General features: G+C 48.8%; 3 protein-coding genes across 4 annotated transcripts; 2 read left to right on the forward strand and 1 right to left on the reverse strand.

The window, feature by feature from the left end:
* Nucleotides 1-1,919: 1,919 nt before the first annotated feature.
* On the reverse strand, nt 1,920-6,802 carry Cfap97d1 (CFAP97 domain containing 1). 2 transcript variants are annotated; one of them, XM_090350176.1, is made up of 6 exons: nt 6,618-6,802; nt 5,504-5,574; nt 5,131-5,249; nt 2,802-2,855; nt 2,057-2,095; nt 1,920-2,009 (listed from the first exon to the last, which is right to left on the reverse strand). In XM_090350176.1, the coding sequence occupies exons 1-6, from the start codon at nt 6,739-6,741 to the stop codon at nt 1,925-1,927; spliced, it is 492 nt and encodes a 163-aa protein (XP_090206302.1). In that variant the 5' UTR covers nt 6,742-6,802; the 3' UTR covers nt 1,920-1,924. The 2 variants fall into 2 exon arrangements, with proteins under 2 accessions (XP_090206302.1, XP_090206301.1); XM_090350175.1 differs by lacking the exon at nt 2,057-2,095 and adding an exon at nt 3,769-3,892 and having other exon boundaries at nt 1,920-1,992; nt 6,618-6,793.
* A 3,617-nt stretch (nt 6,803-10,419) lies between these two features.
* On the forward strand, nt 10,420-20,780 carry Dusp3 (dual specificity phosphatase 3). The gene is made up of 3 exons (XM_090350174.1): nt 10,420-10,759; nt 15,938-16,164; nt 17,281-20,780. The coding sequence occupies exons 1-3, from the start codon at nt 10,635-10,637 to the stop codon at nt 17,484-17,486; spliced, it is 558 nt and encodes a 185-aa protein (XP_090206300.1). The 5' UTR covers nt 10,420-10,634; the 3' UTR covers nt 17,487-20,780.
* Nucleotides 20,781-25,323: 4,543 nt separating this feature from the next.
* Sost (sclerostin) lies at nt 25,324-28,830 on the forward strand. The gene is made up of 2 exons (XM_090351632.1): nt 25,324-25,617; nt 28,415-28,830. Exons 1-2 carry the CDS (start codon nt 25,401-25,403, stop codon nt 28,828-28,830), a joined length of 633 nt encoding a protein of 210 aa, XP_090207758.1. The 5' UTR covers nt 25,324-25,400.
* Nucleotides 28,831-69,782: the final 40,952 nt, after the last annotated feature.

Consider the following 69,782-nt stretch of genomic DNA (forward strand, 5'->3'; position numbering starts at 1 on the left):
GAAAGCAGTAGAACCTCAGACTAGGCCTGCATAGCTAGGCAATATGCAGCTGGAAGTTTTGGCCCTGCAGTCTCTAGAAAATACTAATGAATTTATAGTGTTTTAAATTGATTTTGAATTGAATTTAAATTGAGTTTAATTAAATTTATATTTAATTGAATTTTAATTATCTCCTACTTATACCAGACAAAATTGGTTTTCAGTGCTTGAAACTAAGAATTCATACTGATAGAGGCTGAAAGATAAGGGTGGAATTATGGAGAGCCTTGTGCACCACAGTAAAAGCACCAGTCTATTATGGGAGGATGGAAAATCATGAGAGGTAGTAAAAATGAGATAGGGACATATTTTTGCATTAGAAAATGAGAGTCATAGCCAGGTGCAGTGGCTCACACCTGTAATCCTAGCTACTCAGAAGGCTGAGATCTGAGGATCGCGTTTCAAAGCCAGCTCGGGTACTAAAGACTGTGACGTGGGACGTGGGCTATGGCTCTAGGGGATAGGGCAGTAGCCTAGAGGTGAAGAGCTCAGGGACAACACCTAGGCCCAGGGGTAGGACGGTAGCCTTGAGCTGAAGAGGCCAGGGGCAATACCCAGACCCAGAGTTCAAGTCCCATACCCAACCAAAAAAACCCCCGACAGTCATAACTACCTGAAATAGGGCCAGTAACATACAGAAACTGAGTAGGACTTCTCAGAAGGAAAATAGATTGTTATAACTGCCAATTTAGGGATGGCTCAGGTTAAAAAGGGCACAAGAGTGTCTCAATAACAATACAGTGGGCCGGGAGCATAGCCTAGTGGTAGAGTGTTTGCCTAGCAAGCACAAAGCCCTGGGTTTGATTCCTCAGTACCACATACACAGAAAAAGCTGGAAATGGTGCTGTGGCTCAAATGGTAAAGCACTAGCCTTGAGAAAGCCCAAGGGCAGTGCCCAGGCCCTGAATTCAAGTCCCAGGACTGGCAAAAAAAATAATACAATGAAATACCTTTTTTTTTTAGTGGAACTGGGATTTGAACTCAAGAGCCTCACGATTGCTAGTCAGACATCTACTGTTTAGCTACACCTAGTTTTTGTTTTTGTCAGCCATGGGGCTTGAACTCAAGGCCTGGATACTGTCCTTGAGCTGATCTGCTCAAGGCATGTGCTTTTACCACTTTGAGCCACAGCTTTGCTTCTGATATTAGAGATAATAGTCTCATGGAGTAGCTAGTACCTGAGTAGCTAGATTTACAGGCCTGGGCCACTAATGCCTTGCTACCTAGTTATTTTTGAAATAGGGCCTTGCTTACTGACTGGACATCCCTCATTGGACTGTGAGCCTTTTATTTTTTTTTTTTTAAACTCCTGCTGTAGCTAGGATGACAGGCCAACACCACTGGCACCTAGCTTCTTCCTTTGACATGGTCTCATTGATTTTTTTTTTTACTTGGATTGAACTGGAACTTTCATATTCCCCCATCTCAGTCTTCCATATAGCTAGGATAACAGTGTACCACTGTACCCGGCTCTGAGTTTAGGAGAGGTCTTCTGAAGTCTTGCCTGTGTGGCTTCTTGATCTCAGCCCAAAGTGGCTAGGAGCTACTGACACATGGCACTGCTGTGTTTTGACATGGTGGGATCACAGCTGTAGTGAGCAAGGCACCTGGAAGCCATGATGAAGCTAGCTTTCTCAGTGTGTGTCTTGACAAACGAACCTGTGACACTTATTCCTTATGTTCTCTAAATCTTGCTGCTGTCAATGTCAGCCTCGTGATTGGACTACCTCATCCTATTTTTCCTTCCTCCCAAGATGACAATGACAGTGTATGTTTTCAGCATCCCCTGCCCTTGTCCCCACCTCTCTCCCTTCATTACAACATTTTTTTCATACCCCCCCCCAATAAAAGGCCCATTGCATCTTTCTGCAATGCCTGCCTCATTTTATGTTATGAGCTTTATTGAAGCATCCTGAAGTTGAACATTCAGCCACTCTGTAGTGTCTTGAGATGCTATGCAGCCAAAAAAAAAAAAAAAGATAAAAGAAAAAAAAGTAAGGAAAAATCCTATATCCTGGCCAGGGTTTTCTCTCGTGTCTTTTCCATGGTGAGTAACCTTGTATTCAGTGAGGGGGGAGAAGAGATGAGGAGGGAAGGAATAAATAGTGAGAAAGCAAGAGAGTGAGAGAGAGAGAAAGACAGATTAATTATACAGAACTTTCCAATTTTTTTTGAAGAGGGACGGAACCACTTTGCCACACAAAATGCCACAGTACTTCCAAATAGTGACAATTACCTGTAACTTTGGCACAGTTTTAAGCTACCAGGCCTTCTCCTGACTAACATTAGAACAAATCACGTCCCTTCAGTCTCCTGTAAAACTTCAAAGCTGATGACAGAAGACAATATAATTTTTCGTGTGTGAGGAGAAAAAAAGCCAAAGAACTTTTAAGTTCTCCGAATGGATGACCACTCAATATCTATGAGATAAGCAAAATGCATCCCCTATACTGAGCCCATTGTTAATATTTGTGGGGGAGGACTAGGGAGCTTGAATTCAAGATCTCATGCTATCCTTTCGTTATTTCACTCAAGGTTAGTGCTCTACCACTTGAGCCACACCTCTACTTCTGGCTTTGTACTGGTTATATATGGGGTAAGGGTCTCATGGACTTTGAACCATGATCCTCAGCTCTTAAGGCCCATGCTAAGATTATAGTCATGAACCACTGACTCTGGCTTCCTCATTTGCCATCTATGGGGCTCTTAGGGATTTGGGTAGCAACTGTGAGGAAATGTTCCATAATAAAAAGTAGACATACCTATTCTTGTGAGACAATATATTTTGTTGTATTTCTGATATAGCGCCTTGAATTCTAGAAATAAAAAACAATCAGAAAGGTTCCTGTCAATAACCAAGCACTGATAGAGCTGAAAATCTAAATTCTTAGAAAAGCTAAGGGCAGAGACACTTGCAAAACACTGCAGGTGGAACCAGGCGCAAGGGCTCATGCTTGTAATCCTAGATACTCAGGAGACCGCAGTCTGAGGATTATAGTTTGATGCCAGCCTGGGCAGAAAAGTCCATGAGACTCATCTCCAATAAACTACTCAGAAAAGATGGAAGCGGCACTATTGCTCAAGGCTAGTGGTAAAACACTAGCCTTGAGTACAGAGAGGCTTAGGGAGAGTGCCCTGGCCCTAAGTTCAAGCTGCAGGACTGGGAAATAACAAAAAACTTAAAAAACAAAAAACTTAAAAAAAAAAAACACTATACGTAGCCACCTACCTTTTGCTTTTGTTTTGTTTTTGTTTCAATGCAGGGCCTGTCTACATAGTCCTGCATGATCCAAGAACTCATTAATATAACCCAGGCTAGCCTGGAACTTTATAGGTCCTTGAGCCTCAGCTTCCTGAGAACTGGGACTACACATTGGCTCCTCACCACCTCATCTCCCCCTTTGGTCATTCCTTAAATGAAGCCAGTTGGCCCCATTTAGAATCAGATGCCTTCCATGCTTATCCACTCATCCTTTTTTATGAATGAGAAGATGTAGGAAGATGCTGCCTAATATTTTTCTGATATCCTCTTATGACAGCTTTGCTGTAGAGATGTCTTTGTTGACGGCTCTAACTCCTAGCTTTGTTTGCCTCGGGTGGTTTTGTCATAGCAATGGAGATGGTTACATTTCCCATGATCTAGTCATTTAGGGTCCTTCTGAGATTTTCTAGGCTGAACCCAGACCAACTCTGGGTATGTGTGGGAAGGTAACAAGAGTGTCCACGTGCCTGCCAGTCTAGCTCCGATGCCCGGCGGTCATAGTGGGGTTTGCGGTCTCCCAGCCTCTTCAGAATGCCCTGGTTTTCCACCGTGATTCTCACTAGCTCCCGGTTCCTTGTTTCTCTATTTAGGCTGAAAAAGACAAGAATTCTTGCCTGAGATGAATGAAGAGGAAAATACTTGTTTGCCCTAGACAGGAGTGGGGAAGGGGAGGAAGGCATGACATGAGTGCTGGGCTTAAGTGTGGGGATGTAACCAGGATGTAGAACTCCCAGGGTCCCCAAGGCCTGGAAGGCACCGCAGTGCCTTCTGGGAAATATGCAGAAGAGCTGCTGGTTTCAGAATCCTCAACCCCTCTGCCCACTGAAGGGCTCCACTTTATTGATCTGGGATGGAACTTGGGTGCTGGCATTTTGTAAAAGTTCCCCCAAGGATTGAGAACGTCTGGTTTCCACTATGATGAGGGAAGGGATCTCCATGGATAAGTCACAAATGGCTGATGACAGGTTCTAGATCCCCTCACTCCGTGGCCTTCAGTTTCCTGTGCGATATCTTAGGATGTAAGAAAGGCATCAGCATTCCTTTACTTACCTCACTCCAACAACCTTGAATAAACATCACTGTAGCCTTGATCACATACATTAGTATTTTTCCCCCTTTTTTTCTGCCAGTACTGGACTTGAATTCAGGGCCTCGTGCTCTTCCTCAGCTTTTTCACTTAAGGCTGGTGCCCTGCCACATGACTCATGCCTCCATTTCTGGCTTTTTGCTGGTGAACCAGACATAAGAGTCTCTTGGATTTATCCATCAGGGCTGGCTTCAAACCATGATCCTCAAATCTCAGTCTGAGTCGGATCACAGGCATGAGCCTCCTGAGCTAGATTTTGCATCAGTACCTTTACTTAAATGCCTCAGGTCTTGAGTTATTTAGGATTAAGAAATAATATACCTTTCTATTCCTTTTGGCTAGCTCACAATAATGAGGAATATTTGTGAAACCATATTGTCACCTCAATGATGGGCCTTTGATCTGAATGTCTGTACACCTATGTTGAAATTCTAATCCCAACGGCACTACAAGATGAAGCTTTGGGGGTGGGAAATCATACACAGTGCATTCTTGTGACAAAATGGAACCAGACCCTGAAAAGTGTCTTAAATGAAATCAAAGGTAGAGAATGGTTCCCAGTATTGAAGTCTTCATTCTCTCTGGGCTGCTGGTGTTGGCTCTCTCCCACTAAGCCAGCGGTCCTCCAGCTCGAGAGAACATTGTGCTAACAAACCAGGGGGAAGAAAATCCAGTTTGGCTTCTGAAAAACAAACACAAACACAAACCAACAGAACACTGTCATGCAGAGAAAGAACACTACCTTTTGGAAAAATATTCGTTCCAGCAGTCCACTTGGGCAGGGCCTCGATGAGCGTTGGCAATTTTCTGACACAGCTGCTTATTTTCATATTCAATTTTGTTAATTTTCTTTTGTTCACACTGGTAAGAAAGTGATCACATGGATATGCTGTTCCTCCTTACAGTGGCTGAGCACCCCTCCCCCACTTCTCCTGGGATGATCGGAAAGAGGGGTTCCAGAGGAGCATGGACCCAAGTTTACAAAGTCAAGTGTGCTGGGTATGGGGACAGAATGTTAGCTAAGCAGGTATGAAGAAAGATCTGGGAAGTGGATGGCTTTAGGACAAAGAAAAAAAAATCAGTCAATTATATCAGCTGATGCTAAGAACAAATACCTGTAGTTTGCTCAGTTTTAAAATGTGATGTGTGTGGGCCACTGGAGGTTTGGTATCAACTGCAGGCTTCACTGGAACAGATGATGAAAGAACAGTGTTATACACAGGAATCCCAGAAGTTCTCCGAAACCACACCCAACCCAGGAACCTGACAAGTGTGGAATTCTGACCCTGCAATGTCTAGCAATGTCAACTTGGTTGAATTTCCCCAAATTGACATTTTTTTTAAAATTTTGGCGCAGAAATGAAAATAAAGTGAAGTCTAGAAAACTGTGCAATTTGTAAAGATAATTAACTCTTCCAAGAAAACAGCCTCTCTCTTCACTCAGTTGGTCCCTGAAGTCCTAGATGAAATCTAAACCTAAGTTTTTTTTTAATGCCAGTATATTGGGGGTTAAACTCGGCCTCATACTCTTGTTTGGTTCAAAGCCAGCCTGGGAAGAAAAGTTCATGAAACTTAACCACCAAAAAGTTGGGAAATAGAGTTGTGGTTCAAGTGGTAGAACACGACTAGCCTTAAGGAAAAAAAGCTTAGGGACAGAACTCAGGCCCTAAGTTCAAACCCCAGTAAGTAAAGAATCTCATAGACTTTATTTGGGCTGGCTTTGAACTATAAGCCTCAGATCTCAGCCTCCTAAGTAGCTGAGATTTCAGGCATGAACCATCTCTAACTTTGGATTTAAAGAGTTTTAAATGAATATTTCTATAATATGGAACTCTCTGATGGATGAGAATTTTTTCGTTGTTGGTGGTGGTCATGGGGCTTGAAATCTGGGCCTGAACACTGTCCCTGAGCTCTTCAGCTCAAGGCTACCGCCCTTCCCCTTAGGCCACAGCCCCACTTGCAGTTTTCTAGTGGTTAACTGGAGGTAAGAGTCTCACGTGCTTCAGTGTCAGGGCTGGCTTTGAACCACGATCCTCAGATCCTCAGCCTCCTGAGTAGCTAGGATTACAGGCGAGAGCCACTGTGCCTGGCAGATTTTGATAGCCTTATTGACCAAACTTAGTACATATCACCTTACAGAGATGCCCTGGCCTGGTTTACTGTCAGTCTTTCTTACCATGACCCCTCTGGTACCTCTAATGCAGGGTCTAGCCCCAACTACCCACCTACCTATTTGTACTCTATTCTTGTGAGATGCATAGTGGCCAAAATCCAGTTTTTTCTTGAAGTTTGTGGTTTGTCTATGATTAGAAACAATAACAGGGTAGGCTAGATAATCCAGGGAACTGTTCATCTTTTCTACCTACTCTCACTTCAGAAATTAGGTACGTAGGCTCCTCTATGAGGTACTAAGCCATTTCCATGACAGGTTGCCATAGCTACTCAGTTATGACATCAAGGGCAGGTCTTAGAATAGGAGCTGTAGAGCATTCCAAGCTGTCTCTTGGTATCTGCTTTATACAATTACTTTTTGCTTAAGTATTCTTTAAACTAACATAAAATGTGTACATATTTATGGGATGCAGAGTGGTAATTCAATATGGGTACACACTGTGTACCCATAATCAGGGTTACACAATGTGTATGATCAAATCAAAATAATCAGGGTTTTTGTTTTTGTGTCAGTACGGGGGCTTGAACTCAGGATCTGGGTGTTGTCCCTTAGCTCATTTTCTCAAGGCTGGTGCTCTACCACTTAAACCACACCTTCACTTCTGGCATTTTGCTAGTTAGTTGGAGATAAGAGTCTCACCAACTTCCCTACCTAGACTGATTTTAAACCATAATCCTCAGATCGTAGCCTCGAGTACCTAGGATTTCTCAGGCATGAACACCTAGCTGGCTTGATTTTGATCTCTTCTATTTCTTAATTTTTATTTATTTATTTGTTTATTTTTTGGTCAGTTGTGGGGCTTGAACTCTGGGCCTGGGTGCTATCCCTAAGCTCTTCAACTCAAGGCTAGCGCTCTAACACTTGAGCCATTTCCGGTTTCCTAGTGGTTAATTGGAGATAAGAGTCTCATAGACTTTTCTGCCCCAGATGGCTTTGAACCTCAATCCTCAGATCTCAGCTTCCTCAGTAGCTAGGATTACAGGTGTGAGCCACCAGCGCCTGGATACTATTTCTTATTTTATGTGCTGGGCTTCTTTGTCCAAGTGTCAACTTGGATGCAAGTCAAGATGAGGGGTGAGGGGCTCAGGAGTGCGCTCTCTCTCTCTCTCTCTCTCTCTCTCTCTCTCTCTCTCTCTCTCTCTCTCTCTCTCTCATTCTTTCTCTCACCTGCCTGAAATAATTAGGCGCTGATGACATTGGAGGAAAAGGAAAGGTGTGCTAGGATGAGTGGGATAGCCCAAGCATGGTGGAAAGAGGTAGAATTCCCAGCCTCCATGATAGACCTTGGTCTATGAACCAAGTAGTTTCTTCTTCTGCCATACTTTGCAGTGGTTTGACACTGGCTTTTCCAGCGGGTGTAAGAGGACCTGAATGGTAATCTGAGCCAATGCCTTCATTTTGCAGATAGACACACAAGTCTAGAGCAACAGCAAAAGAAGTATAGGCACTAAACTAGTGACAGAGCTGGATTCAAGATGTGGATTTAAGAATTCTAGGACTTGGGCTGGGAGTTTGGCCTAGTGGTATAGTGCTTGCCTAGCATGCACTAAGACCCAGGTTCGATTCCTCGGTACCACATACATAGAAAAAAGCCAGAAGTGGTGCTGAGGTTCAAGTGGTAGAGCTTTAGCCTTGAGAAAGTCCAAGGACAGTGCTCAGGCCCTGAGCTCAAGCCCAGGACTGGCAAAAAAAAAAAAAAAAAAAAAAAAAAAAAAGAATTCTAGGACTGCATTTGCCCTTTCGGAGAAGGAAATCTGCTGTCTTTCATGGCAGTGGGAGAGGTCAGCTTTCTTCTGGGGCACAGACTATTTGCCCTCAGTGGGACTTCTGGAAGGGCTGAGCTGCTGACCTCATGGGGTTCACAGCAGGCTGGTAGCTGCTCTGGGAAGGGCTGTTAAGGAGATTGAACTTTCTCCACAAAGCACAGGGCATAGGTAGGACTACCACAAGTCAATTAGTGCTGATGCTCTATCTTCCTCCTCTTTTCCTTCCTTCCTTCCTTCCCTCCCGCTTCTCTGCCTTCTCCCTCTTCCCTTTCCTTCCTTCCTTCCTTCGAGAGGATCTTACTATGTAGCCCAAACTTGGCCTCAAACTCTGGATCCTCCTGCCTCAACTTCCTGGGTGCTGGGATGACAGACTAGATAGGCATAACCACCCTACCAGGCTGGGCCCTTTCCTGAAGGTCACATTTAAGTTTTTGAAACAAGGCTAGGAGTTTGACACTGAGAATCCCTTCTTGGAAAGAGATTAATACATGTAATGAGAGATCAAGGGTCCGAAAACCAAGTCTAAATACAATTTTGTACAATGCTTTCAGTATGCCTACATTTTGACTATGACCTGTCACGGGTGGTCAGATGTAGTGTTCCACTGTGGCATGTCCATACATAAAAGTTATGCATCTTCACACCTGACATGTCAGTTATCAAGGAAGTATAAGTAGGGTTGTCTAGGTGTGCCCCATGGTTGAAGCAATCTAGAGGTGAGGCTCACCTAATAAAGAACACCTGCTTAGCATGCACAGGACCTGAATTGAAGGGGCTGGGAGTTTGGCCTACTGGTAGAGTGCTTGCCTAGCATGCACAAAGACTACGGCTTGTTTCCTTGGTGCCACATATACAAAAAGCCAGAGGTGGTGCTGTGGCTCAAGTGGTAATGCTCTTGCCTTGAGAAAGCCCAAGAACAATGCTCAGGCCCTAAGTTCAAACCCCAGGACTGGGAAAAAAAAAGTGCCAGAAAGAGGGACTATTAAAAACTTGGAAGCTGACAGAAAAAGGGGAGAGTTCGAAGGGTAGGTGAACTTGGTAAATGCTTGCTTTGCTGTTTGTCTATGGAAATGCCACTATGAATCTCATTTTGTCCAAATTTGTTTGAATAAAACTGTAAAACGTAAAAAAAATGTTATGGATCTTAAAAATAACATTTTGGATTTCCCGACCAGGGATACTCAGCTTGTATTAATATTATTGTTGTTGTTGTCCTTTTTTATACTTGGCAGACAGGGTCAGAGGAGTAATTGCTGGGGGTCAGAACTCCAAGCCTGGGCTTGTAAAGAGCTCAAACTTTTTTTTCTTGTTCCTGTACTGTGGCACTCAAGGCCTGGGGGCTGTCCCTTACTTTTTTCTTTTTCCTGCTCAAGGCAGGTGCTTTCCCATTGAGCCACAGCTCCACTTTCAGCCCTTTTTTTTGGTCTGCGCCTGGGCACTGTCCCTGAGCTCTACCCCTTGAGCCACAGCCCCACTTCCGGCTTTCTGGTGGGTCACTGGAGATGGAAGTCTCCAGCGTGCGCGCACCCTTCAGGCTCCACGCTGGCTAGACTCTCCTTGAAAACGGATATACCCGAGCTGGGGTTTCTCAGACCTGGACTTACCTTGGGACTGGTAAAGTGGGCATGGACTCAGCGGGTCTGGTGTGCGGAAAAGTCTGCACGTCTAACCTGAGCCGGGGCTGGGGCTGAGGGGTCCCGCAGCAGGGACAGATCTCACCGCTGACTCCTGGTGTCCTGGAAAAGCGACACCTTGGCCCTCTGCACTGGGTTCAGTGAAGGAATGTCCTGCGATCCTGTTTAGAAACTGCTTCGGCACCAGGGTGGGAGAGGGTGGGCGAGCGCCCCGCGGCGGACGTGCCGCCCCTGGGTCGGAGGGGGCTCCGTGCGCGGGGTGGCACGCGTTCCGCCGCGCAGCGGAGGCCCCGCCCCCGCCCCGCCCCATCGCCCCGCCCCCGACTCTCCGCCCCCATCGTCCCACCCCCATTGCTCCGCTCCGCCCCCGTCCCGCTCCCACCTTCCCCCCGCCCCCCACCTTCCCGCCCCCCACCGCCCCTCCCGTTCCCACTCCCCCCCTCCTCCCTTCCCCTGCTGCCCCGTCGCTCCGCCCCGCCAGCGCTCCGCCCCCAGCACCTCTCCCCTCGCGCGCCCCTCCGCCTCCCGCGCCCTCCCGGCGAGCCCGCCCCTGGGGCGGGGCGGAGCGGCTCCCCACGCGCCAGCCCCGCCCAGCTGACCCGGCGGCTCTCGCCTCGCCTCGCTCGCTTCTGGCCGGGCGCGCTGGGCCCCCGCCGCCGCCGCCGCCGCCGCCATGTCGGGCCCTTTCGACCTCTCGGTGCAAGATCTCAACGACCTGCTCTCGGATGGCACTGGGTGTTACAGCCTGCCGAGCCAGCCCTGCAACGAAGTCACCCCGAGGATCTACGTGGGCAATGCGTGAGTGTCCCGAGCGGACGGGCGTCCCGCCCACCAGGGGCTGGGATTGGGGGCATCTCGGGGCGAGTGTCCGGAGGAATCTGGGTGCGACCGGTGCTCCCAGAGCCAAGAACGGGGACTGGGGATGGGGCTGGAGTCGACGCCCACTCCCACGCGTGGAGCCCCGAGGCTGGATCCCGGCTGGGCCCCCGCGATCCCTCCGGGCTGCGGAGTACATGGAGACCCAGGGGTGCCCAGCTGGCTCTCAGCCACCACCCGCTTCAGGGCTCGGCTTGGGGCGGGGTCGAGGCTACCATGTTCACTTAAAACAGGTGGCCCTCAATCGCCGGCCCGCGCATCATGTGACAGCCGCCTGGCTCCGCAGTGAGGTCACCGCGGAATGTCTGCCTCCGCTGCCATGGCAACGGGCTGACGTCACAATCCGGGCGTGGAGCTCTCCCTGGGCCCCCAGGTCCTCCGCCGCCCCAGTGGAAGCCGGGCAGCCCCTTCTCCTACCTCCAGAGAGAGGGCAGACTTAGATGGGAGAAAGCCAAGTGACAAACTTCACCAAGGACCTGAGCCATCACCTGGAAAAGGCTGGCTACCAGGAGTGCACTTTTTAATCCTTTAGGAATTCTGAACACCCCCCCCCCCCCGGCTTTCTGTAATTCAGAGTACTAGTAAGAATTTCGTAGCAGCAGAAGGGACCCGGCCTTAACCATTCTGAGAAGTGCTCACATAGCAGCCAGAAGAAGGCCTGGGTTATGTGAAGCCTAAGCCCTGGAGAGGCCTTTAAGGACCTGCTTATTAAAGCCCGGAGCTCCTGGGGCTAAGCTCAGGAATCGCACACCGTCTCACTGCACAGGGTACGAGCCCAGAGCAGGTGAGGCTTGTGAGGCAGCATGTAAATTCTGTTCATGTCTGTCTTTATCTTTTTTTTTTTTTTTGCCAGTCCTGGGCTTGATCTCAGGGCCTGAGCACTGTCCTTGGACTTTCTCAAGGCTAGAGCTCTACCACTTGAGCCTCAGCACCACTTTCGGCTTTTTCTACGCATGTGGTCCCGAGGAATTGAACCCGGGTCTTCATGCATGCTAGGCAACCACTCAACCACTAGGCCAAACTCCCGGCCATCATGTGTGTATTTCTTGTTTTGCACGTAGGACCTGCGGCTTAAGCCTACCAAAGACTGCCTCTGACACCGGGTGACATGCAATTAGAAGGGTTTCATAAAGCAGGGCCCAGCCAAGTCTCATCCATCACATCATACTGAGCACCTATTATGTGTCAGATAGTACAATGTTCATCTGTGACCATGGTGCTGATAGTGAGGATGTAAGTTTGTTGAATTAGAGAAGGCAGGAATCGGGGTGGGGGCTCTTCTGTGTTTTACCAGCAACTGCTTATGACATCCTTATGTAGTGTTCTGAGCATGGATAGCTACAAAGTCTCACATTGTCATCAAAAGAACTGCAATCCTAGGCAGCTCTCTCCACCCTACCCACCACCTACCCAGGCAGTAAGTGGGCTTGCTGGCCTCGAACTTGCTTGCCAAGATAGTTTGGTGAGTTCAGCTATTGTTGCTTCCCAAGTATAAACTAAAGTTATATCCATGTGTGGTGGCAGCCCCAGTGTCAAGTGTGATAACTACCATCCTGGAAACCACATCTCTTGCTCTCTATGAGAATCTGACCTTGACTTGGACAACTGAGTGCAGGGGCAGTGACTGAATAAAATCAAAGTCCCACCCACGTCCTCCCAGAGCAGAGGTGGGGCTTGCATAAGCAGTGGTTTCTGGGTCTCCAGGCTTTGCAGTTGATGTGGGTGAGAGAGGAAGAGGGTAGGGGAAGACCAAGAACCAGGCTGGATACATGAGAAAAAGGGTCACTTTGGCTGCTGTTTCAATTGAGTTGTGGCTGTGAGATGAAAGAACCATCAGATATTTTATAACTCCAATGGTTCTTTTGGGGACACATATCCCCCCAAGTGTCTAGCCTCAGAAATGTAGGTGGGATATGCAGGAAGGATCCTTCAGGGAGCCTGGCATGTTATGAATTCATTCTCCCATACGCATCCACTACATGTTCACTGAGCACCTACTTTGTGCCAGAATCCATAGTAGGTACTGGAGAGAATGACCAGAAGTAGACATGATTCCTCTCTCAAGTTTCTCAGAAGCCTGGGCTTCTGAACAAAGAAGTATAACCCAAGTTGGTTGGAATAATAGTAGCTACTGCAGAGTCAGGATCTGGGTATAGAGGGCTCCAATGACATTCAAAACCACCAGGCACAGTGAGCATTCCATTTTATCAGAAAGGCTAAGTGGCCTGCTCAATGGTTCCTGACTGGTAATTTCAGAGCTAGATTCAGAAACCGGGCTCCAGTGCCTGTTTAGTTTTGTTTGGGGTTGTTTTTTTCGGGCACCATCTTTATTGTGTACCTCAGGCTGCCCCCTGACTCACTGTGAAGTCTCAGCTGTTGGAGAACTCATGATACTCCTGCCTCAGCCCCCCAATACTGGGATTACAGGCATATACTATCACATTTGGCTCTCCACAGCTCCTGTTTAAATGGGCATGTATTAGTTATCCAAAGTAATTTCGTTATGGGTTGCACATTTATGCACATAGTGTGCTTTAATCACATTCGTCCCCTCTTTTTCCCTGGTCCACCCCTACTTTTAAGAATAGTGTTTTTAGGGTTCTGCCATTCTCTTTTCACATATGAATGTGAAATACTTCAACCATGTCCACCCCCTCAAATTCTTGCCTCTCTCTGTCCCTGGCCCCACACAGTCTCTCTTTGGCAGTCATGTCTAGATTCCTCATCTAAGAGAATAAGTGCTATTTGTCTCTCTGAAACTGCTTTATCTAACATGGTGATCTCCAGTTCCATCCAGTTTCCATATCGGTGACATAACATCACTTTTCTGTACGGTCGAATGGTACCTCGTTGTGTATATAAACCCCATTGTCACTACCCACTCATCCCGTGGTGAGCCCCTGAGCGGATTCCTTAGCTTAGCTACTGTGAATAGTGAGTGCTGCATGAACATGGATGCACAGGTGCAGCTATTGTACACTGACTTTCGATTTTTAGTCTGTAAGGAATCTCCATACTGATTTTCATAGTGGCTTTGCTTATTTACATCAACAGTATAAAGGGTTTGTTTTTCCTGCATCCTTGTTGGCATCTTTTTTTTTTGGTCTGGTTTCTTCATGTGACCTCTACTCTGACTGGGGTGAGATGGAATCTCAATGGTGCTTTCATTTCTACTTCCTGCATGGCTAAGGATGTTGGGATTTTATTCATGTATCTATTGGTTATTTGTACTTATTATTTTTTTTTGCCAGTCTTGGGCCTTGAACTTAGGGCTTGGGCACTGTCCTTGGGCTCTTGGGCTTTCTCAAGGCTAGAGCTCTACCACTTGAGCCACAGCACCATTTCTAGCTTTTTTTCTATATATGTGGTACTGAGGAATCGAACCTGGGTCTTCATGCATGCTAGGCAAGCACTCTACTACTAGGCCAAACTCCCGGCCCCTATTTGTACTTTTTTAAAAAGCATATTTACTTATTTTATTGTTCTTAAGATGTCGTAGGATGAATTGATATTTCATAAGTCAGGCAATGAGTACATTTCTTTCTTCTTTTTTTTTGGTTGTGGGGCTTGAACTCAGAGCCTGGGCACTTGTTCCTGAGCCTCTTTTGTCACTCTACCGGTTGAGTCACAACACCACTACTGGCTTTTTCTGTTTATGTGGTATAGAGGAATCTAACCTAGTGCTTCATACATGTTAGGCAAACACTCTACCACTAAGCCATATTCCCAGCCCTTCATAGGGTTCTATGTTTAGTATTTTTGAGAAACTTCTAGACCACCATCCCAAGGGATTGTCCTAAATATACAGCCCCACCGGCAGTACCATAGTTCCCTTTCCCCCCACTTCCCTGCCGGCATTTGTTGTGTGAATTCATGCTGTTGACCAGTGGTATTGGTACTTCTTTTTTTTTTTTTGGAGGGGGGTCATGGGGCTTGAACTCTGGGTCTGGGCACTGCTGTCCCTGAGCTCTTCAGCTCAAGGCTAAGGCCCTACCCTTGAGCCACAGCCCCACTTCCTGTTTTCTAGAGATTAATTGAAGATAAGAGTCTCATGGCTTTGTAGTGCCCAGGCTGGCTCTGAACTGCAATCCTCAGATCTCAACCTCCTGAGTAGCTAGGATTACAGGTGTGAGCCACCAGTGCCCAGCTGCAAACCTTTTAAATTTGATGCCATCCCATTTCTGAGCAATTGGAGTCGTCATCCCAAAGGCCTTCCTTCGATCTCCAAGTGTTTTCATTGTATTCCCCTACAGTCATCTCAGTGTTTCAGATCTTATGTACAAGTCTTTGGTTTATCGTTCTGAATTGATGTTTGCACAGGGTGAGCCAGAGATCCAGTTTCAGGCTACATGTGGATAAACAGTTTCCCAGTACCAATTGTTGAAGACTCTTCTGTTTCTCCGATGCAGATTGTTTTTGGCTTCTTGGTCAAAAATCACATGGCGAAGGCAGCATGTTTCTGAGCCTCCTATTCTATCCTATTAGTCTTAATATCCCTTGTGGCCTTTGTATACCAGAGCCTAGTCGTTCATTCACTCATTCATTCTTTTTCTTTTGTGCCAGTTCTGGGGCTTGAACTCAGGGCCCTCGCACTGTCCTTTAGATTTTTCACTTAAGTCTGGTACTCTTGAATCACAACACAACTTTTGACTTTTGATGGTAAATTGGAGATAAGAGATAAGTCTCATGGACTTTCCTTCCTGGGCTAGCTTTGAACCAAGATCCTCAGATCTCAGCCTCCTGAGTAGCTAGGATTACAGGAGTGAGCCACTGCTGCCTGGCTTCAGAACTCCCCTACTTTTTTTTTTTTTTTTTAACAACATGGCTGTGCCACTACCACCATCACGATGCAGAGAGCAATGAGGAAACAAGAAGATACTGCCGAGAGTGGTGAAAGATGAGAAGGTTGCCTGTCTACAGAGAAGGTGGCACAGGGTGGCATAAGGCACAAAAGTGCCAGTCTATTTGGGGAAGCTATTCAAATTGGAGATGGCTGGAGGAGGAGAGAGGTCACAGGAGGTGGGGGAGAAGCCAGCAGGGGCCAGTGCTAGGGGCTGCAATGTGTCTGTTCATCACATCCTGCCGTTCTCTCCCATCCAGGTCTGTGGCTCAGGACATCCCCAAGCTGCAAAAACTGGGCATCACCCATGTCTTGAATGCTGCTGAGGGCAGATCCTTCATGCACGTCAACACTAACGCCAACTTCTACAAGGACTCTGGCATCAGCTACCTGGGCATCAAGGCCAACGACACGCAGGAATTCAACCTCAGTGCATACTTCGAAAGGGCTGCAGACTTTATTGACCAGGCCTTGGCTCACAAGAATGGTAAGGGGCCTGTCACCCAGGAACCTTGCATAGAAGCTGGGCTGTCCTAGGCAACAGGCCCCAGAAGCCTCCCTTTGTTCATAGAAACCCTAGAAAACCCTTTCCTAGGTACCCAGCACATGTTCCAGGCTCAGGAGAGAAGTTTTGCTTTTTCTCTTGCTGAGATCACTGGGCTGGGTGCTCTGCCACTTGAGCCATGCTTCCAACCTAGCTATTATTTATGATAACCTAGCTGGTTATCTTTGGGATTGGAGTTTCACAGGCTTTTCTGTCCAGGCTGGCTTGGTGCGATCATCTTCCAGGTCTCAGCCTGCTCACTAATTAGGACTACAGGTATGAGCTCCAGTGCTCTGCTCTAGAACTTTTTTTTTTTTTTTTTTTTGGTCATGGGGCTTGGGTGCTGTCCCTGACCTCTTCAGCTCAAGGCTACCTCCCTACCCCTGGAACCACAGCCCCACTTCCCATTTTTCTAGTGATTAATTGGAGATAAGAGTCTCAGGTTCTTTAGTGCCAGGGCTGGCTTTGAACCGTGATCCTCAGATCTCAGCCTCCTGAGTAGCTAGGATTACAGGTGTGAGCCACTGCACCCAGCTCACAGTTTTCTTTTGCGAATTGCATGGTTAGTTAATTTTTTTCACTAGCATACTTTACTAGTTAGTTCAAAATGAGTTTTGTGACCTTTGCACATATATACAATGTCTTCCTGTTGGTCTCATCCCTAGCATTTTTCCTTACCTCTTCCTCTATCTCACAAACACCATTTTAACTGGTTCCACTGTTTTTTGGGGGTTTTTTTGTGTGTGTTCTTACGCTGGGGCTTGAACTCAGGGTCTGGGCTCTGTCCCTGAGCTTTTTTTTTTTTTGCTCAAGGCTAGCACTCTACTTACTACTTGCGCTATTTCTGACTATTTGAACGTTCATTGGAGATAAGAATTTCTCAGCTTTTCCTGCCCTGGCTGGCTTGGAACTCTGCAGCCCTCAGATCTCAGCCTCCTGAGTAGCTCGGGTGACAGGGACGAGCCACTGTGCCTGGCTGGTGGATGTGTTCTGACGTGCATCGTGGCACAATCACGTGTTGTTGTAGCTCACTGCACCTTCTTTTCCTGTTTCTCACAGGCCGGGTGCTTGTCCACTGCCGAGAGGGGTACAGCCGCTCCCCCACGCTCGTCATTGCCTACCTCATGATGCGCCAGAAGATGGACGTCAGGACTGCTGTGAGCATTGTGAGGCAGAACCGTGAGATCGGCCCCAACGACGGCTTCCTGGCCCAGCTCTGCCACCTCAATGGCAGACTCATCAGGGAGGGGAAGTTGAAACTGTAGGGTGCCCTCAGGGCCTCTTTACTGGAGGTCTGATACGGGGTGGCCCTGGCTGAGGGTGTCCCAAGCCACCATGTTTAGGAACCACACTGTCCCCTGCCCCCACAGTCACCTGACACTTGTCTGTCCCAACACAACCTGGGGGGCCCTTCCCCCCAGGGGAACACATAAAAAAGCTTGCCAAGGAGGGCGCTTTCGTTCCCTTCTTGACCCGTTCCTGTCATTGATATCCTGTCCCTGAAGTGGTGAGGGTCAGCCAGGGAGGCCTCTTGTGGCATGCAGGCCTCTTGATGGCCTAGGAGAGAGGGGCTGAGGGAGGGTTTAAGGCCTGAGGTGTTTCTGAGGGTTCCTCAGGACCTCCCTCCCCAACTATTTGGAGATCTCAGCACCATAAGCCTACTAAAGGAATTATGCAACCCCTTTTTTCCCACCCCCTTGGTCCATCACCTGTCCCCTGTCACCTGGTGTCCCGGCTTCCCACCCCCTGCCCTGGGCTCCAGTGAGTGGATGGAAATTCCTACAAAGTCTGCCTTTGAGTTCTTTCCCTAAGGAGGAAAACAAGAGGCTCCAAAGTGCACAGACGCTCCCAGAGATCTCAGCTCCTTTTAGAATTTTCAAAATGTGGCTCTTCTGAAAGCTTGAATTCTCAATCTGCTCTTTGGGAATTTTTTCCCCCCTTGGATACAACCTATTCCTTTACTTCTTAAAAGAATGAGGTCTTGCGGCCTGGTTCTCTTTTTCTTTTTCTTTTTCTTTTTTTTTTGAATATCAGGGTGTTGAGATCTAGCCTATTTAGAACAACAAAACAAAAACCCATCGTTTGGAGAAATTACAAGGGTTTTGTCCTGAATTATAGTATTGGCTGGGCCCAAGTCACTGGAGCTAACAGCTCAAAATTGCTATTCCAAGAACAGAAAGTGGAAGTTGGCCAATTAAAGCAAATGTGGGTGTGTGTGTGGGGGTGCCTCTTTCAAACAGCGTTGGGTGTCAGCAGGGAAATGAAGGGCCCCATCTACAGGTGGCTCTGATGGCTCTCTGCTGGCATTCCTGCAGCCAGATGAGTCCTTCATCATTCATGCCAGAGCCCACCAACCCAAAGCAAAACAAAACAAAACTAAAGACCCCCAGTTCAGGAGTTTTCAGGAAGGCATTTGAATGTGTCAGCCCTCACATGCGTGCACATTTGTCAGAAGATGGTTTTCTTTTGAACAGTCTCTTTGGAACCATCTGTTCTTGTTTGAAAGCAAACGGCTGAGTTTGTTGTGTCATCTTTGGGGTCACTCAGAGTGGCCAGGTGAGTTGCACCTCAGTGCCTGGCCCACAGGTGTCCATCAAAGCTATTGTTCTTGACCTTTGTGTGGAAGTGTCCAGTATTGGAGTGTTATTCTAGAAGGTGAATTCACGTCAAAAGACGTATCAGGGATTTTTGTTGTTGCCTATTTAAAATTTAACTTTCCATTTACACTCGTGTTAGCATGTCAGATGGGGAATGTACTTTTCAGAGCTGCCTGGAAGCGTCTTGGCTAAAGAAGCAGTATCCCCTTAAGGCCAAACCCCAGGTGTAAAGCTCTCTGCCAAGAATCATGAGTGACTTACCCTGGACAGTCACCGTCCCCAGTTCCCTCTTGACCACAGCTGTCCTGAATAACTAGGATCTGCCATCTTTTCTGGCTGTTGAGCTGTCTTCAGTAGGCTTGTGGGAATGCTGTGGGCATCTCCTCAGTGGTGGGCCGGCTTCTTTTTCTGGCTGGCCTAGCCTGATCCTCACAGTGAAGCTGGGAAGATGACAGAACCTATTTCTGTATTGTTAGCCCCCCTCCCCCCAGAGCCTGGGTGAAGAATGGTGAAGGGTGTAAGCCCCAGAGTTGTCTGGCTTTTTAAGATGGAATGGGGGCAAAATTTCAAGCCAGCCTCTTTCAAAGGCTAGAGTTGCCTTCTGCCCCAAGCCTCTCAAACAAGCCTCCTGGAGGGACTCACCCCTGCCCTTGACCCGGAGAAGGAAGGGAAATGCACCATCCACAGTGGGTTAGAGAATGCGGTTCGTCATCTAGTCGCAGGCAGCAGCCCTAAGGCAGCCCACAGGGCCACAGCCACTTGAAGGCCTCTGTGGGACATGAGAGCAAAGGGCTATTGGGAGGGTCACTGCTTTTCCTTTGGGATTACTTTGCTTTTTTTTTTTTTTTAAATTGTGCTGGTACTGGGATTTGAACTCAGGACCTTATGCTCTTGCTTGGTTTTTCAGCTCAAGATTGGTATGCTACCACTCAAGCCCCATCTCCACTATTCACTTTTTGTTGATTAATTGGAGATAAGACTTTTGTGCCAAGGCTGGCTTTGAAGCCTGATCTTCAGATCTCAGCCTCCTGAGTAGGTAGGATTACAGGCGGGAGTCACTGTATCCAGCTTGGAGTTAGAATTTAGGGTTTCTTTCTTTTTTTTTTTTATCACCTTTAAACCCCAGGTTTAGCTCCTGACTCTTTTTAATCAAAACACCAGTCAATTTTAAGAGCCACTACACACCCATTGTGAGTGGGAGCCTTTCTCAAACCCCTGGGAAAGGATGGAATAGGAACTCAGGGTGCCCTACCCCTCTCCTCAGACCTGATTCCTTTCTTGGCCTAGAAGAGATCCCACCCCCACCCGCATCCAGCCACAAGTTAAGAATGTCAAGTGATTTCTTTTTCCTTTGTCTCAAAGCAGTCTACCTTTCCATAGGCTAGGCTTGTTTCTGTATCACTCTCAGTTATCTCAAGAGTATAAGCCACCCCCTCCGTTACACAAGAGATTCTTCTAGAAGACCTCCAAGGTCGCCGAGAATCCCTACTTTGGAATTTAACACCCCTGAGAAAGTATAGGACCTGCGTGGCAATGCCAGCAGATGGCGCTGCGATCATTCACGGCGATAACGGGGAAGGGAACGTCAAGGCCTTCGCGGTGCTGTTGAGATGTGAATAAGATGTTAAGTGGCTCATAAGCATTGATCTTAAATCTGAAGATGAGGCAGGAAAATTTTCTTTGTCATAAAACTGGTATCAGGAGTCACCGAAGTAGCCAACGAGGATTCTCTCCGGATTGAAAATAGAGATGTCTCAGGGTGAGAGAGAAGATTGGTTGGAAGCTTAACTTTTGTTCCTGATTACCAACTGCCAGGCTTGAGGGGGATTTATGAAAATGTTTAGATTGGGCTCTGAAGGTTTATAGCTCAGGCCAAATATGTGTGAGGCCCTGGGGTCTAGCCCCAGCACTGCAAAAAATAAAAAGGGGGCAAGTTTCATGCCTGTTGCATCAAAAAAGAAATGTGTTAAAAACACTAAAATTGTAACCAAAATAAATGTCTTAACAAAGAAATAGGTTCTCGTTGGTCCTTCTTGCTACCATTTTCTTAGTTTTAAAGAATTATCCAAAAACTAACAGCCTTTCCCATACTCCCTGAGCTAGTTAAAAGTTCTAAAGTAATTATATTTATGCAGTAGGTATTTGCTGGACCTTTCCAGTACCAGAGATTCCCAATGTTAGGAATGTTCATGGGTGAGGTGACCCCTCCTGAACAAATAAGGTACACTTTGTGTTACTAAGAAAATAGACATATCAGTGTCCTCACCTGAAGCTGAGTAGAGGGCATTGTGGGATAGCTGTGATCCTGCAGTGTACAGCTTGCCCCTTCCTCGTGTTGTCACCTCCCTAGTAGCACCTGGTCCTCTTGTCTCAGTTGGAGAAGTCAGGCACCTGAGACTCATGCCTGTAATCCTAGCTACTCAGGAGGCTGAGATCTGAGGATCACAGTTCAAAGCCAGCTGGGTCAGGAAAGTTCATGAGACTCTTGAATTAGTTACCAAAAAGCCAAAAGTGGAGCTGTAGTTCAAGTGGTAGCTCATTAGCCTAGCAATAATAACAATAATACAACAATAATAGGCCAGGAGCTGGTAGCTCATGCCTGTAATTCTAGCTAGTCAGAAGGCTGAGATCTGAGGATAGAGGTTCAAAGTCAGCTCAGGCAGGAAAGCCCATAAGACTGTCATCTCCAGTGAACCACCAGAAAACTGGCACTGTGGCTCAAAATGATAGAGCACTAGCCTTGAGCAAAAGAGTTCAGACCAACAAAAAACTAATAAAATTCTTTGTGCTAAAAAAAAATATGTGCACCTGATGGATGCAGAGTAAAAGGAAAATGCATGGAAAGAGAATGAAAGATGGTATTGGAAGACAATTTGATGGTTTCTTAGAAAAGTGGACATATTCTTCCTTACAGTCCAGTAGTGTGCTCCTTGGTATTTATCCAAATGATTTGAAATTTTATGTTCGCATAAAATCCTGCACACAAGCATTCTCAGCAGCTTTCTTCCTAATGGCCCAAACTTGGAAGCCACCAAGATGTCCTTCAGCAGATGACTAGATGGATGGCGGGTTATCAAGATAATGGAATATTATTAGTTCAAAAAGAAATGGGCTGTTGGCCAGGTACTGGTGACTCGGGTCTGTGATCCTAGCCACATAGGAAACGGATCTGACAATTAGAATTTCAAGTCAGCTCCAGCAGGAAAGTAGGAAAGTTGACCAAGGGTAAGACCTTGAACAAACCCCAGTACTGGCCACAAAGAAAAACTAAGTGGTTACCAGGAAAACAAGGAAATACAAATGTAGGCTACGAGGTGACAGATGCCCATCTGAAGAGGCTCTATCTTGTATGAAGCCAACTTGTGAAATTCTGGAAAAAGAAAAACCCACTGAGACAGAAGATAGCAGTGCTTCCTAGCATTGGGAGAAGTGGGAGGGGAATGTGTAGAGGGAATGTGGAAACTTAGGGGGGCAGTATGCCCACCATAATGATCCTAGATTGGATACCTTTCATCCTGCATTTGTCAAAATGCATAGAATGTGCAGACAGTAATCCTAGCTACTTAGGAGGTTGAGATCTGAGGGTCATGGTTCAAAACCAGCCTAGGGCAGGAAAGACTGTGAGACTCTTCCTCCAATTAACTACACCCCCAAAAGCTGGAGGTGGAGCTCAAGTGGTAGAACTGTATGAATGGATAAGCAGATCTACACATGCGATACAATTGTGCAGAATGCACATGTATGTGCAACATCTGGGTTGTGACCTGTGCTTATAGTTCTTAGGATGGTAGCAGTGGGAGATACTCAGTAAAGAACATGCAAATTTTCTCAGTTCTTACAAGTGTCTGTAAGAATTATCTCAAAAGCCTTTAATTTAAAAAGTATACAAAGGGGCCGGGAGTTTGGCCTAGTGGTAGAGTGCCTAGCATGCACGAAGACCCGGGTTCAATTCCTTGGTACCACATACTTAGAAAAAGCCAGAAGTGGTGCTGAGGCTCCAGGGGTAGAGTTCTAGCCTTGAGAAAAATCCAAGGACAGTCCTCTGGCCCTGAGCTTAAGCCCAGGACTGGCAAAAAAAAAAAGTATACAGAGATTTAACTCCAGAAAACAACTGAATAATGACCAAGTTTGTGGATGCAGTAAATGGAGTTGTCTGCCTGGGACATCACATGGAGTGAAACACAAAATGGCAGACATGGCAACAGGTCCTCCCGAGTCTTCCTATGAAAATCAAGTCCCAAATCAGGTCCACTGGATTGATTCCTTTAAACACTATTTTAGATCTCCATAAAATAGTGAAATGGCCTAGAATCCTATGCTGGCTATCCTTGCACTCGTTGACAACTCCATTTGGGTCCAGCAGGTGGCAGGTGTGTTCCAAGAACCAAACACCTGTTTAAGGAGGGTGTTGTGACAGCTCCTACCAGCAGGTGGGGCTGTGAGCATCAACCTGAGCCCCAGGAAACACATGTGGGAACCCCTTCAAGTCCAGGACTGCCAGGCAGTTGTCTGGCAGGGACAGGGTTAATAGTCTGCATTCCAGAGCAGAGGAAAAGGGGGGGGTCACAGACAAAGACAGGGGCCACAGAGGGCCAGCTTCTCACAATACCAGTGACTCTGTCGGGAGAGATAGATCACCCCCAACAATGGACACAGCTGTTTTTGTCTGCCCCGAAGGAAACTGACTTAGGAAGCAAGTATCAGAGGCCCTTCCTGTAGGGACTTCTGTCTGGCTTGTAAAACTGTCAGCACAGCCCCATTCATGTGTCGGGTGATCGATGATAGACAAAATGGAGAGTCAGTGGGCCACAGATGGACACGGCGACTTACAAGTTGAGGCAGGTGGCAAAACCGTGCAGAATCTCTGCAGGTGAGGCACACTGATTCATTGCCCTGCTGGCATGCCCAGGTGACCTGGGCCCAGCCTCCCTCCAACCATCACTCTCCAATGAAGGTTCCTACAGATCTTTCCTGGCTTACACCTCAGGTGTGAACCTTCCTGCCCCCTGCCTCTCCAAGCCCCCCAGGCTCTGCTGCTGCTACAGGCTGATCTAGCAAATTCCTTTTGGTCTTTTCCTGCCTAGACTGACCAGGGGCTAGGTTCCTGGAGTACACAGTGGTAGGCACTGCTCAGTGTCTCCGGTGGAAAACTCAAAGCTGGTTTTCCAAATGGTATGGAAAAGCAAGAAAATCAGGTAAAAAGTCAGTTCTCCGTATGTTGGACTTGGGGCTCTAGGGACTCACATCTGTAACCATGAGGATTCACAGGTTCAAGCCAATGTAGGCAGGAAAGCCCATGAGCCTTTTAGCTCTAATTAACCAGCAAAAAGCTAGAAGTGGAGTAAGTGATGGCTCAAGATCAGCCAAGTGAATGTGTGAAGCCCTGAGCTCTAACCTTAGTACTGGTGTGTACGTACACACACACACACACACACACACACACACACACACACACACACAGAATTCTGTGTGATCCACTCTCATCCCATCCTGCACACCAGTCTTGTTTAGGCATGGGCTCTGACCTTTAGCTTTTTTTGCTCAAGGCTAGCATTCTACCTCATGAACCCACTGCTCCATTTCTGCCTCCCCCCACCCCACTTTTCTTTATTTGCTGGATAGTTGAAGTCTCATGAACTTTCCCTCCTGGGCTGGCTTCAAACCTCCAACCTCAGATCTCAACCTCTCCTCATCGTAGGGCTTGAACTCTGGACCTGGCGCTGTCCCTGAGCTCTTCAGCTTAAGGCTACCACCCAATCTCTTAAGCCACAGGGCCACTTCTGGCTTTCTAGTGGTTAATTGGAAACAAAAGTCTCATGGTCTTTAGTGCCTGGGCTTGCCTTGAACCTCCATCATCCTGAGTGGCTAGGACCATGGGCATGAGCCACCGCGCCTGGCATGATCTCAGCCTCTTTAGGTAAGATTCTAGGCATGAGCCATTAGTGCCTAGCAATCACTAGAGTTTCCTAAAAAGACATTTTTCTTGGATGTCGCCTTAGTGGCAGAGCACTTGTCTAGTGTGCATGAGACCCTGGTTTTGGTTCCTAGCATCCTTCTGCCTCTGGCTGGGGTCTGAGTGGGGGACAGCCAACCACTGGTGAGTGGGGGTGGCCTGAGAAAGATCACCTCAGTCTGCGAGAGGATAGAGCCTCCTATTTTCTTTGTTAAACTGGTTCAAAATTGGTTTCCAGAATGCCTGAGGGCCCAGGGAGGCAGGCAATTAAAAACCAGAGTCAGTTTTGATATCTGAAAACCACGGTGGCTGCCTGCCCTGGGGAGGTGCCTGGCAGGCTGGCATGGGTGCCCTGCCTCACAGCCCTCTCTCTCTGGGCCACCTGAGTGCCAGCAGCACTTTGGAAGTTTTCTGAGCTTGGGGGCGGAGGGGGGGCTGGGGGAGGGCTTGCTCTGGGCACACCCCTGTCCCCTCCCCCAGGGTTGAGGGCTGCCTGGGACTGGCCTGGTCCCAGCCCGCCCTCATTGGCTGGCACGAGGTGGAGGGGGCTTTAAAAAGGCAAGTGTGTCCAGGCTGGGGGACGGGAGCCTGTGTTCCTGGAAGGCCCGTGCCCTCCTGCAGCTGGCACCATGCAGCTTTCTCTAGCCCTGTGTCTCGTCTGCCTGCTGGTGCATGCAGCCTTCCAAGCTGTGGAGGGCCAGGGGTGGCAGACCTTCAAGAATGATGCCACAGAGATCATCCCTGAACTTGGGGAGTACCCTGAGCCCCCACCAGAGGCAGAGAACAAGACCATGAACCGGGCGGAGAACGGAGGGAGACCTCCCCATCACCCCTTTGAGGCCAAAGGTATGAGAGAAATGTCCTGGAAGACAGCCAAAGAATCTTCCAGAATCTTCTGGAATCTGCTCTTCAGAGGCTTTGGAGAAGGGAGAGGCTTGTCTGGAGGCAGGAGGAGGATGGCAGCCAGCAGACTTAGAATTCAAGGACATGAGTAGGGGGGTTGGTAAGGAGAGTCCAGGGCAGGGAGGGTATGGCATTGGTACAGACTCAGAGGACTCATCAGAGGTTCAAAGAACCCTCTCCTGAGAACATGGAAGTCCGGTCCAGCATCGGGCCACAGTGGGGGAACCCTGGGTGGTGATGTTCCAGCTTGAAGATGAAGTCACTTGGTACCCAGTAGAAGAGCTGAGATTTGAGCCTGGTTTAATCCAGCTGCAAGACAGCATGGGGTGGGGGCGTGCCCAGGGCTGGTTCTAGAAGGAAAGGGATGTGGAAGAGCCCATTAAGTCTCTGACATGGGCAGCAGCAGAAGATGACAGTGCCTCTGTGTGGTCAGGGGACACATGTCACCACCATCCCGAGCAGGCACCTCAGCCAGCTTGACTTCATTCCTGGGGACTCTGGAGAAGACGCTGGTCCTGTGGTGGTCACATCCGGGTTCCTGGTCACTCCAGTGCAGAAAAGCTGGAGCTAGGGGACTGGGGGGAGCTGGCAGGACTGCTGAGCAGGGGCAGGGGAGGCTGTGACACTTCAGAATGAGGGCCTCCCTGCCCCATGGCCATTATCCAGGTGGGAGAGAAGCCCCTGGCATGCTGTGTCAACCAGATGGGCCACGGAGGGCAGGGGGTGACCCGGAGGCCAGATAAGGTCTGGGGTCTTCTCCAGGGAAGAGCAGAGCCCCTCACCAGATGTTTGCTGGAGGACTGTGGCAACCCCCCCCCCCCACAAGAAACCTCCCGGGTTCTGAGGAGAGGCCACAGCTTCTGGGGGAACTCTGCAGAGGAAGTACCTGACCGAGGGCTCAGTTCTTGGAAAGCCCCAAACCAACTCCTTCCATAGCAAACAGGCCTCCCCCACCTGCCAGCCCTGCCTGGAGCCAGAACCCCTGGCCACAGGAGGAAGGGAACATCTGGTATCCCCTGCTAGGCTTGCTGCCAGGGTCTGGGGTACGTGGAGAATGCTCTTCTTCAGTTTTGGTTTTAGGACTTTTTTAAAATCTTCTTTTGAGTCCTTTTGGCATTGTCCCTGTGAAACCTTTGGGGTGGACAGGGGCTCACGTGGGGACCAGCTATTTTAGAAAGCTCCCACAGGAGGACTCCTGGCCAATGTGTGTCTTGTGTCCCCTTGTCCTCACCCCCAGGGAGCAGATTCAGTGTCAGGTGCCCTGAGTGACAGAACAGGGAACTTGCCCAGAAGAATGTCTGTATACAGCAAACACTCAACAATTGTTTGCAGCAGAATGCCTGTCAACAGCAAACCTTTAATAATTGCTCCTGGTAGTTGATGATGCAAAGTTTGGCGAGGTCTGTCTCCTTCTGGTGGGGACCTAGGTGTTGCAGTAGCATCCCTCTTACCTCTATGGGGGCCTGAGCAATTGCTCCTATCTTTGGGAGATAAGACCCTAGGGGGACAGTCAGGAGACCTGGCTCTGCCTTTTCTCTCCCCCAGGGTCCTCCCTGATAATGAGGGGGTTGGGGGCACACGGCCCTGGTTTCTTTCAAGTCTAATGAATTCTTGGCCTGACCCACCTGCCGCCCCTCCGCTCCCTCCCCAGCAGCTGTCCTGATTTATTACCTCCAATTAACCTCTGCTCCTTTCTCCATCTCCTGTCCACGCCTCCCAAGTCTCTGGAAAAGGAATTTAAGAGAAGGCAGAGCTGAATGGAAGGTGTGGGACCCCCAGCTCAGGCTCCTCAGTGGCTTCAAAAGGAAGAGGAATAATTAATAATAAGACATTATAGGCAGGGTGCTGGTGTCTCATACCTGTAATCTTATATGCTCAGGAGGCTAGGATCTGAGATTCACGATTTGAAGCCAGAACAAGGAGGAAAGTTTGTGAGACTCTTATCTCCAATTAACCATTCAAAGGCCAGAAGTGGAGCTGTGGCTCAAGTAGTAGAGGGCTAGCCCTTTTTTTTTTTTTTTTTTTTTTTTTTTTTTGCCAGCCCTGGGGCTTAAACTCAGGGCCTGTGCACTGTCCTTGGGCTTTCTTAAGGCTAGAGCTCTACCACTTGAGCCACAGCACCACTTCCAGCTTTTTTTAGGTATATGATAAATGAGGAATCAAACTTGGGTCTTGGCTCATGCTAGGCAAGCATTCTACCACAAGGTTAAACTCCTGTCCCCGTGTTTTTGTTTTGAACAAGCCAAGGGACAGTGTGCGAAGGCTCTGAATTCTATAGTCTCAGTGCCAACACACACACACACACACACACACACACACACACACACACACACATCATATGCATAGCCAACCCTTGAAACTCCTCACTGGGCACCAAATCAGGATCTGGGTGGTCTCCGTGAGCCCAGGTGAGCCTCTGAATCCTGGGGAAATCCATTGTTCAAATGGGAAAATGGAGGCGACATGCCTGTCCAAAGAGAGTAAGTGATCTTGGAGTCCTGGTGTTTGGCCTCTGCAGTCTCCTGGCTCCGAAGTGGAGAGGTGAGCTGGTGAGCTCTCCACCCACAATGCCTGCAGGATGTAAAGCTGCCAGGCCAGGGGCAGGAGGGGCAGGGAGGGGTGGCTGGAGAAGGTGGGGAGTGGCCCAGGCGCCATGGCTCTCATATATGCCCCTCTCTCTGTGTCTGTCTGTCTGTCTGTCTGTCTGTCTGTCTGTCTGTCTGTCTGTCTGTCTCTGCAGATGTGTCCGAATACAGCTGCCGGGAGCTGCACTTTACCCACTACGTGACGGAGGGGCCGTGCCGCAGTGCCAAGCCCGTCACCGAGCTGGTGTGCTCGGGCCAGTGCGGCCCGGCTCATCTGCTACCCAACGCCATCAGCCGGGGCAAATGGTGGCGCCCGAACGGGCCGGATTTCCGCTGCATCCCCGACAGCTACCGCGCGCAGCGCGTGCAGCTGCTGTGCCCGGGCGGCGTGGCGCCCCGCGCGCGCAAGGTGCGCCTGGTGGCCTCGTGCAAGTGCAAGCGGCTCACGCGCTCGCACAACCGCTCCGAGCTCAAGGACTTCGACGCCGCGCGGCCGCACAAGGGCCGCAAGCCGCGGCCCCGCACCCGGGGCGCCAAGGCCAACCAGGCCGAGCTGGAGAACGCGTACTAGAACCCACGCCGCGCCGGCCCCGACCCGGACCTCCCTGCCTGCCCTTCCGCGTGTGGCTCCATTATTGGTCTTTTATTGTTATATAGGTGCACCCCAGGACCGGAAGGGGGCCTGAAACCTCCCCGGGGGCCGGGCAGAATCGTGGGTACCTGCAATGCCCTTCCCCCACACCCAGGAGGTCCTGCAAGAGAAGGGAACTGAGTCACCGACACTGAACCGCGCAGCCTGGCCATTTCCACCCACACCCCGGGGAGTCTAAGGAAGCAGTGGGGTGCGTGGATAGGCCACAGAGTGTTGATCAAAGTGTTGATGAAAGTTGGCTAAGATTCCCCCCACCACCACTTCCCCTCTCTGCTCCTCCATCGTAAAGCTTATGAGTGCCAGCGACTAGACAGGGTTTCCGGTCCTGACTTTGCCACTAAGGTACTGGGGGACCTTGGACTATGCCATTTGGGACCTTTGTGAACATGCGGTGTAGGTGGTATAGGGTCACCAGAATCTTCATAGGGTTTGGAGGACTGACCTTACCTTTCACATGGGCAGGGTGGGGATGACGAGGAAGGGATGGGTTGAGTCAGGGTCAAGTTCACTTCCATCCAGAATTCAAGTCCAGAGTCATGTTGCTGACATGCTCAGACAGACTTGAAAACAAACAGAAAAAAAGAAGAAAGCTGACAAATTCCTTAAAAGCAGCTAAGTTGAGCCCCATCCTGGGCTCCCCAAACATTGGCTGCCTCCACTTCATCTCAAAGAAATAGTAGGGTAGAGAGGGAGAGGTCTAGAGATGAGGGGGCAGACCAAAACCATGGTACAAACTACCCTAAATGCCCACACCCCCTTTCCAAAGATCAATGGCCCTTCCTTTCTCCAGGGCTTTCAAGTCACTCTACTGTAGAGAAGGTCAAGTCCAAGGTCACTGGACTGGCAAAGTCCAGCCTGTACCTCCCACCCGCCACATATCCTCCTGTCCACCACTCACAGACAGTTTTGGCTAGAAAAATAGCTCCGCATCACACTCAACATGTGGCTGTGATATCCTTCATTAAAAGAATATTCTAGGGGATTACAAGTGCTGTACATAAAGTCTGAAAAACTGCAAAGCTGCCACCCACAAGTCTTGAAAATCATTTCCAGACACTTCTGACTTTCTGTGTAGTTAAAGTGTTTTTAACGCAAGTGTCTGCCAGAGGAGAGCTGGCAGGGCCTGGTGAGTTTTGTAATCCCTTTGTGTGGGACTTGTCCACAAGAAACAAATGTGGTGGTTTTGAAAGAGTTAAGTGACATATTTATTTCCTCATTTAAGTTATTAATGCAAATGTTTTTTTCCTTGTAGAGAATGACAATGTTAATATTGCTTCATGTACAGTCTATTCTCTTTGGTGTTCAGAGCCATTGTTAATAAAGACAATTAATTGTAACCAAGAGGATGTGGTCCCTTTTCACCAGCCACACTCAATGTCATTTCTGTCAGCTAACACCTTTCCCTTGGCCATAGGACCAAACTTTACAGTCAACATTGTGTGTGTGTTGGGGGGGGGGAGGTTGCGTGAACTCTGGGGCTTGAACTCAGGGCCCGGATGCTATTAGCTTTTTCAGCCACACCTCTACTTGCAGCTTTTTGGTGGTTAACTGGAGAGAAGAGTCTCATGGACTTTCCTATCTGGGCTGTCTTAGGGCAATGATGCTCACAGCTCCGACTCCTGCATAGCTAGGATTATAAGAGTAAGCCACTGGTATCCAGCAAGTACAGTGTTTTCAATCAAGTCCAGCCTATCCTAGGGGGCCTTATACTACTTAAATAAGCTCACATGTGGCTTCTCAGTTCAACTCTCAATAAATTCCCTTAGTGTGTGTGTGTGTGTGTGTGTGTGTGTGTGTGTGTGTGTGTGCGCGCATGCGTGGGTGCACACGCGTGCCAGTCCCAGGGCTTTAACTCAGGGCCTGAGCACCGTCCTTGGGCTTTCTCAAGGCTAGAGCTCTACCACTTGAGCCACAGCACCATTTCTGACTTTTTTTTTATGGATGTGGTACCAAAGAATCAAACCCCGGTCTTCATGTATGTTAGGCAAGCGCTCTGCCACTAGGGCACACTCACAGCCCTTAAATTCTTTTTGTTGTTGCTGGTCATCAAGCTTGAAATCTGGGTCTGGATGCTGTCCCCAAACTCTTTCACTTAAGGCTAGCCCTCTATCACTTCCAGTTTTCTGGTGGTTAATTAGAGAAAAGAATCTCACAGATTTTCTTGCCTGGGCTGGCTTTGAACATCCTCAGATCTCAGCCATCTGAGCAGCTGAGATTACAGGAAGGAGCAGCTTGCTCCTTAAACTCTGTCATCCCGTCTTCCTCAAGTCAGTGTATGTCAGTTACCTGTTCCGCCCTGCAGCTCCAGGTCCCTGCAAGGCCTCAGTGAAGAATGTCCCCAGGTGGGCAGGAAAGGGAGTTGTTGGCCAATCCAAGAGGCAGTGGGAGCTGTACAGAACTGTGGGTACAGATGCGGACTCTGCAGCCAGGTGGGGGTTTGAATCTGAGGATGAGGCACCATAGGATTAAAAGTTTTCTCCACAGTCAGACCTGCGTGCAGATCCTCACCCTGGCTTCCCCTCGAGCTGTGCAGAGCCCAGTAGGCCTATGAGCAGGCTATCAGCCATACTCTTTTGCCTCAAGTGTGATGGAACCAGGCTTGGTTTGCTGGTAATGCCAAGGAGAGTGGCTAGAAACTATCCCTTCTAGTTTTCTGGTGGAGTGGCTAGGCCCAGCTCTGGTGGTTATCTCAACTAACCACCAGAAAATTGGAAGTGGAACTATGGCTCAGAATGGTAAAGCACTAGCCTTGAGCGACAAAGCTCAGGGACAGCACCCAGGCCCTGACTTCAAGCCCCAAGAATAACAGAAAGAAAGAACTAAGTGAAAGCTAAGGGATAGTTTCTAGGCTCTGAATTCAAGCCCTAGTACTAGCACAGAAAAGAAAGAAAGAAAGAAAGAAAGAGAGAGAGAGAAAGAAGAAAAGAAACAATTGCTAGGGAAGGGAGCGCTGCTGAGGGCTTACCTAGTAAATGAAGGGATCCAGACAGAAGCTATGCAAAGGCACTGAGGCTTGCATGGTCACAGGTGGTAGGGAATCTGTCATTGTTCAACGTGCTCTGTGTCCTTACCACAGGCGCATAAGGAACCAGAAATTCCTGGTGTGCCCAAAACCCAGACATACCTCAGGCCTTCTTTGTGCAAGCCAGGGATGCAGGAGAGATCAGTTGGGACTACAATCCCAACACCACAAGGGGAAGCAAACAAAAACCCAAAAGCTAAATTGTAGGTCAGGTTAGAGGTTATTTGTGGAAAGTTATATGCCACCTACACGGGCATCTATGAGCCTGGTGCCAATCAGAAACAAACAAACAAACAAAAATCCCAACAGGCTTAGCACATGTTCTGGGGTGCAGCCAGGCATAGACTTGTATTAATAGTCTGAGAGGCAGACAGAGGGACAGAGGACATAATTCTCTCTCTGTCTGTCCTGCATGGAGTTCTACTTATATTCTCTGTGTGTGTATGTGTATATATATGTGTGTGTGTGTGTGTGTGTGTGCCCCCATGCACATGCCCACACAAGTGCTACTACTGGGTCTTGAACTCAGGCCTTCACACTGTTGCCTAATCAAGGCTGGTACATCACTATTTGAGCCAAACCTCCACTTCTGGCTTTTTGCCAGTGAATTGGATATCAGAGTCCCACAGACTTTTCTGTCCAGGCTGGCTTGGAACTGTGATTCTCAGGTCTCAGCCTCCTGAGTAGCTAGAATTACAGGTGTGAGCCACTGGCATCCAGCCTCTACTTACATTCTAGGGACAAATCATGTCTCTTTTGCCCACAGAGCCCACTAAACTCCAAGAAGTCATGGGATCCCAAAGGTCCTGTTTGCCTGAAGCAGGCAGGACTTTAGAGACATGGTAAAGCCACCAGTGTGAGCCATGCTTGAAGCTGCAGACACTGAAAGCCGTGCTCGTGCCAGCCAGCCTCCCGGGTGTCTCCTGGTCACGAGGACAGCCCTGGGCCCTGACAGCTCTTCCCCCCATCTTTGTCCTGTTCTCAGAATTCAGTCTGGGTCTTCTTTTTTTTTTTTTTTTTTTTTTTTGCCAGTCCTGGGCTTGAGCTCAGGGCCTGAGCACTGTCCTTGGACTTTCTCAAGGCTAGAGCTCTACCACTTGAGCCTCAGCACCACTTCCAGCTTTTTTCTATGTATGTGGTACCAAGGAATCGAACCCGGGTCTTCATGCATGCTAGGCAAGCACTTTAACCACTAGGCCAAACTCCCGGTCCCAGTCTGGGTCTTCTTATCTACAAGCAGGCAAGGTGTCAGCTCTCTGGAGGCTTCCTCCAGCAGCGAGTACCTTTTGTAGCCAGAGGACCAGAAGACCCCTCTGAGGTCCTCTGTGACTAGGTCTGGGATAGGAGAGGGCATGCTGGTCCCTTAACGAATGGCTCTGCTGGTCGTCTCAAAAAAGGTAGGGATTTGAGCTGGGGGCTGGTGGCTCACACCTGTAATCCTAGCCACTCAGGAGGCTGAGGTCTGAAGATCACCATTCAAAGCTATCCCAAGTAGGAAAAGTTCCTGTAAGACTTTTTTTGGGAGGGAGGGGGGTTGGTCATGGGATTTGAACTCTGAGTCTGGGTGCTGTCCCAGAACGCTTCAGCTCAAGACTATTACCCTATCCCTGGAGCCACAGCCCTACTTCCCATTTTCTAGTGGTTAATTGGAGATAAGAGTTTCACATTCTTTAGTGTTCAGGCAGAGGACCTTGCCTGAGCAATGCCTAGAAGCTCAAAGCAGCTCAAAAACGATGAGGTGCTTTCTGTATGCATGACCTTCTGGGGTTCCCCAAGATCTGCCTCCAGCTCTCCTCCACCCAGAGGACCCATGAAGAGGTAAAGCAACTGACCTAGAACCTCCTGCCTGTCCCCACCGGTAGATTTCTCCCTCTCTCTCCCCTTCTCTTCCTCTTCCCTCCTCCTTCCTCTCTTGTTCCTGGCCACTGTGATAGAAGCTGCTCTGCCACGCCCCACCCCCACCATCATGAGCAAAGGAAATCTTTCCGCTCTTAAACACATACAATAAATGGCAAGTGTGAGGCCCTAAGTTCAAATCCCAGCACTGTTGAAATAAAATAAAACATAAAATCAAAATTAACACAAGCTGTCTCGGGCATGCTTGCACTGTCTCGCCATGTCATAACTCAACAGGAATGCCCGCACCATGTGCCAAGCAGATGCTGGCTGGCGACGCATACTCTTGGACTTTGTGAGCCAAAATATACCTCTTCAACTACACATTTCCCAGACTTAGGTATTTTATTATAGCATTAGAGAGGGACTAAGACAACTCTTTCTTTTTCTTTTTCCTTCTCTTTTTCTTCTTTCCTTTTCTCCCTTCCTCCCTCCCTCCTTTCCTCCTTCCTTTCTTCTTTTCTTCTTTGCTTGTTTGCTTGTCTGTTGTCTGTCTGTCTGTCTTTCTTTCTTTCTTTCTTTTTTGCCAATCCTGGTGCTTGAACTCAGGGCCTGAGCACTGACCTTGGGCTTTCTCAAGGCTAGAGATCTATCAGTTGAGCCACAGCACCATTTCCAGCTTTTTCTATGTATGTGATACTGAGGAATTGAACCTGGGCCTTCATGCATGCTAGGCAGGTACTCTGCCATTAGGCCAAACTCCTGGCTCCTTTTTCTTTTTTATTACTCTCTTTCTTTTTTCCTTCTTTCCTTCCTTCCTTCTTTCCCTCCCTCCTTCCCTCTCTCCCTCCTTTCTTCTTTCTTTCTTCTTTCCTTTCTTACCAGTACCAGGGTTTGAACTCAGGGTCTAGATACTATCCCGTAGCTTTATTTTTTTGGTCAGACCCGGGGCTTGGACTTAGGGCTTGGGCACTGACCCTGGGCACGTTTGCTCAAGTCCAGTACTCTACAGTTTTGAGCCACAGCTCTACTTCCAGTCTCATGGACTTTCCTTCTTGGGCTGGCTTTGAACTGAGATCCTCAGCTCTCAGTCTCTTTATAGCTTTTTAGCTCCAGCCTGGCACTCTATCATTTGAGCCACACTTCCACTCCTTGCTTTTTGGTGGTCAACTAGAGATAAGAGTCTCATAGAATTTCCTGCCTGGGGCTAGTTTCAAACTGTAATCCTCAGATCCCAGCCTCAAGTAGCTGGGATTACAAGTGTGAGGCCGGGTATGTTTACTCAGAGCTTGACCCCAGTGAGGGCTCCATAAATGTTGGGTTAGCCAGCGATGTGTGGCTGGCTGGTAGGATGTGCTTTGAGCAGCTGTAGTGAAAAGCCAGTTTCCTACCAGCTCAGCAGCTGTGAGAGCTCTGGCTAACGTTTCCAAAGCATTTCTCTCATTCACAATTCTCTTTGTAGCTTTGTACCATCACCCCTGGGGGAGCAGGGCCCCGCCCAAGAGTCCCCGGCAGCTCACCCACAACATTATCAAGTGCCCGAATGACAGATGTCTCTACTCAGCCAACCATTTGCTGTGGTGGTGTGAGGTTATTTCTATGTCTGAAGAAAGCAGCTCAGCTCAGACTAAAGAAATAAATGATATCATTTTTCATTCAGGCAACCAGATTCCTCGGGTACAAAAGGGTCCCTGGGGAGAAAAGCCGGGACACTGTGGCTCCTGGGAATGCTATTTACATCTGTCAGCTTCTCTAATCTCTAGCCTTCCTTCCTCAGTCTGCTTCCTTCCCAGGCTGAGAGCCTGGCACTTACAAGGAGGGCAGAGGAGCCCTGAGTCTCTCTTCTGGGTAGGGGTTGAGGAAGCTGTTCATCCAATTACTTTTTTTTCTTCTTTTTCTTCTTCTGTCCTTTTCTTTTTCTTAAAAAAAAAAACACCAGTCTCAATTTAAGATAATGACTCTTTTTATTCACCTGTGATGGCTATTTGCAGGGACTTATTTTTCCCTGGTCAATTTGGCAAAGGCAAGTGGAATCTGAAAGGAAGCGTTTTCTAAAAAGGCTGCTGGACAATTGGCAGAAACTGGACCAAGAACATCTTCCAGGTCCCTGCTCTACAATGACCTGAGTGCCCTTCTCCTGAAAGGACATCGGGAGGTGGAGGAAGACTCCCAGCCTTTTTTTTTTTTTTTTTTTTTTTTTTTTTGTGCCAGTCCTGGGCTTGAGCTCAGGGCCTGAGCACTGTCCTTGGACTTTCTCAAGGCTAGAGCTCTACCACTTGAGCCTCAGCACCACTTCCGGCTTTTTTCTATGTATGTGGTACCGAGGAATCGAACCCGGGTCTTCATGCATGCTAGGCAAGAACTTTAACCACTAGGCCAAACTCCCGGCCCCTCCCAGCCTTTTATGATCATGTCAGATATCGGCTTTTGAAAAAAAAAAAATGCTAGCGAAGCCTGGTGCGGATGGCTCATGTCTCAGGAGGTTGAGGTCTGAGGATAAAGGTTTGGAGTCACCCTGAGCAGACAAATCCGTGACTCTTATCTCCAATTAGCCAACAAAAAGCCAGAAGGGAAGGTATGGTTCAAGTGGTGGGGTGCCAGGCTTGAACACCATAAAAAAAAATGCTATACAGAAATGTGAGGCCAAATGATTTTTTTTTAATTTACAAAAAAACAGCATTTGTCCAGAGATCCAGCAATCAGCCTTTATTTCCACCCTCCTATCAATCTTCTCCAGCCTCAGCCTTCTTCTCATAAGCATGGAGATTCTGGATTGGGACAATGCAATTCTTTGTCCTTAGCACTTTCTGTCATCTCTGGCCATTTCGTCTTAGTTCAAAGGTCACCTCCAGGGGGCCTTCCCTGTACTTGCTCCTGACCTTTGTTATAGTTGAGTTACCTCTGTCTCTATTGCCCAGTCCTCAGCTCTACAAGGCCAGCTTGTCTCGGATTGGACTGTGCCCCAGCTCCTGGTCTAGCATGTTCAAGTGTCCAGAAGGTGTCCATTGGCTGCATGAGTGAACATTAAAACCCAGGTGAGTCACCTGCCACTTGGCAGTTACTGAGGTGGTTACTGAAGCACAGAGTCAGAAAGCACTTAAGAGTTTTAGTCCCCAGCTGTCCTCTCCCAAGAGAGGGACTAGAGACCCCCCAGCTTGTTTTTCCTGGCTTCCTTTCCCACCGGTGATTTGCTCTGCCTGCCTCTTCCCCTTTTTCTCCAGCAGTCAGCTTCCATAGCAACCTTACACTACTAACACAGTTCAAAGCCAGCCTGGGCAAGAAAATCCATGAGACTCTTTTTTTTTTTTTTTTTTTGTGCCAGTCCTGGGCTTGAGCTCAGGGCCTGAGCACTGTCCTTGGACTTTCTCAAGGCTAGAGCTCTACCACTTGAGTCTCAGCACCACTTCTGGCTTTTTTCTATGTATGTGGTACCAAGGAATTGAACCTGGGTCTTCGTGCATGCTAGGCAAAGCACTCTATCCCTAGGCCAAACTCCCAGCCCCGAGACTCTTATCTCTAAATTAACCACCAGAAAACTGGAAGTGGCTCTGTGGCTTAAAGTGGTAGAGCAAAAATGCTCAGGGAGAATGCCAGGGATTGTCAGGGATTGTTTAAAAAAAAAATGGGCCAAGGGTGTGGCCTAGTGGTAGAGTGCTTACTTAGCATGCATGAAGCCCTGAGTTCAATTCCTCAGTACCACATACTCAGAAAAAGCCAAAAGTGGTGCTGTGGCTCAAGGGGTAGGGTGGTAGCCTTAAGCTGAAGAGCTCAGAGACAACGCCCAGGTCCAGAGCTCAAGTCCCACCACAGACCCAAACAAACAAACAAACAAAAATTACGTGTTGGGGTTGGAGGTATGGATCAGTTTGTGGAGTGCTAGCCAATGAATGAAAGCATCAGATACTGAATTTGCGTAGTGGCTTTGGACCAAAAGCAAAGGAAGGAAAGAAGGAAGGAGAGACAGAGAGAGACAGAGAGAGGGGAGAGGGAGGGAGGAAGGAAGGGTTGCAGATCTTTTTTCACCCATGGGGCGCAGGTTGAGCTGCTGGTGCTCAGGGCAGCAGGAGAGAGGGGGACTCAATGATCCAACATGGCCCTGCCATTGGCCTCAGTATGAAAAGGCCTGGAAAAGGGGAGTCTGAGGGGGAGCTCCACCTCCACCCGGGGGGTCCCCAGCAGGTGTCCTGGAACCCGCTTCTAATGAAGGCTCTCCTTCTCTCCTTTTGGTGTATTCCAGGCTTTTCTAGAGCCCACCTGGAACTGAAATAAGCCCTCAACAGGGATGGTGAGACTCCAGAACAAAAATAACCTTAAATCATATCCCAGAAAATGGTAAATTGTGTATTTAAGAATTGGAATTGCGAGGCTGGGCTTTCTCTTCCTCTATTATAGCTTTCATGGAAAGAAAACAAATAATAAAAGCTCTGTCCTCCAGGCTAAAGTTAGAGTGGACATATAGTTGACACCAGAAAATGTCCGGTTAACCATTCATGTGGAATGCATGGCTTTCCAGCGGGAAATCCTTTCTAGGACCACAACCTTGTAATGTCAAGGTAGCAGTGTGGTCGGACTGCTCAGGAAGGGAGGGAAGCGGCATGAAGGATTCTGAAGGGTTCCATAGGGTTCTATTTATTCATTTATTTGTGTGTGTGTGTGTGTGTGTGTGTGTGTGTGTGTGTGTGTGTGTGTGTGTCTGTCTGTCTGTCTGTCTGTGTGTGTGTGGGGGGGTGGTTCTTCTCATGGCTGGTGCTTTACTACTTGAGCCACAGCTCCACTTCTGGATTTTTGCTGGTTAGAGATAAGACTTGGACTTTCTTGCCCACCTTGGCTTTGAACCATGATCCTCAGTCTCCTGAGTAGCTAGGCGTATAAGTAGGAGCCACCAGCACCCAGCTGTTTCCAGATTGCAGTAGCTCCATTTGGGGAATCAAAGGTGTGAAAGGAACAAGGCATTCCCGGAACATCTTGGGGGAACAAAATCATTAGCCTGACACACACTGATGAGTTTTGTTGCCTCCGCCAACCCCTTAAGGCATTCCTCACTCTCATTGTCTCTATTATTGTGTGCATTTTAAGGCCTTGTTCAAATAACTAAGCTAAGGGTGTATTTCGACTTCCTCTCGGTGTTGGCAATAGAACCCAGGAACATGCACACAGCCAGCCAGCCCTCTGCCGCTGCACTGCATCCCCAGACCAATGATCCTGGGGCTTGAACTCAGGACCTGGGCCCCACCCCTGAGCCTCTCTCTACTCACGGCTAGCATTCCACCACTTGAACCACAGTACCACTTCCAGCTTTTTCTGTTTACTGAGTAATCGAATCCAGGGCCTCATGCATGCCAGGCAAGCACTCTACCACTGAGCCATGTTCCCAGTCAGTGAGCTACTCTTTTAAAGTTGTCTGCTGAAGCTGGGCTTTGCTGGTTCACACCTGTAATCCTGGCTACTCAGGAGGCTGAGATCTGAAGGTCATAGTTCAAAGCCAGCCTGGGAGGAAAAGGCTCAGAGACTCTTATCTTCAATTAACTTCCACAAAGCTCAAAGTAGAACTGGGGCTCAAGTGATAGAGTATCAGCCTTGAACAACAACAAAAGCCAAAATGAGCGTAAGAGGCCCTGGGTTCAAGTATCAGCACCAAAAATGAAAAAAACCAAAAAAGAAAAAGAAGAGGTCTGCTGATTGCTCATCAAAGCCATTGGCAGTGGAGCCGGATTTCCTCTCCATCCCGGTCTGATCATTGACTTTGGGCTGAACAATCAATGATAGATTCATCTCAAAAACATTTCCCACTCTGCTCTGCCCCTTGAGCCCCCATCCCCCCTTGGATCTCCAGTCAAGGCCAGCCTCAAAAAAAAAAAATCCCTCAGTAATCAGCTGGGAGTGTGTAGACTCCAGACAGCCCTTCAGCTAGCTGTGGGAAGGTTCCAAGAGGAACTTCACTTTCTTGTTTGGTCAAAAGAATGCCAGGAGTTTAATTACTGTGGGCTGTGGAGGTGATTTTCATTTGTCAGGGTGGAGTCTCAGAAAGCCCCCTTGTGTGAGGCTGCTGTCAGGCCGGACAAGCCTGGGGGCCTGGGTTCTGGGCAGGGGTGGCGGGAATGCTTTGAACAACCCTCTGTATGTGGCCTTGGGATTTGACCCACTAGCCGAGGTGGGCTGTTTAATGAATAAATGTCCACTGCTTGTCAACTGTCATCAATGAAACCGGAGAAGTTGGAGTGGGGGGTTGGGCAGCCACAGAGGCAGGGGGAGCGCTGGAAGCCAGGTGTCCATCCATCTCTCAGGCCAGCCCCTGTTGCACAGGTTCATGGCTCTTCCCTCTTGTTCGGGAGTTCCGTGCCTTCTTCCTGGCAGCCTAAGGGGGCCTTTTGTTTGGCCTTAACAGTAGATGAGACATGGGAAGAAGGATCCCAGTTTCTTGCTTCTTGTGAAAAAGCAAGCTGGAGCAAAACGAAGTCAGCTTGGGGACTCAGGAGCGCCATGGGTGATTGTGCTGGGAGTGACATGGCGCAGGGCCTAGGGATGGGCCCTCATGATCTGAACAGACCCCTCTCCGCCATGTTCTACCTGAGACTGCTACAAATCGCTTTCTACATTAGTTCCCACTTAGGTATAAATGACGAATGGATAATTCCATTCCAGATGTTCGTTTGGTGAGGGTAGAACAAGCGAGAAGACAGTGCCAAACTCTGGGAGGAGATTCTATCATGGTGAGAGAGGCTGCCCAAAGGGAAAGGTGGGAGTTTCAGAAAGGCCAAAGTGAAAGGGGGGCACAGATGGTGGCTCATACTTGCAATCTTAGCCACTCAGGAAGCTGAGCTAGAAGGATCACAATTTGAAGCCAGGCTGAGCAGGGAAGTCTGTGAGACTCTTCTCTCCAATGAGCCACACTTACTGTGTGGCACGTTCTGTGTGGACTCCATTCCTGAGATAGCCCAGCAGGGATGCTGAAGGTGACCTCAGAAAGGCTGGGAGCAGCGGCATTTTATCTCCATCCCTCCTCAGGTTGGTCTTCCTGGATCCCCTTTACCCTCAATGGCACCCCTCATCCCCCATGCCCTGATATGTGTATGGGATGTTTGTTTTTGTTTTTTCTAAAGCCCATAGGGGAAGGCATGCCACCTCACTATGTACTGCTTTCTCCTCCACACACACTCAAGACATTTAGTAGCTTTGAACTTTGGTCCTCCAGATCTCAGCCTCCTGAGTTGCTAAGATTACAGGTGTGAGCCACTTCCATCCCCAAGCTCCTGACTCTTCCCTAAGTTCTAGCTAAGAGCAGCACCCACCATCCAGTGCTAGAGAGAGACTGAGGAGTCAGGGCAGGGCCCAGCATGGTGTCTAGTCTATAGCCAGTGCTCACAAACCAAATATTAATAGACACCCAATAGTAATACTATTTACCACCCAGGCGACATAGACTGAGGACATGCTCGGCCAGAAAAATGTGGTAAGATCTACAAATGAGGCTCAGCTGTTTGTTGCTGCAGTCACGATTCTGGGGCTCAGAGACTTGTAGTCCTGAGGTCAAGTTCTCCTCTCTTTCTTACTTCTGTTTTGGTGGGAGTGAGAGAGACAGAGACAGAGAGAAAATCCCCTCTCCCCTTAGAGAGGAGTGAAGAAGGATTTTTTGTAAATAACCACACAGTGAAAGCAAATATTTAAAGGGTACCAGAAATCCACCCCCTGCCAAATTCCACTCCAGATGTCTTCACGGGAAAAGAGCCAAAGGACTGGAGGGCAGGTGGCAGTCAAGCCAAGAGGAAATCAGGGGAAGCTTCGTGGAGGAGGTGTTCCGTAGTTGAGTCTTGAAGAAGGAATAAGAGGTCACTAGACTACAGACACAAAAACTATTTAGAGATTAAGAAAGTCAAAAATGAAGCCTTAGGAGAATCTGAAGTGCTGGAGTGTCTGGAGTTGGGGGTAGGGCACAGGGGGAGAAGGCTGGGGGTCTTTAGACCATCAAGCTGAGACTTCCCACATCTCCCTTAGGATGCACTAAGGCTCTTATACAACTCCCCCCCTCCCTCCACACACACACACACACACACTGCCCTGCTTGGACTCAGGGCCCCTCCCTGGCCCCAGAGCCTGGGGTGACCATTATTTGTCTGTGATATGATTGTAATTTGGGTCCCTTTTGGCCACAGTAAATTGTTGTGTTTGCACAAGGCTTGGCTGAAATAGCCCAGGCACGCGCCCCAGGAAATGAGCTCAGGCCTGAGACCCGCGCAGGGCGCCCGGCCGGCTGCGTGGAGGCGGGAAGGCTATTTTATTTTATTTTCATTTGACCAACCTCAACAGGTAATTTTGAATTATGAGCATGAAAACGTGCCCGGAGCTCTGTCAGCCACTGAAAGCACAAAATGAGTGGGAGACGCTGGGTTGGGCCAGGGGAAGGGGGGCTGTGGCATCTCTTTGGGGGAGGGGTGGGGGGAGGGGAAGAGTCAAGGCTGGATCCTTTGTGGGCAGCTTCTATCTTGCAATCAGGTCAGCCTCTGGGATTATTTAGGGGGGGAACTAAAAAGGAGGGGTGGGGATCATTGTGCCCTGAGGCATGCAGTTACACACACCTCCCCACCTCCCGTCCCATCCGCACAGGTATGCCCCAGCTGTGTTAACCTCTCCATCTCTCCACTGCGTCTCCCCCTGTCAAACCCACAAGCCATTTCTCTGTACCTTTCTGCACCCAGTCTCTCTGCCATGTGCTCCTTCTCTTTGCCACATGGTTTTCAGTTTGCCAGAGTGGTATCATAACAAGGGAAAATATGCAGGGCCCATTCCCCATTGTTGACTGGGGAGTGCCTTCCCCCAGTTTCTCCTATCATAAATAACAGGAGAACACCTCTCAATGGGGTCTTTCTAGACACAAAAGTATCTCCTCCTGTCCCTGTGAATTATTCCCTTCCCATTAATTCCTTGGGTCAAAGGCTGGGCAACATTTTATATCACTTGATATGGTTACAGATTGCTTTTCCCCAAAGGAAAATTGTCTGATCATTTCATTTTCTTTCTTTTTCTTGTGCTGGCCCTGGGGCTTGAACCCAGGGCCTGGGCACTGTCTCCGAGCTATTTTGCTCGAGGTTAATACTCTATTATTTGAGCCATGGAACTGTTTCTGGCTTCTTTGGGTAGTTAATTGGAGGTAAGAGTCTCTGGGACTTACCTACCTAGGCTGGCTTTGAACCAAAGATCCTCAGATCTCAGCCTCGTGAGTAGGTAGGATTACAGGTGTGAGACACCTGCACCTGGCTTCTATCACTGTTATTTTGTTCATCATCACAATGAATAGCCAGGCACGGCACGTACCCATTTGACAGATGAGAACACAGAGGCGCAGAGAGATGAAATGAGTCTCTCTCATCCACTGGCTGCACTATGTCTGATTACAATGGCCCCAAACCTCACTTTATCCCTCCCTACCTGAGGGCCACCCTAGTGCCTGGACACCCAGCCCAAGTGCTTCCACACTGCCTTCTAGAATGTTCTACCGAAACTCAGGTGTTGGCAGAGAGGACTCCATGGACACAGTGCTGTTCAGGTGACTGCGAGAATGTTCTGCAGACTAGCAGCCAGGCCCTGCTACCTCGCATGCAAAACTTTAGAAACCTCAACCCCTAATTAGGGCCTGGCCCCCGGCACCCAGTGGTTTCCGGGTGGCTTGTATTGACTCGAGCCGGCTCCATAGGACATGGGGGTCTGAGCTAAATTTAAGCCTCGTCACAGACAATTTCACAGTCTTCTTTGGAGGGGTAATTGGATGGTGAACCATAATTAGCCAATACAACTGATCACCTTAATTCTCCAAACAAGCTGTGGAGGTGTGCGGCATTCGAAGCAGTCAGGATTCTGTCTTCTCATATGAAAATATTGCAGACTTGCTCTTTGGGACCCCTGGCTTGCAGTATTTTAAGATAGAGAAAGTGGGGGGGGTTAAAGTTTTTTGTTTTTTTAAATTTTCAAGCATCAGCTTGCCCTTTGGGACTAATGCCCAAGATAGGGAAAGAATGCAGGCCTGCCTCCTGGGGCTTCTAAGAGACCCTAGTTTTTCTTCCTTAGGCCCAAGTGAGAGAGAATCTAGGACGGACCAGGGGAGAAAGACTGGAGGTGCAGGCTTCACTGATAATGGGGTGCAGCTCTTGGCAGTGTTGAATGGGCTAAAGCTCTGTGTGGACATTCGCTCGTGGAGTTGTTCAGTGGGTTTTTTTTTGAGGTTGACAAGCATTTGGGTGAACGGAAAGTTCACATGTGAGGCTGTCAGCTTCCATGTGTGTGACTCAGTTTGCTGGTCTGTAAAACAGGTATCATGTTCCTTCCTCACGTGCTGCTCTAGCAAAATGGTTGCTGCTGTTCTGATAAATCACTTCCATTTCCTCATTTCATAAAACATACCATGTCAAATACCCCTTGTCTGGAGTGCTTGGGGTCTAAAGTGTTTCTGATTTCAGAGTGTTTCGGATTTGGGGATGTTGGCGGAAGGAAGCCTTTGTCAATCAACCGTCTCTCTTCTGAAGAGTCCAACATGTCAGTCTGGGTGCTGGAAACGTTTCTGATTGCAGAGCATTTTGGACTTCGGATTCGCAGTTTGGGATGCCCGGTGAGTACTGTCTGTACCTGGTAAGGTTTTGAATGCTGAGGAGATTATAAAGAAAAAAAATCCTACAAGAACAAACAGATAAAGCTCCTGCCTGATGGTGCTTCTATTCTGGTGGGGCAGGGGGAGCAGATATGAAAATGAATTAATGAATGTGTCAAAGAGTTTGAGGTCACTGGTGGCCAGAAAGGCCTCTCAGAGGGAGTGAACACCCAAGTTTCAGACCTTCAAGGCTGAAAGGCAGAGCAAGAAACTGAGGCTCAGAGGTTTGGCAATGTGACTGAACGAAGGACGTGGAACATGTGCAAAGGCACCGGGTAGATAGGGAGGGGACTTCCGATGAGGAGGCCTTTGTGGGGGAGGTCATAGCTCTGTCCCTTTGGCTTGGGCAGGTCTTCATGGTAGCCTGGAGGTCAAGGCAGATGCTCAGGCACAGTGTGGAGACCCGGTGGCAGATCCTGGCCCTGGGTGACAGGCTGTGTGGTGGCCTTATCCCTTCCAGGCCCTTCTTGGGACAAGAAGACGTGAGCCCCTGTGTCATGGAGGCCTGGGTGGGACCAGGCAAGCCAAGACCATGGTCCAGACCGTGCACTGAGGGAGTGACAAGTCCCTCCAGAAACCAGAGAAGGTAAGCCACTTGCCCAAGGTGACACAGCAAGCCGTGGCAGAGAGTCAGCAGGATTTGGGTCCATGCTGTCCACACCCCTGACTGCCAAGGATGAGTGCCAAAGAGGCACACAGAGGGCAGAGAAGTGCATCTGGTTTAGCCCTGAACAGCCTGCTCCTATGAAAGCAGAGCCTGGCATGGGGAGTCCCCCCCCCCAAACTACAAAACAGATCAAAAAGGTCAGAGGGTTGGGGTTGTCTGGAAAGGGGGTGCATGCCTCCAGGACAACTCAGTTGTGCTGAGAAGCCCTCTGGCATTCCCAGACAGGCAGCCCCTCCCCTCCCCACAAATCTCACTTCCCAGCCGCTGTCCACAGGGTCGCCGAGATTAAAAACCATCACCCACTGGTTCCAGGGCACTTGGCCACTGTGCCCCAAGGACTGAGGGGCCTGGGAACCCAGCAAGCGGCAGGCAGGCACCTGCTGGTCCTCTCCCACCACAGGGCAGATCCATTCACAAGGAAAGGAGGTGTCCCCGCACCTCCATGGTAATTAGCCCTTTCCAGTCAGACCACCCTGGTGGTGGGAACGGAGCAGAGCTTGGCTTGCTGCTCTGGGTCTCATGGCCACCACTGCCCAGTCAGACAGGGCCTGGGGGAGGCGGGCAGGGCCCAGGCTTCACACACAGAGATTGGGGTTACAGTACCTAGAGATTGGGGCTTCTGTCTGGGCAGGCTTTTGGATTTAATGCACATTTTAAACCTGCTATGCTTTAAGTTGTAGAGCTTGAACTCAGGCCCTGGACCCTGTCCCTGAGCCTCTTTGTGCTCAAAGCTAGCACTCTACCACTCGAGCCATAGTGCCACTGTGGTTTTGGAGTCATTCACTGAAGATAAGAGTCTCCCAGGGACCTTTCTGCCTGGCCTGGCTTTGAACTGTGATCCTCCAATCTCAGCCTCCTGAGTAACTAGCATGACAGGCCTGCCTTCCTTCTGTGCACATCTGGGTTCTGTGGGGAAATGTGTGACTGGTACAGAACCAGCTCTGCATCTGGCCTCATACCACCCCTTTGTTTGGGGACAGGATAATCAGGTGAAAGAGAGCAAAGGTAGGATTGCTCATGGCTTTAAACTAAACACACATAACACGTGCTAATTTACACTGCTCCGCAATGTGCCGTTATGTTTGAGGCTGGCTCCATCATTTCCCCCATGACTTTGAGGAAAGGTACTTGACTGTTCTTTGACTCAGTTTCCTCATCTGTAAAATGGTTCTAAACAACCATGACGGCACCTGGATTGTGGGTACTGATGACAGGAACTGTCTGCACAAAACTCACTGAGAGGAGGGCTGAGGCAAAGGGTGTCTACTCCAATATCCAATATCCAATATCTAAAGGATCCCAGGGGACCCTCGAGCTCTGGTGCCACAGACTCAATCCGGCCAGCCTGGCAATAGCAAAATGGACAAGTGACCTACTTGTTCCTTGCCCTCTGGGCCTTGCTTGTCCCACAGACAGGAAGGTTGGCAGCACAGCCTGAGGGCCCCGCCGCCTCCACGGCCTGTGTCTGGCCCCAGCCCTCCTCTGCTCAGGGCTGTGGTGATCTCCAATACAGTGACTGTCACCACAAGCCACAAGCTGGCACTAATTTCCCTGCAGGGAGGAGTGAGCACGTTTATAATGGATGAAATCAGGGGCTGAGGAGCCAGGCTGTTTAGTAAACATGGTCCTTGTTCCTTTTCTTTGGGGTGCGGGGGCAGATGGGAGAACAGAGAGGCCCCAGCTCCTGCCACCTCCCCCCTGTGTGCTTATGATTGAACTGACTTTGGAAAGTCACTCCACATTCCCACCTTTCTGTCTCTTAACCCTCCTTGTGTCTGCCCACAGCCCCTCATGCTTGCAGTGGTCACTTGGGTTTATTTTGTAAGTGTCAGGGGTCATGACCTTCCCTACCCCCACTGAATTCATGGACACTTTTCCTCAACTTCTACAGGGGATGACTGACACAGGATATTAAACATCAACATCAAATTACCATAGAATGCACCGTTCACACAGCAACTCTTCTTCCTTTGGTGTGGTGGGGGAGGGTACCACATACTGAGCAAGAGTTCCATCATTTAAGCCACCACCTCCCCCCCCCCACTGACCAGCCCTTCTGCAGTCAGAGATTCAGGTAATTGTCACCCTGAGCCCCTAGAAGGGGACCCCACCACTTGAACCTCACCCACAGTCAGGCAAGGGTGATGGACCAGTAGTTAGATCAGAAAAACAAAAAGTCCAAGCTTGGGGTAACAGGTGGGACCAGATGTAGAAAATGGCTAAGCTGGACTGTTCTAGAAGCTGTCCCCACAGGGCCCCTGGGGAAGCAATCTAGGTGAGCAAGACAGATAGGCTTATGCAGGTACTGGGACTGAAAGAGAGCTAGGAGATGCCCCCAGCTGGCACGGCTGGTAACCACTGGACATGGATAGATGCCCTTCCCCCTTCTTTCCAGTCCAGGAATTGGGAGGAGGATGACCTGGTCATGGGTTATGGACCTGACTTATCTGAAGACCACTTAACACACCTCATTATAACTCTCACCAGTCTCGGTGGCTCAGCACAGGAGGCTGAGATCTGAGGATCAAGGTTGGAAGCCAGCCCGGGCAGGAAAGTCTATGAGACCCTTTTCTCCTGTTGATCAACAAAAAGCCAGAAGGGGAGGTATGGCTCAAGTGGTGGAGTGCTAATCTTGAGTGAAAAGCTAAGGAAGACAATTCTGGTCCTGAGTTCAAGTCCCAATACCAGCACAAAAACTAACACAAACCTTCTAGGTGCTGGGGGTGAAACTGGGATCCAGCCCTATGGTGTTTATGTTATCAGAATAGACCTCGAGCCCCAGCCTCAGCTGCCCTGCCCCCACCCACTCCCAGACTCAGGATGGAGCCGAGGCTTGTTCCGAGCTTCCATGTATTAGATGGTTGTTACACAGCATTATTTTAGCATTCTAACAAGAGATGGGCCTCTGTATGGATGGAACCAAACCCAGAAGGGGGATGAGAAAAATGGTGATGGGGTGGATACTGGGGAAGGACTTGAGATCTTTGTTTTGTTTTTGTCAGTCGTGGGGTTTGAACTCAGGGCCTGCTGTCCTTGAGCTCTTTTGCTCAAGGCTAGTGCTCTACCAGTTTGAACCACAGCTCCACTTCTGGTTTTTGAGTGGTTAATTGCAGATAAGAGTCTCATGGGGACTTTTCTGCCCAGGTTGGCTTTGGACTGAAATCCTCAGATCTCAGCCTCCTGAGTAGCTAGGATTACATACGTGAGCCACCTGCACCTGGCTGAGACTTTAATTTTATTTATGTATTTAGGTACTGGTGCCAATTGTAGTGCTTCAGCTCAGAGCCTGAATGCTGTCCTTAAGAGTCTTTTTCTGAAGGTTAGCACTCTGCCACTTGAGCCACAGCACCACTTTTGAATTTTTCTGAGTAGTTTATTAGAGCTGAAAGTCTCACAGACTTTCCCTCCCCAGGCTGGCTTTGAACCCCAATCCTATTTCTTCTTCTTCTCCTTCCCTCCCTCCCTCCTTCCCATCCTTCCTTCCCTCCTTGGCTGATTTGAAACTGTTCTTCCATGGCCCCTGCTCGTGGATGGAACTGCTCGCCCCGTGAGAAGAAGGAGCCATCGAGGCTGAGATTCTGCAGTGGGTCTCAGCTTCATTCTACCACCTCCTCAGCCCCATCCTCAAGCACACTTCACTTCTAGATCTTTCTCAAGCTGGGCCTTTCAATCTGTAGTTGCTTACTGAGTGCTAGGCACTGTCCAGGGTGCTGCGGGTGCAGAGGGGAGGCCAGCAACCCACCAGGCCTGGCTGGAAACCCGTCTGTTCTTTCCTCACTTCCTTCCCTCCAGACCTCCATAACCTCTGCCTACCTTGCCTGATACCTGATTGCTCTTTGAAGTGTCCGTTTCCTTTTGCAATTATGACAGTCATCCACATTCCTAGCAGAAAGACAGTGGAGAAAGAAACAAAGGAGAATGATGTAGTCTATGCCAGGAGCTGCTTCACTAGCCACACGGGAGACTCCAAATGGAATGGAAGCATTTTCTAGAAGTGGGTGGAGACCCATCTCTATTAAGGGATCTTGCCAGGTCCTGGTGCTCATTCCTATAATCTTAGCTCCCTAGGATGCTGAGATCTGAGGGTCATGGTTCCAAGCCAGCCTGGGCAGTAAAGGCCATGAGACTTTTATCTTTATTTAACTACCAAAAAAGCAGGTAGTGAAGATGTGGCTCAAGTGGTAGAGTACTAACCTTGAGCAAAAAAGCTAAGGGACAGCCCTTGGGCCCTGAGTTCAAGCCCCAGGATAGGCACAAAAAATAAAGGAGAGAGAGAATAATAAAGAGAAGGGGGATAGGGGACAAAGGGGGGGCTCTGAATCTGCCAAGTCCAATAACAGGTCAAAGTGGTAAGCTGAGCCAGGTGACAGTGACTCCCACCTGGAATCCTAGCTACTCGGGATGCTGAGACCTGGAGGATTGAGATTGAAGGCTAGTCCAGGCAGAAAAGTGCTAGAGACTCCACCTCCAACATAATCAGCAAGAAGCTGGGTTCAAGACATGACTCAAGTGCTACAGTACAAGCTGAGCAAATGCAAATCTCCAATTTCAGATCCTAGTAGTGCAAAAATAAAAGTGATCATCTGAGCCCTAGAAAAGGGACCAGGAGGCCCCCACGTTTTGCATACTATTGAGTGTGGCTTGGACCTGAGCAGGGCTCTGCGTGTCCCTGAGACACACCATTTTCCTAAGTGAACATTCACACTGGCTTTCCTCACCTCCAGGAGCTGTAGGGCCTGAAGCCACACCAGGACCACAGCTCTTCACCTCTAGATGCCTCTGTGCCCACAGGAGACCCTCAGCTGCGACCTTCTAGACAGTGCTGGAAGGTACCCAGGAGCTCATATCCACTTTTTGCATAGATGGGGAAGCTGGAGGCTTGGCATAGTCACTTGGCATCTCTTGGCAGTGGCAGGTAGACCGCAGACACGAAGGGAAGGAATTAATTGAGAGAGGGCTGTGATTAGCCTGACCAGGAGCTTTCTCTCTGGTGGCTCTTGACTCGACTGTGCTAGAAACCCTAACATCACCTCATCTACCTCTGGCTCCCAAGAATCTCTAAGCAGGGAGGGTGGCAGCCCCCTGAGGCCCAGGCAGGCCTTTCCCTGTCCATTGCACTTTTCCCCCACTACCCGCCCTCCCCCCAAATGCAGGATGCCAGGCCCAGGCATTCTGGCCCATTTTCTTAACTGGCTGCTCTGGGATGGCAGAGTCCCAGTGTCTCTATAAATAACCTCTCTCCTGGGCCCCAGACGGCCAGTTGGCAAACACTGTAATTTGCTGAAAAGTTTGGAATGTGTCTAAAAATGAAGAAAGCAAATGAGAGTAGCCTGGATGGGGTGCGACTGGCATATCCATTTCAGAGACAGGCTGAGCCCCTTGGCTGCCCAGCCAGCACCCGTGAGGGCATGAGAGGCGCCTGATCTGAAAGGGGAGTCTATATGATCCCTCCACCACAGTGGCCTCCTCCTGTACTGGCCTCACCTCTGCCCTCCCGAAGGAGGGCAGACCCTACCCCCTCCCTTAACTCTTTCTGGGCTTGTGCTGGCATGCATGTATGATGACATGACCCTCCCCCCCCCCTGCCGAATAATTCCATCTGGCTCCCCTTATTTGCAAATGGTGAACTGATTTCACAAACAGCAAGTAAAGGGAGAATCAGACTTTGTCCGCTGCTTCCAGTTCCAATTTAATGCCAAGTATTGGACCTCTGGCCTCCTTGGACAGGGATGGGGTCTCGGGGTTCATCCATTTGAGGAGTGTGGTCCTCAGAGGGAGCTCTCATAATCCTGACTGTGGAATCGCACAGCTGGAGCTAAGTGGGGGATCCTCAAGCAGTGGCCTGGGAAAGACTATGACAAGATCTCATCAGCTTTGACCCCAGGCCAGCCAAGGCCTCTGACTACGCTTGAGTAGAGGCAGGGGACTCAGAGCCCTTACTTACTTTTGCTTTAGTTTATTTTGTGCTGGCCCTGGGGCTTGAATTTAGGGCCTGGGTGCTGACTCTGAGCTTAATTTGCTCATGTCTGGTACTCTACCACTTGTGCCACAGCTCCACTTCTGGCTTTTTGGAGATCAAGAGTCTCATGGGCTTTCCTGCTGCAGCTGGTTTTGAACTGCAATCCTCAGACCTCAGCTTCCTGAGTAGGTAGGATTACAGGCCTGAGCACTATCACTGGGCCTGTTTACTATTCTTTGAGTTCTCTTCTGGGCTTTTGATTTCCCTTACAGGGCAATGAAGATAGTAGAAGTTGATTACCAGGAATTTTGACTTGGGGTTCCTGGGACCAATACTACCTCCCTATGTATGTGACTTTGGGTAAGTCCTTTCCCATGCACGGAGCCTCAGTTTACCCACATGCAAAACTATCATTAACCACAGAAGCCTCTGTTTGGGATGCATGGAGGACATGCATACAAATGCTTGTTTCCTTTGGAGGAACTGTGCAGACAAGACATGTTCTAATTGTGTTCCACTGAGAAAGAAGACAAGGCAAAGAGGTCAGGTAATTTGTCCATGATCACAAGGTGTTTTGCGTAACTTTGTGCCGGATGCTCTGAATTCCTTTTCGGTCTAGCTAATTCTGCCTTTTGTGGTTCCAAACGTAATAGTAGTTAGCAATGGTTCCAGATGCTGAGAGGGTATGTTTAAGGGCTGACAGGGAGTGATCAAAGTTCACCTCTGTGGCCGAGTCTGTGTGTGAAAAGGAGCCCGCATGCCAGGGTCTTGGCCCACCTAGGAAGGCAGTTCTCTCTCTGTGGAGCTAGCAGCCGCCGGGCGGATCCCCTGCTGGGAACTGTAGCTTACTGTTTCCATCTTGTGGCCATTTGTAGAACTGTGCCCTGGAAGACTTCAGGATCTAACTTGGTGGTGGGGAGACCCCCTCCATGAGGAAGTGGGGGTGTTGTTAACAGTCTTGAGTGCTCTTCTAAATCATGGCAGGCCTTGCCCCAGGTTCTTAGAAAACCAGAAAGAAGACTGCTTCTTAGGTGAAAATGACGGATGATTTTCAAGGAATTTGGGTCACTGGTGAAGGTCTCTGTCACAGCCCCAGGACTATCTAAGATGCTGGAAGTTTCTAGGCAATGACAAAACTAAATCACTTAGGCATTATTTACAAAAAAAAAAACTTTTTTGCTCAGAGACTGAGACTTGAACTCACTATCTGACACACTTACTTTTGCTCAAAGGCTGGTTACCGTACCACCACATCTCCAACCCTCTACCAGTATCTTGATGTGATTTGTGCCTTATCAAAATATGAAATGGAGTGAGCTTGTCCAGAGCACACTGTACATATCTGTGGGATCATCAAAATAAAATCTCCTTATACTGTTAATATATACTAATCAAAAACCAAATGTGGGGCCAGGAGTGTGGCTTAGTGGTAGAGTACTTGCCTAGCATGCATAAAACCCTGGGTTTGATTCCTCGGTACCACATACACAGAAAAAGCTGGAAGTGGCGCTGTGGCTCAAGTGGCAGAGCACTCGCCTTCAGCAAAAAGTGTCCAAGGACAATGCCTAGGCCCTGAATTTAAGTCCCAGGACTGGCAATAACAAACAATAAAATGTCAGTTGCTAGAAATATTAATGTGGAAACATTAGAAAAATGGCAACAAAATTCAGTCCATGAGCAGAGAATACAGGAGACGTGTGTGTGTGTGTGTGTGTGTGTGTGTGTGTGTGTGTGTGTGTGTGTGTGTATTGGCTCTGAAGTTTAAATTCAGGTTCTGGCCATTTTCTCTGAGCTAACATTCTACCCCTTGAGCCACAGCTCTACTTCTGGCTTTTTTTTTTGATAGTTTATTGAGGATTAGAATCTCATGGACTTTACTGCCCAGTCTAGTTTCAAACTGTGACCCTCAGATCTCAGCCTCCTGAGCAGCGAGGATTACAGGTCATGAGCCCTGGCACCCGATGCTGATCTTCACCTTTGGATCTCTTTTGTTCTCTGCTGTACTCCAGCACCAAGGGACATACACTGCGTTTGGGCTATAGTAAGTGTTCAGTAAATAGTTGCTGAATGAATCACTCTGCCTGGTGGCATGGTGAGCTGCTACCAGTGGATGCCAGTATCACAGTCACTGCTGGGACTGGGTCCTCAGCTTTCTAGCTGACCAATGGCTTCTCCAGGCACAGACACACCTACCAGATTCTCTCAAAGCCAGGCTGACCATTGTTTTGCACTAGAAAGTCCTTCCCCGTGACCTGCCTTGTCCCCCACAGCTGTCTCTGAACACACGGCCCCCAAGTACCTGCAGCAAGAAGTGGAAAAGTTTCACGATTTCACTTGGAATTCTTTCCAGATGAAACATCAGAAATATTAGAGAGGTATAGTCATAAATCTGGTCCTAATATAGCACAGAGCTTATTAATGAAGAATAAATCACGGCAGGCAACCTCCCAGGAGTACTTGGCCAGACTGGGGCGGGGAGGGGAGGGGTGGGAAGGGGGGAGAGAGAGAGAAGATGGCATATTTATGTGCAAGCACATTGGCTCCTTTTCTTTTTCAGATATATGGCCAGGGCAGATTCGTCAGGGCAGTAGCCTTAACACCAGCCAATTATAGTTTTTTTCCTAATAAAAATTAATCTGTTCTATAGAAATTTCCTAAGCATTTATTGAGTTAGGCCCATATCCAGAATGGAGAAGATTAAACACACACACACACACACACACACACACACACACCACACACACACACACACAACACATACACTTCTGTGGGATTTTGGAAGACTCTAAATGGAATCATGATATACACACACAGACACAGACACACACACACACACATACACACACACACACTTCCCGCCCCAAGAAACTTTTTTTTTGGTCAGTTGTGGGGCTTGAATTCAGGGCCTGGGTACTGTCCCTGACCTCTTTTGCTCATGGCCAGCTCTCTACTACCGCTTGGAGCCACAACACCACTTCTGGTTTTCTGGTGGTGAATTGGAAATAAGAGTCTCATAGACTTTCCTGCCCTGGCTGGCTTTGAGTCTCCTGAGTAGCTAGGATGAGAGGCACGAGTCACCAGAGCCTAGTAATTTTTTTGGTTGTTGGGCACTGTCCTTGGGCTTCCTCAAGGCTAGCACTCTATCACTTAGCCATAGCACCACTTCTAGTCTTTTCTGTGTATGTGGGTCCAAGGAATCGAACCCAGGACTTGGTGCTTGCTAGCCAAGCACTCTATCACTAGGCTACACTCCTACCCCCCCATCTTTTAGCTTTGCTCTTGGAAGCGTTGCACTTTATTCCTAGAGAACAGAGACAAGGTGGGCTCCTGAGTTGGGGGCTCTAGGGCTGTGAGCTGCTAAGATGCCGTTGCACGAGGGGCAGTTTGTATCCGTCAGCGATTTTGCTGTGAACCTGGTCCTTCTTGGAGCTCCATGGTGCCTGGGCAGTGGGCTGCTGTGGAGAACAGCTCTGACCCAAGGGTGTAGACTCAGAACTGGGAGACTTTTTGTTATTCACAGGGCCCAGCAAAAGCACCTTTGGGGTTGCCTCTTAGCGAAGGCAGTCCTGCAGCAGTGGTTGGGGTACAGTCCTTCCCATTTGTCTAACCACTGGCCTGCCTGCTATAGTGAGGGAGCTTGTTAGGAGATCGCATCGCTGCACACCCCTGTGGATTCTCAGGAGGATCCAGGGACTGGCAGCCCAGCACCCCAAAGTGTCCCCCAAGCCTTCTGAAGGAGGTGGACATGGGCTCTGAAGTCAGGCCACCCTATGCTGAACCTCTTCGGTCTCTAGTTTTCCTGGCCTATAAGGTTGGGGGCTCTGCAGAATGGGGTGGAAAGTATAGGGGTTACCGTAAAGGCAGAAAGTTCAGACACAGATATGGGTGTCCTACCCACTGTCTTGGGGGGGCAGGAAATTGATTCACAAGCCTGGTGGATCACCGCTGACTGCCTGAGAATGCCAGTGACCTCCTCCTCGCCTTCTCCTCCAATCTGCACCAAGCTCATTCAGGGGTGCGGTCTCCTGGTTCCCTGCACTCCTGTCTCATCCAGGGGTGGCGCTAGGGGGACCCCCAGCTGTGCTCACCTCTGCAAGCTGTCCACATTGCCTGGTCTCATCTCCCCACCATCCTGAGGTATTTGTGAAGCCCTACCCAATAAACAGCATGTTCTGGAATATCTCGTCTTGAGTCCTCTTCTGGGGGACCCCAGGCTGTGCCTAGCTGGAGCACAGCCAGGAAGGGAGACCTTTCTCCTCTCCTCACAAGTGCTCAGGGCAAACGGCCAGGTGGAGAAAGCTAACACAGGGCCTTGGGTAGTGCTGAATGTAGATGTTCAAGGTACAAACCGATCTCCAGACGGCCCCGTGGTTCAAGGAAAGCCAACTCTCCTGGGACTTGCCTGGATCCCCAATATCTACTAGCTGGAAGAAAGAGTTACACCCCATTTTCAAGAACCCATCTCAGCGTCCCCATCTCATTTTCCTTAGTCTGAAACTACCCACCCTCCCCCTTGACCTTATATCCATCTACCTGGTCTCTCTTTCCTAATTTTGCCAATACAAAGAAAGCATCATCACACCCACATTCCTGGGAGACACCCCTTTCTCTGAACCTTCAAACACCGGGCCAGACCCCAAGCTGGCTAGGCCACCCCCCATCCCAGCCACATAAATTTAACCTACCCTACCCTCTTGCCACTGAAGTCACTTCCCAGAGAAATCCTTATGATTTCATCTTCTATTTAATCTTTATTTCTTCTCATACATTTTTTTAGAACTTCAAATAATTTCTCATTTGTAGTAACTAGGAAGCCATAAATTACCTCCTTTATGTCTAAGGGGGGAAAAATCAATTGTTCACTGATATTTTACCTTAATATTCCTGACTTCCTTCAACTGTAATAAAGCTTCCATCTGCCTTTGATTTTACAGGCAATTAGTAAGTCACCTTTTTAAAATTTCTTCACGTTTTCCGTCAGAGGAGCGCGAGCCAGGGAGAGGAGAGCTGTTTTATGGAATTCAACTAGAGGTTTGGAGGGGTTCGTCTCCAGCCTTGGATGAACCGACACTCATTAATGGGTTTTATTGATTCAGGGGCTTTTTAACCTTTAGCAATAACACAGGTGTCCCCTGCCTGTGGCAGTTGGGAGGGGGAAGGGGTGCTGGGAGAGACAGAGAGGCCACACCAGCTCCGAGCTCCAAGCTTAAGGAAAGAAGAAAATGAAGCTTCCTCAGGCCAAACTGTCCTGGGGTACATCTGGGCCCCCACATTCTATTCTTCTTGGAGAATGTGGACTTCACCCACCACCACCAAAATTCCCCAGGTGTGTGGCGGGGGGGGCGGTTGGGGTGGGTGTAGGGGGGTTAGGGAGAGGTGGCACCAGTGGCTCATGCCTGCAATCCAAACTGTGCAGGAGGCTGAAACCTGACGATTGCATTTGAAGCCAGCCCAGGCAGGAAAGTCTGAGAACTCCTATTTCCAATTAGCTAGAAGTGTGGTTCAAATGGTAGAGCACCGGTCATGAGGGGAAAAGCATGGAGTGAAAATGTGAGGCCCTGAGTTCAAGCCTCAGAACAGGCATGTGCACACACACACACACACACACACACACACACACACTACCCCATGGGATCAAAGAGGCCTGCTTTGGAAGCTTAAGGCCTGGGTCTGGCCTGCCTCTTCTGGCTCTAGGATCTTGGGACAGGTCACCAAAGAGCTTCCTGAGACTTGGTTTCCTTGCCTGCAAAGTGGAGGGCAAGTGGTTTGGAGCTACTGCTACCCACTCCGAGCTGCCATCTCTGCCCAGCAGATCAGGTCTGTGACACATACCTACCACATCCATTCCGGGCCTATGAAACTCACAAACTGACAAAGATGAACACAACTAGCACTCTCAGGCCCAAACACAAGGAATGCCTCCTAGCCCTTCTGGAACCTTCTTCTGCATCAGTACTCACCAACCCCTGGAGAACTCAGCCTTTTCTCAGTGAGTTTTCTAGAATCCACAGCTTTTTCTATCCCCCTTCCCTGCAGACTTCCCCTTTATTGATCCAGACTGTGGGGCTATCCTGAGCTATCTCCAGGTGTCTCCAGTAGCTGAGGACCAGGTCCAGAGAGAGTGTGAACATGATAGAAAAGCCTGTGAATATGGTAGAAAAGCCTCACACCCAAGGGTATTGACAGGGTAGAGTAGCCTGAGGTGATCATGCAATTATTTCACTGGCCATCTGCTTGAAATTCTTTATTAAAATGTTAAAAGGAAGTTGGACAAAAGTCTGAATAATTAAGCTGTGTGTGTGTGTGTGTGTGTGTGTGTGTGTGTGTGTGTGTGTGTTGTGTACACATGCCAGTACTAGGGCTTGAACTCAGGGCCTTGAGCTCTCTAGTCATTTTTTCACTCATGGCTGGTGCTCTACCACTTGGTTTAGACCTCTGCTTCCAGCTTTATGGTGGTTTAATTGGAGTTAAGATTCTCACGGACTTTCCTTTCCGGGCTGATTTTGAACTGCCATCCTTAGCTTTCATCATTGTAGGCAGATAAGGTCATGGCACAAGCTACCAGTATTCAACAAATTAAGCTTTGTTGTGTGTGCCAGTCCTGGAGCTTGGACGCAGGACCTCACCACCGTCCTTGAGTTTTGTTGTTTTTTACTCTGCCCCTTGAACCATCGCTCCACTCCCAGCTTTTCAGAGATTACTGTCGCATAACTTTCCTGCCTGGGCTGGCTTTGGACAGGATTCTCAGATATCAGCCTCCTGAGTAGCTAGTATTACAGGAATGAGCCACCAGCATCTAGAAAATGAAACTTTATTATAAAACACGCGGATAATTGGCTTTCCTGACCAATCCCAGGAGTGAGGAGAGACAGCTGCCCCATCAAGCTTTTACAGCCAGTGGGTGCCTCTGAATATTGCAAAGCATAGTGGGGCCCAAGCAGCAAGAACTGCAGCTCTGACTTTATTACCAAGAGGCTTAATACTGGAGTGGGGAATAGTTTCCTAGGTTCTTTCTATCCAAATGGCCCCAAGAATGCCATGTGCCACCTGGTGGCCAATTATGGAATTGCAGCCTCACCTCCAAGAATCTCAGCTCCCCTAATACCAGGTACCTAAGTCTGAAACTGCCCACAACGAATACTTTCTCTAGTGCCACATCCTTTTCCGAGTTTCTCACATACAAAGCAAACAGCTGTTTCTACTCTTTAGTGACACCTCATCTCTAAATCTTGAACTCATCCTACCTGCCAGAGGGTCCCTGTGAGCCCCTAGCCCTTGGCACCAAAGCTGGCTGTAGGTATGAGAGCTGGGCATGCGGGGATGGCCCCACCGAGGTGAGACCACTGAATGGGCTGCGCTCCACACAGGCCGTGAGGCTGGAAAGAAAGATTTATGGTGGCCATGGCCTCTTTGACTTAATGGTCAGGAGTGAAGCTACTTTATCTCATCAGACAGTTTTGCCTAGAAATCACTGCAAACCTTCATTCCAGAATGGCTCTCAGTCACCAGGGGTGACCTGTCTATGTCCTCAATCATGTTAATACCCGAAGTGGCGGCCTGCGCTTCCTTCTCGCTACAGTGCATTTGGCTACCCTCAGCTATTTTCTTCTCTTTTAAGAATCTCTTCTGGAAATGGGTACCAAGACATGTGAAAGGGTATCAATGTATGTGAATTAATGCACCTTCTATCTGGCAAATATCATGTAACCCTTTTACTAATTACAATAAAAAAATAGAAAAAAAAAAAAAGAATCTCTTCTGGAGCCAGGCACTGGTGGCTAAAGCCTGTAATCCTAGCTACTCAGGATGCTGAGATTTGAGGATTGTGCTTCAAAGCCAAGCCCAGGCAGGAAAGTCCATGAGACTCTTATCTCCAATTAATCACCAACAAGCCAGAAGTGTAGCTGTGGCTCGAGTGGCATAGTACCTGGCTTGAGCAAAAAAAATGTTAAGGGATGATGCCTAGGCCCTGAGTACCGGCAAACACACACATACCAAAACAACAACAACAATAGAATGAATGAATGAATAAATAAATAAATGGGAACAGAGACTCCCCTGGGCCATTGATGCAAAAGATAGAGACAGGACAGGAAGAAAATTCTGGTAATTGCCCAACTTGGGGCCCTCTACTCACTCAGACAGAGCTAGGCAAGTTATCAAAGAACTGCAAATCAGGGCTCACTTTCCACCCCCTCCCATTTTCCCAGCCTCTCATATAGCTCCACTCCTTACCCTCCAGGACTCCCCAAGCTAGACCTGGTGGCTGAGCAATTCAGACAAAGGCAGTCCCTTTCTCCTCTGGGACTCAGCCCTTACAGAGGACACTCTAGAGAACCTGAGTTGGGATGGGCCATTATTAGTCTCTGTGTACCCTGAGTACAAATGTGGAACCTTTTCCTGGGGAAAATGGGGGGAGGCCGGGATATGGGAAGAAGCTTCCTGCAGTTTAACTTTTAAATGTCCTGGGGCATCAGGGCTAGGCTATGGAATCCTTGCACTAATCCTGAAAAGTTGGCACTGCCATACCCGCTTTGCAGGGAAGCTTTTCCCCTTCCCCTCTGGACTCTAAGGCCCTGGCTCCCCTCCTGTGCTGATGTGGGGCACTTGAATATCGATGACACCGTGGGGCTGTCATACCTATATTGGTCAGCAGAGGGCAGCAGCTCTCTGAAGCCATGGGCAGAAATCACCAGTGGGCTTAGAAGCTAAACTACAGCTGGACCATGGGATCTACAGCTTGCTTCTCAGCCGCTTCTTTGGAAACCTGTGGCAGATGGGGAAAAAAAACATATGTCCGGGCATATCTTTTGCACCCAGAACCTGGGAATGGTGTGCACAGAGCTGTTCCACTCCCTAGGGGTACTCTGGAGAAAGGAGGTGATTTTTTTTTTCTTTTTTGTACTTGTGGTCAGGGTTTTGATTGCAGTTGGATATGGGAAGGATAGGCTTTCTTGGTGCCTCTGTTTCTCTGTCTGTGAAATCTCAAGATTGGTTCACCCAGACTTCTGAGTCTATGAAGAACAAAGGACCCTGTACTGTCATTTCAGAGAACTTTACAGGGCAGATCCAGACACAGTCAGGAGAAATCAGATGTCAGAGATGACAGTCCTGCAAGTACTGGTTGAGCTAAGACAAAGAAATGAGTAGGGAATGGTTGTACGTTGTGTAATTCAGCAGAGGCAGGAGGATGGTAAGTCCAGGCCAGCATAGCGTGGGCTACATAGAGAAATCCTATCTCAAAACAAAATAAGCTGGATACCAGTGGGTCACGTGCATAAACTAGCTACTCAGGAAGGAGGCTGAGGTCTGAGGATGCAATTTGAAGCCAGCCTGGCAGAAAAGTTCTTGTGAAACTCCTACCCTAATTAACTATCCAAAAACTGAAAGTGGTGCTGTGGCTCAAGTAATAGAGGGCTAGCCATGAGCACAAAGAGGGTTAGGGACAATGCCTAGGCCCTGAGTTTAAGCCTCATGACCAACAGAAAAAAAAAGAACAAAACAAACCAAAAAAATAAAGAAATTTCTCTGGTGTTCAATATGGGAAAAGAAATCAATGTAAATAATAGCTTCTTTGGTAAACAGAGATCAAATCACAGTCAGTGGAGTGAGGCTGGGACTGAACAGAGCTTAGCTGGGCCTTCTGTGAGGACTCTATCTCCTCCGAACACTCCAGGGTCTGATATCTTCCCTCCCAGGCTATCTTCTCTTCCTCCATCCTCACCCATGCAGGGACAGCAAGCAGGCCTGGAAGAGGCCAGCCTAAATGGTCTTCGGACCTGGGTGGGCTTCCTTGAGGTCTGGGACTCAGCAACAATAGCTTAGAGAGATGGGAATCCCTGTTCTGCACTAGACCCCAGACACTGCTGAGGGGCTCAGTGTCCAGTGACATTTGGCTAAAGGGGTAGCAACAGGACCATCACGACCCCCTCACCCTGAGCCTGGCCCAGCCACTGGGTGTGAGTGCATGGGTCCATGGCAGAGGGGCATGGGGGGAATGGGTGAACATGAGAATTTCAATCAGGAAAATCAGAAATGTCAGAAATGGACACATGCCTACAACTTCCGGTGGTGTGTGTGTGTGTGTGTGTGTGTGTCCTGGTGCAGTGGTTTCAACCCAGGACCTATACCATGTCCCTGAGCTTTTCCCACTCAGGACTAGTGCTCTACTACTTACACAATAGCTCCACTTCTAGCTTTTTGGTGGTTGATTGAAGTCTAGAAGATTTCCCTGCCTGGACTCAAATCTCCATCCTCAAATCTCATCTCTTGAGTAGCCAAGATTGCAGTTGGGAGCCTCTGGCATCTAGCTTCATCTAACCTCTTGACCTCTGCCTCAGGGTAGAGGACTCCTCCACAGTCACACCACCCATGAGGACAAAGCCAGGCTCTGGGACACCTGATTCCCAAGTCAACAAAGAAAGAAAGAAGGGGGTGGGGGGGAAGCAGGCCTGGTGCAGGGCTTCTGCCTATAATCTCAGTTACTCAAGAGCTTGCCATTGAGAGGATTCAAGTTCAAGGCCAGCCCAGAGAACAAGTTAGTGAGACTCTTATGTCAACCAGTAATTTGGGTATTGTGGCTTGTGGTCCAGAGAGGTAGGAAGTCTGTTATCTGAGGCCAGCCAGGGCAAAAATTCAAGAGCCCAGCAGAAAAATAACTAAGACAAAGGAGGGGCGGGGGCTAGAGGATAGCTTCAAAAGCTGTCTGGAAAGCTGAAGGGCTGAGTTCAAACCCCAGTCCTGCAGAAGAGGGGGAGGAGGAGCAGCAGCAAGGTGAGCTACCAGAGGCCAGGGAAATGTCAGCCCCTGCTATGACAGCCACCAGGCAGAGCAGGGAGGAGGCAGGGGGGGGAGGGGGACACTGCTCACCAGCTCCTTCTTCTGGCCTTGGATTTGTTCTGTGCAAATCCAATGATTTGTGTGTGCCATGCTGGGTGCACCCCAGGATTCCCCAAGGCGGCCATTCACGTGCAGATCTGTGGAGCTGCGGACCCTGGAGCTGCAGCCAAATCCCCTGGGGAGCACTGCCCCCCCATTGCCTAACTGCCTCACTTCCACTTCTCCTCCAGTCCCCAGGACAGCTCTCCCCATTCCTCCTGCAAAAGCTCATCCCTGCCCCCCACAAGCACGACTACCACCCAGCCCCCCTTCAGCATTCTCTCTCCTTTTCCTTCAGAACCTTCTCCAACCAGACAGCTTTGTTCTTTTGCACTGCATTCCCCACTGCAGGATTCTCTTTGCACATTCTTTGTTGTTTTGTTTGTTTTTTTATCTCCTCTAAGTACATGTGCATATGTATGCGTGTGTATATATATACACACACACACACTACACACACACACACACACACACACACACACACATTCTGCATATACACCTTCCTAGAAATGCCTGCTGAGACTGACAAGTGATTTCTTTCTTTTTTTTTTTTTTTTTTTTTTTTGCCAGTCCTGGGCTTGGGCTCAGGGCCTGAGCACTGTCCTTGGACTTTCTCAAGGCTAGAGCTCTGCCACTTGAGCCTCAGCACCACTTCTGGCTTTTTTCTATGTATGTGGTACCAAGGAATCGAACCCGGGTCTTCGTGCATGCTAGGCAAGCACTTTAACCACTAGGCCAAACTCCCGGCCCTCTTTCTTTCCTTCTTTCTTTCTTTCTTTCTTTCTTTCTTTCTTTCTTTCTTTCTTTCTTTCTTTCTTTCTTTCTTTCTTTCTTTCTTTCTTTCTTTCTTTCTTCTGCCAGTCCTGGGCTTGAACTCAGGGCCTGAGCCCTGTCCTTGGACTTTCTCAAGTCCAAGAGCTCTACCACTTGAGCCTCAGCACCACTTCTGGATTTTTTCTATGTCTGTGTTACCAAGGAATCGAACCTGGGTCTTTGTGCATGCTAGGCAAGCACTCTACCACTAGGCCAAACTCCCTGGCCGACAAGCGATTTCTTAACAGCAACAACATAAACTGTACCATACTTTGAACTCAAGGCTTCTCACTTGCTCAACTGGCACTCTACCACCTGAGCCATGCTTCACTCCTGGCTTTTTGCTGAGATGGGTTTCTCAGACTTTCCTGCCTGATATTGGCTTTGAGCCTTGATCTTCCAGGTCTCAGCCTACTGAGTACCTAGGATTACAAGTGTGAGCTACCAGCACCCAGCTTTCTCTGAGATTTTGGCTCAGAGAAGACAGTGGAGAGCCTCAAGCCTCAGTTAGCCACCAAGGGTAACACCTGCACTTCCCTCCATCCCCTCTCCCCTTATCCTGAGATCAGAAAGGGGTGTTTAACTTTCTGGGGGAGGTTGGGAAGGACTCTCAGCCTGTGTATGCCCATTGCATTGCAGTTCTGCTATTTACCACCAGATGGCATGCTGGGACTCTCTTTTTGGGTCCTAGCAAGAACCCCTACCCCGCCTAACTGAGGAACCAGGTTTTTCTTATTCCTCCCTCTGGAATTAGTGATAGCTCCTCCCAAAACTCCAGGGCAGGCCCCTTTGACTGGAGTATGATATGCATGGAAGGTCCAAGAACTTGGAAAGGAATGACCAAGAACTGTGAATTGAGTTGAACTGGACCATTGTTTGAAAAAAAAAAAACAATGTACCCACATGCATTCCATTCTCCAAAAGAACTCAAGATTTAAGGACATCTGTAGAGTGCGTGTGCATGTGGGAGAGAAAGCAGAGTGTGAGGACATCAGGTTTCAGCCCATCTGTCTGCCAATGTGGGCAAGGAAGACATGAAGCACCTGAGGAGTTGTACCTAACCCTCCAGACACAAAGAGAGTGCAGCTTGTCTCTGCAGCTCCAGCCAGCCCAGCCCTTTTGCTTTCCTGGAAATTCTACTTCTGCAGACACCAAGTCCTTCTAGACTGCTTCTCTCCAGGGCAAAACATCACACCTACCTCTGTCCTCAGCTAAACATGCCTGAGGGGGAGATTGTTTATTTCTTCAATTAAAACAAGAAAGACTCTGGGAGGCTGCATGCTGGAAATAACCACATTTCAAAATGCTCTGACATTCATGAAACTATAAACCCACACATGGAGCCTCAGCTCTCCCCAGGCTTTTTTGCCTATTCGGAACTATAGGGTTTCCTTGCCTCCAGTGCTAAGATTGGGAGATAAGCCATACTTCTGTCTCGCCACAGGACGCTCAGGTTTGTTCTGTGTCCAATCTAGCTCCTCTGAGTCTTCTTCTGCCTCAATAGGAGACATAGAAAAGAACCTGGGAAGTAGAAAAACCTCAATGCTAGTGTCCCTTTCCGTAGCTGTGTGACTTTGTGCAAGGCCCTGAATCTCCCTGAACTTCAGATTTCCCCATGACCAAAAGACTCCACTGCATACAATGATCCTTCATGCTCTGACTCTGAGATCTGATAAACAGAAGCAATCACAGCATTATACCTCATTTTGCAGAACCTCATTAAGCATAGTTCTCCCCCCTCCCATACACACACACACACACACACACGGCCTTTTTGAGGGGCCACTGCTTATCCATGCCATTGCCCTAAAATGGTATTGTGGAGGAGAGATATATATGCAGCCACTCCTCCAAGTACCCCGAGCCTGGTGGGAATGGCTGGCCGCGGCCTTATAGCTCTACATGGTAACGACTGGTGTGTTTTTTACAAGGCCCTTGGCATTACATCTCCCTCACCCCCACCCCAAGGGCCTTCAGAATCATCAGAGAAAGATTAAGGCTGGCCTACTATCCTTGCGCTTTAAAATACCTTCTATTTTATTCTCCTGCATGGAAAATTGATAACCTATGGATTTTCAATTAACTTTAAGTTACGAAGAATATTTAGTTTAGTCAAGTACCTCATTCATTTACAATTTACAATTCCCCTTGTGGAGTTTATTACTCAGATCAGGCTGTATCCCCCAAGGAGCCTGGCATTTTTATGGGATGGCAGAGTCAGAAAATCGAAAAAAAAAAAAAGTCTCTCTGATTAGAGGTCTCAGCCCTGGCCATTTCTGAGGTTGTGACTTTGGCCTGGTCCTCTGGCTGAGTCCCAACCACCATGTCTTCACGAGTATTTAAAGAAAGAAAAAAAGAGAAGAATGTTGATGCCTGTTATGGTACCCCAGGGTCATCCTCAGAGTCGGGTGCAATATGAATGTGTTCGTAAATGTCATTCATCATCTCCATGCAAATGAGAGCTGCTCAGGAAGCTCTGGGGATTGCCGAGCCAGCAAAGGTAGGATCAAGGGCAAAGAGCCCTGAGTAGCGTCCTGGACCTACAGCCTCATAGAGCTAGGATCCCTGCACCTCAGTCTCCTCGTCGGTAAGATGGGCAGCAGAGACTTGGACAGAAGCACAGGTGCTTTTGTCTTTTCATGGGTCAGCTGAGCTTGAAATCACCACCAACAAAATACCTACTTGAAAAGTCTGGAGATGCAGGCGCTTGTGGCTCAGGCCTGTAATCTTAGCTTCTCAGGAGCCTGAGATCCGGGATGGTGGTTTGGAGCCAGCCCTGGCAGGAAAGTCTGTGAAACTCCTATCAAGAATAAATTCTCAGAAAGAGCTGGCAGTGGCGCTGTGGCGTAAGGGATAAAGCACTAGATGCCAAACACCAGTGGCTCATGCCTGGAGTCCTAGCTACATTGAGGGCTAAGAGCTAGCTCGGGCAGATAAATCTGTGACTCTTATCCCAGTTATTAATCAGCGTAAGGCCCCCAAATGGATGAAAAAACTATGCAACTTTATGACGCTTTGGGTTCAAGCTCAAGTACCAGCACAGAAAAAGAAAGAGGAGAAGGTGTGGTCAAATTCGGCCTGTGTGCATTGAAGGCAACACTGACCAGAGCCACGTAGCAGTAGGGTTCCCTAAATCCCTGATGTCACCCCAAGCTGGCTTAGGTTCACTTCCCTGGTCCCATGTAGGCTCTCAGCCCCCAAACTGAGTGATCCCCAAAAGACTAGGCTATGTGCCATTACCAAGTCCTCTCCCATGTTGGCCCCCTTTGTCAAGCGGGGGGTGACCAGAGAGCTATCGGGGTCACCCACTCTTCCCTCCTGAACCCCCACAAGGAGACTACATTGCTTCAGCACCTCCCATATCCAGTGGGATCTCCCCTGGAGAAAGCACCCTCTTATCCAGTGCTCCCCACCAGAACCCTTATAGCCAAAGCCAGTAACTCATGGCTGCAGTCCCCACCTCCACCACCCCCCCTCACCACCACCCCCTTCCCCCCACCTCCCCACCCCCCGCAAGCTGATTTTTGTTGTAAAAAATACTGCTGGGTAAACATTGAGGGAAACTTGAGCTGTTCCCACACCACATAAATCCCCGCTTGCTGTCCTATCTGGTTAGCTGCTTCCCCCTTCCCCCAAATAATGGCTCTGCTGCCTGGGAAGATGGTGGAGAAGCTGAGGCCTGAGAAAGGAGTGAGTGCCAGTTTCTAGCCACTTCCGGCTCAACACTGGCCTAGTGCCCAGGGCATGGACCAGGGTCCCTGCTCCCTCTCCCTGGGCTGCCCTCCCTCCACCCACTTCACTCTGCTGGTCTCACTCCCAAGACCTTCAGAGGAAGCTTTCCTGGGAGATCCTGAGTTCCCCCACAAACTAGAAACCTCACAGCCAAAAGCCAATCTACCCAACTACTATACCTTCCCCTGGAAGCACTGTTTCCTTATAGAACTTTGTCCATGTACAAGGCCCTGACTCAAAAATCCAAGCATAGCCAGGCACTGGTGGCTCACACTTGTAAACCTAGCTACTCAGGAGGCGGAGCTCTGAGGATCACTGTTCCAAGCCAGCTCAGACTATATTATCTCCAATTAATTACAGAAAAATCCAGAAGTGGTGCTGTGGCTCAAGTGGTAGAGGGCCAGTCTTGTGCAAAAAGGAGCTCAGAGATAAGGACGAGGCCCAGAGTTTGAGCTCCACGACCGACAAAAAAAATAAAGTATGACTTTTCTCCACTCTGAAAGAGGCACTTGTCCTAAGGTAGCCAGACTTAAAAGAAAAAGAAAAGACATGGTTACATTTGAATTTCAGAGAAACAGCACATATGTTCTGGGCCTCAGTAGGTCCCCAAGACTTGGAAGCATATACTTAACAGGATGCCCTGGATTTTCCCTGGCATTCATCTTGGCCCCCTCCTTTTTTAAGTAGCCCCAATTTGTTTATTTATTTAGTCAGTCCTGGGCTTGAGCTCAGGGCCTGAGCACTGTCCTTGGACTTTCTCAAGGCTAGAGCTCTACCACTTGAGCCTCAGCACCACTTCCAACTTTTTTCTATGTATGTGGTACCGAGGAATCGAACCCAGCTCTTTGTGCATGCTAGGCAAGCACTCTACCATTAGGCCAAACACCCGGCCCCCATCTTGGCCCATTTCTATGAACACTGTGTTGTGGCAGCCAGGTGCTGGTGACTCATGCCTGTAGTCCTAGCTCTTCAGGAGGTTGAGATATGAGGATTACAGTTTGAAGCCGGACAAGGCAGAAAAGTCCAAGAGATACTTATCTGTAATTAACACCAAAAAGCTGGAAGTGGAGCTAGTGGAGCTGTATAGCTGAAATGGTAAAGTGCTAGCCTTGAGCAAAAGAGCTAAGGGACAGCACCCAGGCTCTGAGTTCAAGCCCCAGTACTGGCACAAAAACAAATAGTGGTGATGGGAAAGAGGAAGTGGGAAGCCTTATTGGGTTACCTGCTTCCCAGCCTCCATTCCACCTGCGCATAGTCAGATGGGCCAATGGGCCTAAAGAACACTGGCTACTATTCACAATAGCCAAGCAGTGGAAACGACCCAGATGCCCTACTACAGATGAATGGATACAAAAATGTGAGATATATATATATATATATATATATATATACACACAATGGAATTCTACATAGCCAACAGACAAGATAAAATAATGACATTCACTGGGAAGTGGATGAAACCCGAGCAAATCATGTTGAGTGAGATAAGCCAAGACCAATATGTGGCTATTAGATCCAAACAGTACAAAAGCGATGATTCAATATTTGGATAACCAAGGTTATGGACATGGTCTTAGAGATATAAACATAACTACATAGACATAAAAATCTATGATGGGCTATATACTCTATAGACATGTTTTATTACATAGATTAACATGTATCTATGATGTACGAACCCTTGGCTTAATTTTAATTATGTTCTAAAATCTCTGCGCCAGTGATTGTATATAAATGTTCCCTTCTTGAATACTTGTTTGTTAAACATGACATTTGAAATAGGATGTAAAAATCAATGTTAATAAAATCTTTAAAAAAAAAAAAGGACAAAGAGGCAACCAATGCAACAGCTATACTCACAAGACACTATGTTACAACTTGGGAGGAGGGGAGTTGGGGGGGCAGAAAAGGAATTGGGGGAGAAAATGAGGGAGGGAGTAACAATGTTCCACAAAAAATGTACTCACTACCTTACTGTTGTAACTGTAACCCCTCTGTACATCACCCTTACAGTACAATGAAATAAATTAAAAAGAAAAAAAGAACAGCTGCGAAACAGGACTTTCAGGAACCTTCCTTCGCATGGAGCAGAGCAAGAGCAATCAGAAGAGTCTGTGTGTCCTTCAGGCTACTTGGAGCACTAGTGTGACAGCTAAGTGTGAACAATAGAGCTCCACTTCTGGCTTTTTGCTGGTTAATTGGAGATAGAAGTCTCAGGGACTTTTTTTGCTCAAACTGGCTTGGAACAGTGATCTTCAGATCACAGCCCCCTGAGTAGCTAGGACTACAGACATGAATGAGCCATGGATTCTCTCTCTCTCTCTCTCTCTCTCTCTCTCTCTCTCTCTCTCTCTCTCTCTCTCTCTCTCTCTCTCTCTCTCTCTCTGTTGTGGGGCTTGAACTTAGGGCCTGGATGCTACCATTTGGAGCCACAGTGCCACTTTTGGCTTTTTCCTGGACAATAGCAACTCACTTTTATAATCCTAGCTACCGAGCTGTGATCTGAGGATCACAGTTCAAAGCCAGCCTGAACAGGAAAGTCTTGTGAGACTCTCATCTCTAATTAACCACCAAAAAGACAGAAGTGAGAGCTACTCTTGAGCAAAAGAGCCTCAAGGACAGTGCTCAGTCCCTGATGTCAAGTGCCAGAACCAGCATAAAAACTGAGGACCAGAAAAGGGGTGTGACTTGCCTGAGACCACACAGCCCTTGAAAGGCAAGGCTAGGCCTTGAACCTGCATCTTCTGTCACCAGGTCTGGTCAACTCCCAGGCACTGGCACAAGCACACTGGTGGGTAGGTAGGTGGGACCGCCAAACACAGAAGCAGGGGGTGAGGGTGCCATGCCAAGGACACATTTGCTGTCATACACAATGGGGGGAATCCCAAAGGTTCGGGTGAACGATTTAGGTGTGGCTATGCCAAGGCTCCCCCCCCCATCTTCCTCAGGGCCCCCAGGATCCCCTCCTGACTCACCTTCTTCCTCTTCCTTCCCCAGCAACACCAGAAAACAAGAGTCCTCCCTTCCTGAACTGCCCCCCCACCACCACCACGCCACCCTCCCTGGCCACAGGCCTCTCTTGAAACAGCCATTTCCATCCATCAGGGCCCCGGGCTCCTGACAGGACAAGGCAGAGGTGAAAGGTGAGGATGCCATCCTCCATCTGACAAATGGGTAGCCGAGAGGGGAGGGATTGTTGTTTTTGCCTGGCCTCAGAAGAGAGACCTGTCAGGAAGATGTAGAGGTGGCAGCGCCCCCCCCACCAGCACCCCCAGGAGCTTGACAGACGCTAGCAGCTGCTGGGGCTCCCGGATGCCAGGCCCTGTGT

Source organism: Megascapheus bottae, chromosome 17, assembly GCF_031878675.1.
Source record: "Megascapheus bottae isolate mThoBot1 chromosome 17, mThoBot2.hap1, whole genome shotgun sequence".
NCBI classification, from domain to species: domain Eukaryota; kingdom Metazoa; phylum Chordata; class Mammalia; order Rodentia; family Geomyidae; genus Megascapheus; species Megascapheus bottae.

Excerpts from the sequence above, each read along its gene's own strand:
- Cfap97d1 (XM_090350176.1), bottom strand. The coding sequence starts at position 6,741 with ATGAACAGTTCCCTGGATTATCTAGCCTACCCTGTTATTGTTTCTAAT. Across the intron at positions 2,096-2,801 it reads ATATTGTCTCACAAGAATAG|GTTACTCACCATGGAAAAGA; the intron begins GTATGTCTACTT and ends ACTGAATACAAG. Across the intron at positions 2,010-2,056 it reads ACACGAGAGAAAACCCTGGC|TTTTTTTGGCTGCATAGCAT; the intron begins CAGGATATAGGA and ends TATCTTTTTTTT.
- Dusp3 (XM_090350174.1), top strand. The coding sequence starts at position 10,635 with ATGTCGGGCCCTTTCGACCTCTCGGTGCAAGATCTCAACGACCTGCTC. Across the intron at positions 10,760-15,937 it reads AGGATCTACGTGGGCAATGC|GTCTGTGGCTCAGGACATCC; the intron begins GTGAGTGTCCCG and ends TCTCCCATCCAG. Across the intron at positions 16,165-17,280 it reads GGCCTTGGCTCACAAGAATG|GCCGGGTGCTTGTCCACTGC; the intron begins GTAAGGGGCCTG and ends TGTTTCTCACAG.
- Sost (XM_090351632.1), top strand. The coding sequence starts at position 25,401 with ATGCAGCTTTCTCTAGCCCTGTGTCTCGTCTGCCTGCTGGTGCATGCA. Across the intron at positions 25,618-28,414 it reads TCACCCCTTTGAGGCCAAAG|ATGTGTCCGAATACAGCTGC; the intron begins GTATGAGAGAAA and ends CTGTCTCTGCAG.